This window comes from Heloderma suspectum, chromosome 7 (genome assembly GCF_057233095.1).
Source record: "Heloderma suspectum isolate Gila_16-S chromosome 7, 16-S_ref, whole genome shotgun sequence".
Lineage (NCBI taxonomy): Eukaryota > Metazoa > Chordata > Lepidosauria > Squamata > Helodermatidae > Heloderma > Heloderma suspectum.
In genome coordinates this window covers 75,134,252-75,203,536 of record NC_139464.1, presented here as the reverse complement: position 1 = coordinate 75,203,536, position 69,285 = coordinate 75,134,252, and the positions used below count along the sequence as shown (strand labels likewise).

Below are 69,285 nucleotides of genomic sequence, written 5' to 3'. Positions count from 1 at the left end.
GAACTATGATTGGCCCCCGCTCACTTGGCTTTTAGAAAGGGTGTGACGGCACATCTTTTTAATGTAACCTTTTAAATTATGTAGTTGTTTTAATATTGTAATGGTTTAGGATGCAATCCTATCCATGTTTAGACAGAAAAGAGTCCATGGCTGGCTGGGGAACACTGGCAGTTGTGCCTGATATATTCTATTGGACTCAAACCTTGTTGTCATTACAAGATTCCATAGCCCACACAAGAGAAGCACCATTTAAATAATATGACCTGATGAAAGGCTATCATGAGTACTTCAGAGTGATCAAATTTCTAATGTCCTTGTGTTGTTATTGAGGTACTAAATTGAGTAAAGATACAGGCATAGTTTTTATTGGATTTATTAAACTTTCTTTTGCCAGTACAGTATTCAATTAGACCAGAGGACATAAAACCATTCTCGGAATCAGATATTCAGATTAATGGAAGGGCTGCTTAAATAAAATCACATTGATACAGGCAGATATGCTATATATCTGAAAAGTAGATGTTTAAATAACAGAATTTGTCCACTTTCAATTGAATATTGTATTTATTTTTCTTCATAAAAACACCAAATTATTCTTCCTTCCCATCTATTTATCATCTAAAACATTATCAGTCATCCATGTCTCTAAAAGCTGTTGACAAAGTAAAAACAACAAGCCACAGCAGGAACTTAAAAATACATTATTAGATGTTAAAGAAAATAACAGTGAATGTTTATACAATCAGTTAATATACTTAATAAAATAATGTAGACATTTGGCGCGGCATGTGTCAAGCACTAAAACAAAATGGAATACCTTTCCCATAACTTATCAATAACTTCCAGTAGAGGGCAGCATTGTTACAGCTGAATTGATAAAATTCTAAGGTTTCATCAGGTTACTACAGCAAACTGGTGGAAAACTGCTGCAAAAAATAAGATTTTCATACAGGGAAAGCACTTGGCAGAGAAAACATTCTGTAAGCTATGTTAAGATGATCAAGTGCAATGACTGTACATTTCACTGTGTGTACAAATGCTATGAAGCTGTCATCAGTGGTTACTTTCCAGAGTATCTACACATGTTTATGCAATAAAATATAATATACAGGTGTGATTGTTATATGTAATTTAGATTTGGGTTTAGAAACAGTATTTCTCTCTCAGTAAGAAGAAAAATATAACATACCAAATATGTGTCTTTTTATATGTTTCTGATTATTGCTACTGCATAATTTTGATGTATTGTTGTTGGTTATTTTATTTTTATCATGATCTATTTTACAAGACCGTTGTCCAAATTTTAGTACACTGAAACTAAGCTCTGGAGCTTTCTAAGTTCATGCAGTGCTAGGATTTTTAAAATTATTTACAGCACAATCCTATGCATATCTACATAGAAGTCAATCCCGCTGAGACCAATGGGACTTTTTATTCCCAGGTGAGATAGGATTGCAGCCTTAAAATACAGTCCAATACTTGCAATGCTGGGAGTTGTAGGACTTTTTTTCTCTCTCAACATGCATACAATTTCACTCTTATTTAGTTATTTAACCTTCTAGAATGACATGTATCTCTAAGGTTGGAGTGGATTACAGTTTAAAATCCCACACTCTTAAAAGCTCCATTCTAGTGACCACAAGATGTCCCAAATAATTTTTTAAGGTTCAGGCTCAGGCTTAAGGGTGTCCCCAGGGTGAGAGGAACAGAATACTATAATGTGGAACTGTCAGAGAACACCCCTCCCCTTTATATGTCTTTCTTATCAGAGCTTCTCTGGCAAGGTCAGCCAAGATGATATTCGTGATTGCTCTGAGAAAACGAGATAGTTTTAAATGGCAAATATCTGCATATATTTCAGAACTTTACTCTAGCAGGCAAGACTGCAATATATTTCATGAATTCCCACAATATTTAATCACCCAGTGATTACTGCCCTCGCTGAACTGGTTTGTAATAAACTGTGTAGGATCCTGAGGTGTTCGCAGGACTTCAGTCCATCTGAGTGAATTGCCATCTAGCAATTATTCCCTAACTCACAGTACAGTAGGAAGGTACAATACACCCCATGCAGCCCATCTCCAAGTTACAGCATTACAATTGTGAAAAAGAATGGAAATCTGTAGGAATCGGGAACAGGCATGAGAACAAACAGGTGTGTTTGGATTTGAAAGCTAAAATCCAACTGAACCTTTTTACTGGGCACAGTCCCTATTTTATGCTTTCTAGGTTAGGATGTTCTGGAATCCAGAACATTCTAATCTCTGGCTCTTCTTTCACTGAGAATTCCCCACTTTAGAGGTCCCACTATTAGGTCCATTGCTTTTCCCCACCTGGGCATGTAGACTCTCAAAAGCAATAAAAGGGCTCCAAATTTTGGAACACAGTCAATGTGTCTCACCAACAGGAGTGTTAATTATCTGAATACAGAATAAAGGGATGTGCCTAGGTGGATTTTCACCCAACCTTTCCATGAATGTGTGCTAGGGATGGACGAAAGTCACTTACCTGATCCCGAAGCTTGCTTCGCGGTGGGGGGAGGCGCTTCGTCCCTCCCCCTGAAATTCTGGCCAGGGGGGAGACGCCCTGTCCCTCCCCGCCGAAATTCTTGCCGGGGGGGATGCGCCCCATCCCTCCCCGCCAAAATTCTGGCCGGGGGGGGAGGCGCCCCGTCCTTCTGACCGCGAAACGTCGTCGTCTGCTGGGACGCAAATGGTGGCGGCCGTAGCCGCCGCCGCTTGCGTCCCTGCAGTCAGCTGTGATAGGCTACGTAAATGTTTACGTAGCCTATCACGGCTGACTTTGGGGGGAAAAAAAACGAATATGCAAATGGCGGCGCCCATGGGCGCCGCCATTTGCGTTCCTTATTTTGGCACGTGTAGTCTACGTAAACATTTACGTAGACTACGGCGAAAATAAGGGGAACGCTATTTGCGTTGCCCTTATTTTCGCCGTAGTCTACGTAAATGTTTACGTAGACTACACGTGCCAAAATAAGGAACGCAAATGGCGGCACCCATGGGCGCCGCCATTTGCGTATGCGCTTCCCCCCCCCCCAAAGTCAGCCGTGATAGGCTATGTAAACATTTACGTAGCCTATCACGGTGTTTTTTTAAAAATCTAGCCGTGATAGGCTACGTAAATCTTTACGTAGCCTATCACGTTTGCTTGTTTTTGTTTTGTTTTTTACTTGGAAATGGCGGCAGTGGGAGCAGCCGGTTGGAAGACCGGCCGCTGCTGCTGAACCGCTGCCGGAGCCGCCGCCACCAGGGACATTCGACCAAGGTAAGTCCCGTCCCGGTGGGGTGGCAGGGGGGTGGCAGACTGTTTCTCCACCAATTTCGGGGGGCCGAATGCGCTGGCATTTGGCCTCCCTGAGATTCGTGGAGAAATTCTCTGACATCCCTAATGTGTACCCCTCCAGTGCCAGTTCCAGGTTTTGTAGGGCCACTGGACATGGTGCCCTTTGTTGTTGTTGTTCAGTCGTTCAGTCGTGTCCGACTCTTCGTGACCCCATGGACCATAGCACGCCCTTTTCCCTGTTGCTGCTGCTCCCCATTCCCTTGCCCTCTTCCTTTGGGCCCAGTCTCTGGCTGCTGCTCCTTCTCCTTGCTCCTGTTACTGCTCGCTCACTTGGATAGGGCAGCTGAACAAGCAGCAGCTGTGAAGAGGAGAAATAGCAAGACCAGGGGCTCCATATACTGCCGTGGGCCCCTGGCTGAAACACTAGACTTGGCAGGGGCTTGACAGCGCTAGCCCTTGATGCTGGTCCTGCTAATGTGTCCCCTTCTGCCTTCTACCCTTTCTTCTCCATGCTGCCTCCTTTCCTGCCTTTGAGCATTTCTACACCAGACTAAAATCCTGCAACTTTACTGGGGCTTTCTGCTCCCATTTTAAAAGCAGGACCACGACGGCCTACTTTCCCCCTTATCTGCATGTTCTATATGTTTCATTATACAGCCACTAGATGGTGCTGTGATCCAGCTCCTCTTATTGCGTGACTTCCTCTTCTCATGAGGAAACTCAACACACTATAATTTGATAGCTCATTATCTCCGATATTTAAAAAAATGGGATAAAGTTCATTTAGCACGGGAGACACCCTGGAAGTTGACAACATCATGTAAAGGACCCACAAACTTCTATGAGCAACCAAACTCAATAGCAGGGAAAAAGCTCTTGTGTGGAGAAACCTTTTGAAAATGATACTTTCTGTCCAGGGTTGCCTTTTATTCAGACCTGCCCTACTGCTACATGGTGTGTTGACTGGCTCTCTTACTTGAGCCACCTAGATTGCTTTGCTGATCCATTTCTCATGGCACCTCTGAGGTATTCCATGGGAGTTGTTTTCCTCTGGGTTCATATTCCGTGGCACTGCTGCAGTGTTTGCACGCCTGAAACCCATAGATGGGAGAGGCCAATCTTGCAAGACCTTTCCATTCAAACATCATTCCAATGCTGAGATCAAGAGTAACATTTTCTTGGTAAGCACCCGCAGAATTGGCTCTGCTCACATGACCGTGGGCCTCTAAACATTGCAGTAGCACTGTGGAATGATCTCATGGAAATGTAGGTTCCACATTATTACATTAACACTAAATATGTACCTCATACAACTTGGAATCTGTGGTTGCCACCTTTTTTCCTTCCAGGCTTCATGCAATGTTAACAGCTGCATAATAGGCAGAAATCCAATAGGTGAAGCTTTCCATCAATGCATCTCCATGCCGACCAAAGCTTCTCCTGTTAAATTTCCATTATTCAGCTAATAAAGGCAAATCCACAAAACCTATTTCAGAAAGTTCAGGAAAGTTTCCCCTTATTATTGTGCTCTACTACAGTGGTCTCCAAAGTGGGATGCGCAAGACGATCCATGGGGGATGCGTGAGTTGCCTGATAATTGAGCAGCCTCCCACTGAGCTGCCACTGTGTGCAGTGGTGGCGGTGGTGGAGGCAGCAGGATGGGACGGGAGCCGAGGGGAAGCTCCATGGCATTTCTCTCTTGGCTCCAGTCCCGCCTCTGCCACGACCACCCAGAGCAACTGCGCCAGTCTCTGCCAGGCACAGCAGAGGAAGGCGCAGTTGCTTGCTCTGCCATGGCACTGGAGCAGCTGCCTTCCTGCTGAAGGAGAGCAGATTTGTTCCAAATGTGCTGACCTTTTCTGTGATGACAAGTGGCTGTCAGTAGGATGCTACCTAGCAGATATTTCTGAAAAAATAAACACACATAATCTGTCCCTTCAAGGTAAAGGTGATATTTTAACAATGAGTGAAAAAGTAACTGCTTTTTGAAAGAAACTCGTGCTATGGAAAGACCATTTTGAAAATGGATGTTTGGAAATGTTTCCATCGCTATTTTGGATGTTGCCAAAAATGATGTAAGTGTGTCACCTCTAAAAACTCTCATAGCTGCACATTTAAAAAACTTGGAAAAGGAATTTGCTAACCTGTTTAAAAAAATTCCAAATGAAGAGTTTCAGTGAGTTTTGAACCCATTTGTTAAAAATATAAAAATGCGACACCTTCTGATTAGTTTGCAAGAACAACTGATTGACATGAGGGAAGATGGAAGTTTACTAGCTGAATTTCAACAAAAACCTTTGCATAATTGGTAGATAGGATTGAAAAATGAGTATCATGATTTAGTAAGCGCAGCCAATGATGCACTTCTTCCATTTGGATCTACATATCTTTGTGAGGTGTCTTTTTCAGCTATGACAGCCATTAAAACCAAATATTGAAATAAACGGAACTTAGAACCAGACCTTCAAATTGCTGTATTACAAAGTGTTAAACCAAGATTTTCAAAAATAATGAAGCATAGTCAATCACATTGCTCTCACTAAAAGTATTATTATTAATAATATTTTTAAGGAAAGCAAGAGGGTTTTTTATACCATTAATAAATACAATAAATTATTTAAAAATATTGTTTATTTCATCTTAATCTCATCTTTTTTATTTTTATTTTTGTCTATGTTTCATAATGTACATATTAGTACAGCAGTCCACGTATATCATATAAATATATATATATATTGGGTGTGTGTGTTCAAAAACCTTTTACCAATATAGGTGTGCGATCAAAAAAGTTTGGAGACCGCTGCTCTACACAACAGTCATGTGAGGCTGGGTGGGCTAGGCCCGCACCACCATTAATGTCTCTCATGGCCATATTCCTTCACCTTCTACTCATTTGGAATACGTCAAAAGGGACTTTACACAGATACCGATGTATGGACATAGAGCTCCTCCATGTGAGGGCAGCAGGGGAGTGACTGTAACCCTCTTGCAATGCATTCAACATGCATGGAGGCTGGAGTGCCAGGGCTGTCAGGCATGTCGAGACTGTGTGTGTGGGGTCGGCTGTCCTGTGTGGCCTTGTGATGTCCTCATACATTCTTTCAATGCATAGAAGGGCTACGTGAACTCCCTTAAAGATCTGCATGTTTAGCAGAGCCTAGAGCAGGAGTGGAGAACCTTTCTCAGACCAAAGGCTGAATTTAGATTGATATATAGATGCTAGATAGATGATAGATCAATCAATAGATGTGTGTGTGTGTGTGTATTTTCAGATATCTGAAGGGCTGTGATGGAGGGATAGAACAGTCTTGTGCTCTGTTGCTCCAGAGGGCAGGTCTAGAAACAACAGATGGAAACTGCAGGGAAGCAAATTTCAGCTAAACATTAGGAAAAGCATTCCAGTGGTGAGCGCAGCTCCACAGTGGAACAAATGGCCTCTGGAGCAGGTGGGCTCTCCTTTGTTGGAGGTATTTAAGCAGAGGCTGGATGGCCATCTCGCAGGGCTTGTGGGCACGTCTGGCACTTTGAGAAATCATCCTGAGCACACCACAAAATGGGCATGTTGCAGATGAAAGCACTGGTCTGCAGCCACCTGCCAGCTTCATTTCCTAAGAATATCTCAGAGCCCCATGTGTGGCCCAGAGGCATTCATGGGAAATGAAGATGGCAGGGCTCGGAGGCGCTCCTCACTTTGCTTTGAAGCAATCCCCGCTGCCAGGACGAAACGTTGTTTAAAACAAATTTTAAAAATGGGAGGATTGTGGCACCTCAGTGGGGGCCAAGAAAGGTGCCTGAGGGTGCCTGGGGGCACCACATTGCCTGCGCCTGAGTTAAAGGAATAAATAACGACACTGCCCAGAATCAGCAACATGGGTTCTGAGCACTCCTAAAGTCTTATTTATTTAATGTATTATTCCTTTGTTTAAAACATTCAGACCCTACCTTCCAATGAAGTTATTCTCAAGATGGCCTAGGTTGTAATAAAACCTCCCCCACCCCCGCAACTCACACAGTTCCCAGCAGCCTTTCGCCCCCTGGCCTGATGGACGGGGCCAGCGTGCTCCCCTTCAGTTCTGCCTTCCCAGGACAACTAGAAACTGGAGCAGGCGACTCTTTCTGGCAGGGAGGGAGAAGCCAGCTCTCTGCAGCTGCTCCCTTGCTGGCCAGTGGATGGGGCCAGGCTGGTCTTCCCCTTATTGTGATCCGGGGAGGCAGAGGGGGCAGCCCCACAGTGGCCCTTGGTGTGCCGGCTGCTGACAGAGTGTGCATCCCCTGAGCTCTGCAGCCTGTTCTGGGGCAACTGGCAGTTAGAGCTGAATGTCCTTTTTTTCTGTGCAGACTGAGAAACTATAAAGAAACAGCCCTCCATTTCACTTTTTCATTCCTCCTGGTCAGTGAGTACAGAGGAATAACCCCCCCGCCCCAGAGTTCAAGTGTGTATGCAGGGACAGCCTAAACAGACTTTGGCTTTAATCTCAGCTGCTCTTTTCTTTCTTCCCCCTAATCTTGAAATTTGGTACATTTCTGAAAGACTGGGAAAGGAGACGGGGGAGGGGAGAGATTAGGCCCAAAGTAGACATGACATTAATTGTGTGAATGCAATAACCATGCATGTGTTTTTAAAATGTAAATAGTACTAACAGAGCTTCCCTCCATTTGGGTGGGGAAATTTTGTCCACAATGTAGTGTGGGGGGGAATAGTTACTGCCACATCCCACCTCCGTGGTCCCAATCCTGCATATTCACTGTGGCTGCTATCGATACTTTTAAAATGGTGTTAATTGCAATCATGCAATTTAATTCACATGTACTGTGGCCTTCAGGAAGTGGAATTTGAGAGGGCTGGTCCCAAGCATAACGAGCTAAGGTAAGATTTGGAGGGTAGGCGGGTTGGCTTTAGAATGGATTTCCCAGATGAGGGAGTTCATTTTTGGACTCTTCCTCTTGCTGAAATTACTTTCCATCCATAACCCCACCGATTTTCCCCTGATAGTTCTTCTATGACTGGCTGAACTCTTTCTTGGTTCTCATAACAGTATAGTGACAGCTGGGAGATTATGCTAACAGAAAACAGAAGCCTAGTCTTTTCAGCCAATTCCCATTGTACTACAGCCCAGTATAGGCTGGGACTGACTCCCTCTCCTTCAGGGGGATTATAGGGCTCACATATCAGTAGTAGTACAACTTCACTGCAGTAATGCTAAAGAAGGATGACAGGTCACTTTGGCTGTGTTGGATGCTCTATCCTTAAAGAAATACCCCCCCCCCCATTGCACAAAATAGTTCTAGTAGTGGCAGGGATTAGTGCCATTTCATGGCAAATTTCCCAGCATTGCAACTTTTATTAAAAGACCATGATCTAACAGTCACGTTTAAATGTATTTGGTTTCAGCGTATTGGATTGTGCCCAAGGATATCAAGTTTCTAGTACTGACATTCGTATCATTGAAGATACAAGGTTATATATTCCTTTGGTTTATTTTAAAATAGTTCTCCAAGTAAAACCGATGGGACACAATCAATCCACACTTAAGCAATTTTAAACACCATTACTTTAAATGGAGGACGCAAGTATGTTCTTAAATCTTTCCCATGAAAGGCACTTAAACATGCTTAATTTTTGTGGGATCATGTGATTTGAGATACGGCAAGTTCCATCAATAGACCTATTCTATATCCAACATGATATTGCAAGATACAGAGAACAGTAAAAACTGTTATCTTCTATATCATTGTCCTTTTGCCAAGCATTTATGTTCTACTTTAGTGAAATGCACAATTACCAAGATCGTACCTCTTGGAAAAAAATCCAGTCCTCAACAAGAAGTATGAAGTATCGGGCTGAAGATGTGGTCTATCTAATCTAAACATGACATTTTGAACAACAGATTGACAAAAGCAGGTAACAACCCTGAATTCTTGAAGTTTATTGTAACTGACTTTAGTAACATTTGACTGTCTCGTTCTCCTTGGAAAACCTCTTGGACGTTCACAGATAAATTTCAAGCACTGATATGTAAAGTGAACTTCTTCAAGTCCACCCAAACAACTCCCCCCACCCCTTCAAGAAGGTATTAAAGCCGGTGACTATGAATTCAACAACTACACAAATAGATATATAAAAATCAAAACATTGTATCATACAGGAACATTTGACAGAGAAAAAGATTATATACATAAATATTTATATAGTACATACATAGCAAGGACCACAGTTTCCTGCACTGACCATTTTATCAAATAAAAATGCATTAAACAATACTGGTTTGGGTGCTTTCACATTCCTTGTGATCTCCTTACATCCATCTGAGTTATTAGTGGAAGACAAATTACCAACAGAAATCTGGCTTGTTCAGTACCTTAGATCAAAATAGAACTACATTTGTAAGATAAGGCTTCAGGCTGTGTATATAATATGCTCACCATGGGAGGCCTGCCCAAACCAGTCTCCCTCTGACAAGCAAGCCCATTCTAGTTGCAATGATTCGATGTGCTTATCTTAGATTGCAGTCGCGATGTTGAGGATTCCACTCCTCTTCCAGTGGCCATCAGGTCCAACTGACAGGAGCGTAGAGGCTCTCAGTATGAGGAGGCTCTCAACATGACTCTCACCCATATAAGTACTTCTAAATTTTACAGCTGGGATGGAGATTACTTATGAAGAGACTATTTTCAACAGTATAGCACATGCATTGGCCCACAGAGTGATCCCAAATGCTAGTTTTACAGTTATGAACGCAACAGGTAGGTTCAAAGCTGTATTTTTCTAGCATTAAACAGTAGGCCCAGCTTTACCAAGTGGCTGGCCAAGATTCATTTTCTCTTCCGAGCGCAGCACTGTCAATTTGAAAGTCACCTATGACAACACGTGATTTTATTGGCATGGCTACCTTTTACTAACAGCTGCAGCCTGTTGAGAGTGATGGGCTGTGAAATCCCACAGAAACCGACAGCAGCCAATTCTTGTAAGAGACCATGTTTATATTTGAAAGGCTGTTGAAAGTTAGTATGACAAAGGATTTAACATGCTGGCGCACCTTCAATAGAGGGCATTCCTGTAATAATCACCCTTTAATATAATTTATAGCTTAACAAGTAAAAATACTTTAGAAGGTTGGTGCTTACACCTAGTTTATAAATCCTGATTTGATTGTACTGCTTAACCTTATGGACAACCATTTAAAACAACAATTGTTTCACTTATTTTCTCTTCTCCTTTCTATGTATATACACTATACATACATATATACACGCCTAGTTTTGCAACTGTTGAGAATTTGAAGATCTCAGTTCTTCAGCAACTTATAAATATCCCAGCCTCTTTTTCAAAATAGGGTATAACATATATTATAATAAACCATACCCACAGACAAGTTTAAAAGGCACTAGGGTAACTTTCAAACAGCTACATTGTCTTTCAGTATCCTAGAAAAGGTGGTTATCAAAACAACAATAACAGTAACAGTCTGTTTTGAAGACTATATACACAATTCGTTCTGTGCATCCCCCAGCACACATTTTTATCCTAACCTGGCCCAGACAAGTTTGGCATTCGCTTTGGTGCATAAATAACGATCCTTTATTAAAGGGTGCTTTAATATTCCATAGGTTCCTCCTAGTGGCATTACTACCAACGTCTTTGGAGCTATTGACTAGAAGTAATGTCCCCTTCTTTGTGTCAAAAGTCTTTTTATTTCCTCCCTTGGATGATGGCAATCAACCATTCCAGTAGGAAAGAAAATCCAAACATGTTTTATTTTCTTCCAGATTAATGCTGATTGGAACCGGGAGAACTGTAAATCCAGTCCATGACAATTAAAGTCATGCTCCCCATCATAAAGATTATGCCGACAATGAGGAAAACCAGGGCCTGTAATTGAGAAGGGACAAAACAAAAATCCCAAATTAGTAGTGAAGAGAGCTTAAGATTCTACAATACTGAGACACAATACTGGTTATTTCTGGTCCACTTACTCCAATCTTCTGAGGTGACCTGAAAGGCTCTTTCTTGACAATCCGGAGATAAAAGGCAGCAGGAAGAATAAATATCAGCATTGTGGCGGCAGAGGCACCTGAAACAGGAAACGCGAATTGTTACTGTTTGGGTAAGAAAGGGCAGCCCTGGGAGAATGGGACTGATTATAGTTTTGTAATTTTTTCCCCTTCTATTGTGCAATGTAGATGTAGATTTCTAGTAAATTATATCAGCTATTGGCCATACTGGCTGGGGATGTTGGAAGTTGTAGTCTGGAGGGCACAGGGTTGGGGAAGGCTGAATTATATCATCACAAAGCAGGAGCATTACAAAGAAGATGGGAAGCTTCTGTAATAATGTTCCAGACATCTGTAAGTCTCTCTGGGAAAGCAGGGCCACATTCTCCGATTAGAAATAATTCCAGAATCATTCACTACTTCAGCCTTACCCCACACAGGTGATGAGCCTATGTCTGGACTGTACCACTTCAAACTGTAGGTGAGGGCTCACATGATGGAATTGTCCCCCATGGGGAAAAGAACACAGTCCTACACATACAAGACTGGATGTCAGGGCCATGGCTAATCTGGAACCCTTCTTCCTGACATCTCATTTTCTATGCATAGGGTATGTTTTTGTGTATTCAGTAATGAGAGCACAAGTGGAACTGCTGAGAAACAGGTTTAATACCTTGGGTTGATCATATGTGAAACTGGCTAAAGATCAAAGTACACGTTACATTAAATGCACAGTATGTAACTCTGGGTGCGTGTTTTTTAAAAATAAAAAGAAGGGGGGGGAGGATCCCATTGGTGCCCACTGGAGCTTTTTTTCTTAATCCTAACTGACACGTGGTGGTGGTGGGGATGGAAGGATTAAATCTTCTCTCCCTGAGCACGGCAGTCCCGATCCAGATTGGACCCCCATACACTTACTTTTAAATGTTTAAAAAACCACACATATGGAGCTACATGCTATCTATAATATACTTTTAGTCTGACTCTAAGTATCTCTCTGAGAGAGATTTTGTTCCTGCTATATTGAGTTCTACTGTACTGGTGTTTCTGATAAACATTTTTGTTTCCAGCAGAAACAGTAAGATGGATATATATCTTTTTTCAAAGCATACCTATGAATCCAAAGATGTCTCTAATACTAGGTACAAATATGACTAAGAGGTTATTAAATGCAAGGATCACTGCAGCAATGAGGAAGTGTCTTATCCAACTGAAAGGCCTCCTGGGGAACAAAAGCGTAGTAACTGATGTACGGATCTGTAAAACAGAAGGGGGATATATCAGCATAGTTCAGTTTTATTTTGTTACAACTTTTAAATTTAGGATATACTCTAGTAATTTTGCATCAAGAAATGTTATATATAATTGCTTTTTATTTTTATAAAGATTTCTGCTTGATGATCATGGTTTTATGAATAATATGTGCACTTTGAGGCAGAATGTAAAATATTAATAACAGTGTAGAAGAATAAGTAAGTATATGAGAGAGAAATATTTTCAGAAAAATATTTTTTTTATAAATTTTTTATAATTTTTTTTATAATTTTTTTTTATATTTTTTTTCAGAAAAATATTTCTGCCGTTAGAAGTAACTTACACAACAGAGAGAGAGAAAAAGAAATACATGGGGAATATTCCTTATTCCATATGTTTTTGTTTGTGAACCACCCAGAAAATGTCTGCTATAGGGCAGCTTTGGGGCGCAATCCTATGCAGATAGGCAGCTGCCTCCGAACTCAGAGGTGACCGCCTATCCAGTGCAGGGCAGGAGAAGCATGGAGGGGATCATTCCCTCCACGCTTCTCCTGCCCTGCATTTTCAGCTAGACAGCCGATTGCAGCTGTCTAGCCACGGGAGGACTGACTGGGGGAGGAGGCTGCCATACGACACACTGGATGGTCATACAGGCATTTCTACCATCACCACCCTGGAATGCCCCCCGGGAATGCCCCATTTTGGCTGCTCTGCACTCCTCTTGCGAGTGCGGAGCACAGGGCTTTTCTGTGCTGCCTGCAAGGCAGCGCAGAAGTGGAGGAAGGTCGGTTCTTTGGGAACCGACCTCAGAGCGCGGGCTCCAAGGTCAGTTCCCGGAAAACCATCTGAAAACCATCCTATGGCTGTCTAGCCACTGACTAGCAGCCATGGGATTGCTCCCTTAGTTATCTACTAATTAATTAATTAATTAATTAATTATTTTATTATTTATACAACTTTTATACTGCCTTTTTAAAAAACCCCCACCAACATGGCATACAAAATGCTGAAAACAATAAAAACAGCAATATCATAAAACATGAGGGAGCAATCCTATGGCTGCTAGACAGCAGCTAGACGGCCATGGGATATGTTGTTTTCCGGGAACCAACCAGAACCGACCTCCCCCCACTTCTGTGCTGCCTTGGAGGCAGCGTGGAACATCCCCATACTCTGTGCTTGCAAAAGGAGCGCGGAGCGGCTGAAAAGTGGCATGGCTGGGGACGTTCCGGGGTGGGGAGAGCGTAACTGCATGTACGACACATCCTATGTGTTGTACAGCAGCCTCCTTCCCTGTTCTGTGCTCCTGCGGCTAGATAGCTGCAATCGGCTGTCAATCGGCACAGAACGAACCCCTCCCCTGCCCTGCTTTGGATAGGGTTGCGCCCTAAGATATAATTTATTTATTTATTTATTATTAAATTTATTAATTGCCCATCTGGCTGGTCACCCAGCCACTCTGGGCGATGTACAACATACAATAAAACAGTTTAAAACAATAAAATTCTACAATAAAAACATTTCCTAAAATACCCTAACCCACCCCAAATGCCTGCCTGAACAACCACGTTTTTAATGCACAACGGAAGCTCATTAAAGAGGGGGCATGACAGAGTTCCCTAGGGAGGGAGTTCCACAGAGTGGGGGCCACCACAGAAAAGGCCCTCTCCCTCGTCCCCACCAGTCTAGCTGTCCTGGCTGATGGGACAGAGAGAAGGCCATCCGAGGCTGATCTTGTTAAGCGGCCTGTCTGGTGCTGCTGGAGGCGCTCCTTAAGATAGGCTGGGCGGGAACCATATAGGGTTTAAAGGTCAAAACCGACACCTTGAATTTGGCCCGGAAAACAACTGGTAACCAGTGCAACAGTGCAAATATGATACAGCAATCAATCAATCAATCAATCAATACATCCTCTGGAAACTCTTATATGTTATTGAAAAGCGGCTACATTTTATTTCAGTGTAAAAACACATCCCCGGTCTCGTGTAAATTTCGCTCACTTAGTCATTTCATCTACAAATGACATCAAGAAAGAAATGTAGAGATGGATTTGTCTGTCTTTTCTGCTCATGCAAACATCTCAAACCTGAACAGCATTTCTCAAGCTTTGTACTGCAGAGATAGTAAGTAGGCAAAAGGTGAACAGCAGCTCCAGTTGGAAACTGTGAATGGATAGTGTTACACTGAAGTCTTCTGACTAGATAAAAAAAAGTCTTAAGTGCAGAAGCTGAACAGCAAAAATGGCACTTTAGCTAGCTTGCGTTGTTAAGTCAGAGACATTAAGAATCATGGGAGTTTTGTTCTCTATTTCAGTGGCATGCAGACTGCTCCTTTGGGTTCCAGATCTTACCCATAATCATTCCCTCTCTTAGCAAAGTTTGGGGCAAGTGCTAATCTGAATGTATCCAAAAGGGAACCACCAATGCACAACAGGAAGGCATCAGCCTGCTTGGGGGAGCTCCAAGGTTTGCAGGAGTAGAAAAAAATCTTTAGGAAAAAGCCAACACCCCCCTCCCCCACGCCAACACAGCCCACTGAGGACTGAGCATGCTTAGTGGCCACAGAATGCTGAGTATCTATTGTGGGTTGGAATGGAGTATTCTGGAGGAGGATATTGCTAATGGGCACGTTGAATGGGTGCACTGAGCAGGAGCCCTGCACCCTGCAATACCGGGTGGCCAGGCTGCACAAAGGAGGGCTTGGAAAAAGTCCATGGAAATGGGATAATTGGCATCAGTTCTCCATGCTTTCCTTACTTCCAGGCTAGACTATCATAATAATTCCCATATAGGGCTGCTTTTTAAAGTAGCACAGGAACTTGAATTGTTCCAAAATGTGGCAGACATAAATTTATCTGGTGCCTGACTCCAGTCCTTATTATTCTGGTTTTGTTCCTGCACTATTAGTTACCTGTTTATTTGTAGGCTCAGTTTAAAGCACTGGGTCTTAACTCATAAAGCCTTAAATGGTCTTGGGCCCAGTTATTTCAAGGACCATCTGCTTACATATCAACCAGCCTGGCTTTTAAGATCTGTTTTGGAGGTCCTGCCATCGTCATGAATGGTCACGCAAGTATGTACATGAGACAGGACCTTCTTGGTGGTGGTGCTGAGGCAGATAGGAGCATACATACATACCCGTACATAGGAGCACATACCAGCACATGCCAGCACATATGACCATACACACATACCAGCATATAGGCTGCTTAAAAGGTGGTGTGGATCTTAGAAAAAAAATTGAGCTGGTATAAACCAAGCCCCTAAATCTGGCTAGTGTAGGGGGTTCATCACACAAGGCTGTTTATTTCACAATTTACTGGGGCTTCTGTTTCTGCATTCTAAGTGAGATACAGATCAGCTCTTTACACAGGCAAGTTCTCTGCAGCCTTGGGGCAGAGAGCAAGCAGTGAATCAGTGGGTCTCTCGAAGGATTCAAGTCTCTCTCTCTCTCTCTCTCTCTCTCCAAAGCAGTGCAGGCTGTGTGTGTGAATTCATTGCTGTCAGCCATTTACATGGGGTCTTCTTCTTCCTCCTCCTTCCCTGGCCAGCTCCACCCTCACTTTGAGCCAAGAAAACTCTCCTCCTAGCCCAGGTCAGCAGGCACACATGTTGGAGGAGGGCAGGGTGTGGGGGAGAGCAATCATGACTTTTCTGCTCTTCTCAATAGCTTCTTCTTCCCAGGCTGTGGTTATAGTGGAACGGCACATTTACACATAGCCATTAAAGTGGATTTACATTTAAATAGTGGATTATCTCATGGTTTGTTTTTTTTAGTGGGAGAAAGATCAAATACAGCTGGATGTGCCCTGGAGGTTGATGGCATCATGTAAGTGACCAGCAAATTTCCATGAGTGACCGATCATGAGTGCATGAAAAATGCCTCATGTAAAGACAGCCTAGATCTTGCTTTGATAAAGGGCCAGCTATTTCTCTGTCCATTGCTGAAAACAAAAGTCCAGATATAAGCACGACTGCTTTTCATCCACCAAATTTGAAATCTGGAGGAAATCCAAATTCTGCACCCAGAATAAAATGTGAGAAATCCAGTCCAAATTAAATGTTTTTAATTCCATTATATTTCAGTTCGACACATTTTAGGTATGTGCTTAAGTTTTTAATTGAAGTCAATGGGATTTAAAAGTCCTTAACTTGGCTGGATTGTACTCTATATAAGTTAAGTAACCCTTTGTGTAAGATGGAGCCTTTGGGAGGAAAACCAAGGCAATGTCACAAACTGTAACATTATCACAGCATCCAAATTCATTACATCAGGGTTGCAGGTAAGTACATTGGCACAAATATATGAGAACTGGTTGGAAATTAGTTGATCTAAGTTTCTTTGACAACTCAAGTCCATCAGAAGAATTTCCTGAGCTCCATTTTGTTTATTTCAAATACAGCCTGAGCAGCCTGAGAAAACTGTAGAAAGTTTTCTAGCTCTGGATATTTGGCATTCTGAATTATCAACAACACTTCACCCGCTGAAGCTAAATTTAGAATTAAAAATATATAGAGGGTTTGGTTTACTTTAGTGCTAAACTAATAGCAGAATGAGTGCATTGCTACAAAGGAATTACCAGGAATGCAAAAAAGGACCAAGAAAAAAAGAGAGAGTAATCAGAGTTCTCATGTATGCGCTGCTCAAGATTATTTAATGAATTGTCTTTGACTTACTGGGAATAGGACTATTGGCACAGTCAGAGTCACAGCCACGAGTACTGCAAGGCGAACCATCAAAAGCAGGGTGTCAAAAGTGTCAAAACTGTATGCTTTAGTGTATGTATGAAGCAGCTCGTCTTCAACTTCTCCTGCAAAAAAGAAATGGCCAAAGTAAGCTTTGTCAGGCAATCCCACACTCCCTCACTCTCACAGTCACACAGTACATACAGAGTTAAGCCCACCCTGTTACACTATATCAGCTTTATTCAATTCAGTGTGACAGAGACAATCGCAAAGTAATTGAATAAAGACATTATAGCTTTTTTTAGGGAGGGCATTTTCTTCATATGGTACAATATCATGAATATGTAACGTAATATTCCTTCCTGTACCACAAAACACTCCACAAAGCCAGCAAACCCTTTAGTTAAGCAGAAGAGAAAAGTGAAGGAGGTGAAAAGAAAGAATTAGTACAAGGAAACTGGTTTTGCCATAATATGCAAGCAAGTATCGACATGTTGGGTTGCTATACTGAATGCCTTACTTAAGGGGGGAAAATTAAAAACTCAAGTCCTGAAATTCTGAGGAGACAGTGCATTTGAATGGGAAATGTGTGAAAATATGTCTCGGGACAGTGAGGGATAACATAAGAATGAAATTAAATGCCAGAAGAGTTGGACACCATTTCAGACTCTGAGAGAATGATGTAGATCAGCTTAGACTCACCATAGAAAGTAAGATAGCCAAACAGGGCAGCGAGGAGATACATGCCAAGCATCCCAGTGATGGAGACATTGGCAACGTTTTGCATCCTTTTGCGAGATCGGCTGAGAAAGAAAATGCAAAAAGATTTGTACAGCTAATTATTACATATATTTATGTCATGAATGAAGAAGCAAGTATATTTTCAGAAAGACTAATCAAGTGGGCTCATATGTTGCATAACCTGCTAGAGGTTTTATTCCTGACTCTTTCCTTGTGGTGTGTCTATTTCAGGTTTCACAATTATTCTGTAAAAAGTAAATAGCACTACAGCGCTACATCTGCATTACAAACCTATAGTCAGTTTTCAACTGGCTTAGCTATTATATCCTCTCCAAGGAATTCTGAGAACTGTAGTTCTGTGAAGTGGGAGAGAATTCTTCATTCCTCACAAAACTACATTTCCTTGCACTACAGTGCCTTTGCCTGCCTATCTAATTTTATTCACTTTATTTCACAAGCAAATGTTTGGAGATCATGCTTCTCCCATACAGGAGCATACACCCTGAAAAGGGGCAGGGAAAAATAACAGTATAATTATTTTTCACCCAGCAAGGCTGTTCTCTCCTCCACCTTGCATCTGCTAAACACAGGTAGTCACTGGAAAGACTGTATTAAGCGAGGGATAAAATTCAGGGGGTACCTGCTTCGATCTTGTGGAAAGACACATACAGAACATAAAGCAGAAGCACTGAAAGGATATCATCATATAAAGAGAAGAGCAAAAGAAATTAATAAGATTAATTTAATAGAAATAATTATTTGCTAGTAAGAAGTTTATTCATGCTTTATGAACTAAAGCCAGAAAACCAGCAAAAAGTGGCTCAATCATGATCCCAGCTTAAATACAGAGGTCTGTAAGAATAAATTTATGAAAAGCGGTCTTACTTTTTAAGTTCACTGTATATGGGTAGCACTTCAGGATGGCACACAAATGCAAATGCCAGGATCGGTATTGTATAGGCAGTCTAAAACAAAACAAGGATTCCATCTCTGGTCAGTATTTCTGTTTCTCACTGCGTGACTGAATGTGGCATTTTAATCAATGTGAAGAGCTTTATGCTGCAACTGTTCTAGATGAAGCTCTGGTCGAGATAGACACACTGAATGAGAACTGTTGGGAAAACAATGGGTGGCTATCCCGTGCTGTCTCCTCTTTTGGTAGCAGGGAACCTAGTGAAGGAATGCTACACAATGGGTTGGATCCAGACTTACTTAGTCATACTTAGAGCAGACCCACTGAAATCAATGGAATTTAAATTACTCATGATCCAGCCCAATGGTTTGTAGGAAGGGTATCCTGTATAGATATTTAAAGAACCATAAAAGGAACTAAGAGATTGCATAGCACAGTCTGGCGCCCTCCGGATGTGGACTACAACTCACATCATCCCCAGCCAGCATCAGCAAATGTTGGCATAGCTACTGGATATTGCAACTTCTGTATACTCCTAACCACTATGCAGGAAGCCAAAAAGAGTAGGCAAGCCATCCCAATAAGGATACAGATCCAATGGGTCTTTGTTCTTAAGGGGACCCCAGTAAATGCTTCCAACTGGAGTAACTGCTGGGATTACTTGGCCACATGTATAACTCCCAGAATGGCTCCTCTCAATAAAACTCTGAGCTTCATTTCAGTCAAGGGAGAATGGCAGGTCGCAGACTGGCAATTTTCTATCAAGAGAATAATAACAACGCCTTACCCGTGAGTTAAACACGAGATACTTGGGTTGGCACTTGTCGTCGCCCTCTCCGTGGGCTTCATATTCAACTCCACTTTGATGTATCTTATCCTTGGTTTCTTCAAAACCTGAAGAATACTGCTTGTGGATACTGTCCATCATAAAATTTAGTCCTGAATTAGCAGAATCATTTGGTAACATCATGATATGTAATGGAACTGTGGTGCCATTGTGGGACCAGTTGCCAACATCATTATCCAAGACTGGGAGAGGACAGGGTATCTGGGATTTCTTGTAGATTACCTAGAGTAAGATTAAAAATATATGTCACCAGACTGAATGCATGAAGTCAGCAGATATAATCTGAATCTCTTTAAAAGGCACTGCTATCTCTCAAAAGGCTATATCTGATCAGGTTACATTTCTCTCTTCCTGTTATCGGTGACATTGAGCTTTTCTACGTCAGGCTGCTGTGAATCCCCTGTATGTACTTTTACTTTCGTCACAGAACTGAGATCTGAGCACTACATGATGCGTGTTTCCCTTCCAGCTTTTCTGCTATATAACTTCTAGATGGCACTGTAGTATAGTGGATTAGTGCAAATACACAAGAGGAAATCACGTTCTTTCACTTTCGCAATAAAATGCTGCATTTCCCCGCATCTAAAAAAAAACTTGCTGAAAGTGCTGGTTAGACACAGAGGTGAAACTCTGTGTCTAACTCCTTTAGACAAGGTCATGACATTGTCTAAAAACCCATAAATAACTGTGGGTAGGGAATGACAAGTGCATGATAAATGCTTGTGTAGAAAAATCAATCCTTTAGCAATATTTATTACACTCATCCATATGCATTTTGGATATATTACAATGTCCTAATGTCATTCTGGTTAACACGTGGTAACCATTCTCATCCTGCTTACTCCACAGTAGCTCCACTGAAATTAAGCTAAAATTGTTTTGAAAAATGCTGTCACCACATATTTACCAGAAGGGAGTTTCATGAAGTGCACAGCTTTAGGGGAGAGCTATCTCTGTCTGTATCAGCAAACTGGAGTAGGAAATGCTTTGGACTTAAATGGTCTCTATGCTTATTTGGTTTGGTGCCTCTGACAGAGCAATCCTTCCCAGGGACCATAGGATGGGGAGGATCTGCCCTTACAAGGCTGTAAGCACAGCAATGACTTGGAGTGGGAAAAATCCAAGTGGGGGTTCTGCCTACCTCCCAGCAGCTGTGGAAAGCTCTGCAGTGGCTCCTCTTCCGAGGTCGCTCTTGCAACCTCAGTGCAGGGTCCAGGAGGAAAGGAGATACAACAGTAGGGGGGAGGAGAGGGGAGGGGAAAGGAGAGACTGCATCTGCTAGAAGCAGAAGCCTCTCCGTCACCCATCTTCCCACAGCGAGGTAAATAGCTAGATGGGCTGAGAAGCCTGCCTAGCTGAAAATGATGGTTATAGTGGAACAGGAGGCAAAAACGCCTCTGTCATTCCACCCACCCTGCCTGGCTCTTGCTGGCAGGGCTTTGGATTGGCGAATTCTAAACAGAATCAATCCAGTCAGACTGCACCCTAAAGATACAAATGTGCCTGGGATGTTCTAATCATTAGAATCTAATGGCTCTGTTCTGCAACTTGATCATGTTGGAGCCATCATGTTTGGCTTCTTCCTGAGCTCATTCATGGCACAGCCATCTATGCCAGGTAATAGTCTATGCGGTTCTGCTAAAGGTGTGCTGAGAAAAGGGCTTATTCCTATCCCTTGTACTAACTCAGCCCCACGTCCTAACCATAGGCACATGCTTCTGCTGCAGCGGCAAACATCACTGCCTATTCTGTTGGGGTTTCAGCTTGTCTATAGGAGTGGTCAGTTATTTATTGACAGATAATTTTTATTTTTCTCTTGGTAGCATTCCTGCCCCCCTTTAGTCTCCATCATGATGCGTGATTCACAACAGAACTTGTCTAAGGAGACGTCACCCTTTGATGCAGGACTCTTAAATATTTTTCTTAACAGGACCCAGGAACATGGGTAGAGCTAACAAACATCGAGCAGACATATGAAGATGTCAGTCATAAGGTGAACAAATGTGGGTGGCCACCGCAAAAAGCTGGAGCCACTGACTACATCCACTCAGTCACTCCACTGCCATTTTGACACATGCATTAATAATGTAAAAGTTCCGCATGTGTTAGTACTAAACTTCATATAATTACTTACCACGCTCAGAAAGAATACCATGCAAGTAAGTGAAAATCCACTTGTATAACCAAGATAACCTTCAAAAACAACAAATGAATGCACAGTTAAATCACAGGTGAATCAGCTGATTAATTCAAACGTCTGTTAGAGATAAGCAGTTATATATGCGTTTGAATGAGGTAATTGCTTTACCTAAATTCTTTAGAAGTGAGAGTGGAAGAATAACTCCAATGCTCACCAATATCACGAGGTAGTTACCATTTAGATACCATTCCCTAGAAAAGGAAAATAAAATAACCATGTATTAATCCATTCTGTGTGGTTTATAAGAACAGAGAAGATTTTTATTGAATTTTAGAAAATGTAAACAGAACCATACCCAGAATTCTCTTCAAGCCCTAGAAATGCTCTGATTACTTCTGGAAGTTCATACTTAATAATAAAGAGGTAGCTTGACATGGCTGAAAAGACAAATATATTAACTTAGGATGTATGACCACCTTGCCTGAAAAGGGACATCTAAAACGTTCAGATAATTTAATTTCCACTTAAATGGAGATGCTATTCGTATCAATTTACAGAGCGAAATTGTTCTTTCAGAAAATTAGGAGTCTTAGGGCGCAATCCTATCAAGATAGGCTGTTGCCTCTGAACTCAGAGGTGACCACCTATACTATGCAAGGCAGGAGAGGCACGGGGGAGACTGTTCCCTCTATGCCTCTCCTGCCCTGCTATTTTCCACTAGACAGCCATTTTTTGGGGGCCAACCAGGAGAGGAGGCTGCATGTATGACACATAGGATGTGTTGTACACGCAGGCCTGCTCTTCTCGTCCCGGAACACCCCCAGCCCTGCCCCCTTTCAGTTGCTCTGTGCTCCTCATCCAAGCGCAGAGGATGGGGCTTCTGTGCACTGCCTCTGAGGCAGCGCGGACATGGGAGAAAGTTGGTTCCCGGAAAAGAGCATATCCTATGGCCCTCTAGACAGTGTCTAGTGGCCGTAGGATTGCTCCCTCCAACTGTGGAATACTGAGAATAAACATTCCCTCATGCATCTGAAATCCTGACGCTCCAGAGTAACAGTGGTACTGGGGATGCCAGACCATTTGCATGGCCCTTACATTCATAGATTATTCTGAAAAGGAACTCAGAGAAAGGGGGAGCATAATATTACTCCATTAAATTAAACAAGTGGGAATGGTAGTGATTATATTAGTTGTGAGTGTCTTTTGACCTGCTTTAAAAGCACTTGGGTATCTGAACGCAGAATCCTTTACATGTCTACTGAGAAATTAGTTCCACTGAATTCAATGGGGCATACACCTTGGTCAGTGTGTATAGGACTGCAGCTTAAGAGCTGTTTCCCATGTGGCTTGTTTTAGAAGAGGGCTCCTCCCAACAATTTAATGCATCGGAAACTCTAGAATCAACTTGGTGAGCCGAAACCATGCAGCAGGCTTGGGAGGGCCATATCTCAGTGGTGGAGCCCCTGCTTTGCATGCAGATGGTCCCAGGTGAAATCCCCAGCAACACCAGGTAGGGCTAGGAAAGGATCCTGCCTGAAACCTTGGAAAGCTGCTGCCAGTCAGTATTGACAATATTGGCCTACATGGACCAATGGTCGGACTCAGTATAAGGCAGCATTCTATGTTCCTGTGTTCCATGTAGGGATGTACAGATTGTGTAAAATCCATTCCATCTGTATTTCACAGATTGTCAGGCACCTTTCATTCCATTGTTGGCCCATTGCAGGAATCAGATGTTTTTTGTTTCCGAATTTGAACAAATCCAGATTTGCGCAGATTTGCACATGCAGAAATGTGCAAATTTCCCCAAAATCCATATTGTAATGTTTTAGCCTATGGCACATTTTTTACTTAAAAAAAAAATATGTGTATTTCTCTATGTTGAAACTTATTCAAAATTCGGGAAAGTCTGAAGTCCATGGAATCCACCTGACGGGGAAAGCCAGTCTGCTGTGGAATCCCCAGGTAAGATTCATGAAAATCTGAACTCATTTTGTTCTATTGCAAATTTCTCTGACATCCCTATGCAAAACACAAAGTAGTACAAGTATCAAAAACAGGTAGGATCCACCCATGGCTGCAAAATTTCACATGGGAAAGGACCCTTTTAGTCATGCCGGCTGGGGCATGCAAGGAATTGTAGTATTTTTTCTGTCTAAATATACATAGGTTTGCACCCTAAATGACTCTGAAATTAGCTTTCAGTAGCAGAAACACCTTTCATACTGTAATTATTACTCATGTCATGTACTATACTGGACAATATAATTAAGAGTTTCTTTCTATCATATGGTGTTCAGGACTGCTGTAGCATCAACAGCAGGCAATTTATGCTATTGTGAGACAAATTATTCTCAGGTTAAACCCTCTTATTAAAAAGCCATAACCCACTTACCTCCAATGTTCTGCATTGTCAGTGAAATAAAAGCACCAATTTTTCCAGGCCATCCAAATGCCTTTTCGCCCAATTTTTCATATATTAGTGACCCTAGGGGCAACAGAGAACAAAACATTTTATTACAAGAATTCTTGATTGATCAGATTTGGCACGGCCCTTTAAAACAGCATATTCAAAGAGTTCCTTGCTCAACAGCTGACTTATGATCCTGCCAAATGTAAGCATTTGTAAAGTCTATTATTTCAGTAGGAAACATGTGCCTAAATCTTTCCCACGGAAATCAGAAGGAAGCAAAACTTTTTAGGTTTGGCTGGATGATTGTGCCCATGATATGGGGCTGAGGACAACACTACCACTGTTCTGGAAGAGATCTCAGTTCTCAGATCTTCTATCCTTACCACCTGCCAGATGAAAGGCTGGATGATTGTGCCCATGATACGGGGTTTTAGGTTTGGCCTTTTTGGCCAAACCTTTTTAGGTTTGGCTGGATGATTGTGCCCATGATATGGGGCTGAGGACAACACTACCACTGTTCTGGAAGAGATCTCATTTCTCAGATCTTCTGTCCTTACCACCTGCCAGATGAAAGGTGTGCCCATTAGGCCTGTATTTTTGTCTGCCTGGTTGGGATGTGCCCACCCAAAATGAACCCTCCCTAAGTTACTAAATAAATATATCGTACCTCCTTCTTTGGCCGTCTTCAGTAACAGGTGAACTGAATAGAGAGACATTATGGCTACACTGAGCAGTAAGATTCTGTAAGAAATAACAGAAGTTAGAAAAATGTAATAGAGAATAAACATGTACATATTTCTATACATAGACTTCAGTTCTATATTCAATGGATGCCATTTTGGTTCCATAGTGGGGGGATGAGCTTTCATCAGAGAGGAGGACTAGATTCACAATGAGGTTCAAAGATCTGCCAAAACAACAGGACGCAGTGCATTTTAAACATATTTGTTATAGTTACTTTTAACCAATGAGAGATAAAATGTACCATGAAACAGTTAGACATGGTCTGAAATGGGGGAAGTCTAGAAAATGGCCACCACCCTCTTTAAATGGTACCACTGCTTCAGTTTGGCCCATCTCCTAGGAAGCCTCGACCCTCTTGCTAATGTCTGAATATGAAATTATGTTCACATAAATGTCCTTAGAAAAGGAAGAAACGACGGAATTTCATGACCAAACTTAAGAAAAACATGACACAATAAATTCCAAAATTCTCAGTATCTTTGAATATTGTCAGCATTTGCAAGTTTGCTGTAAGTTTAGGTGTCAAACTTTTAAAAACAACAACAACAACAACAACAACAACAGGGACATATTTGGAGACTAAAAAGGAAAAAAATGTATCTTATCATTCAGCTATTTTCGGCTGTAAGGAAGCCCTCAGACTGTAGGACTTTTTCCTGTCTGAATGTGCATAGGATCACACCCTTAGTGTACTGTGCAACTTGGCCCATAGAGTGTAGTTGATTTGTTTTCTTTTAATAACGCAAAACAATAATTCAAACCTGGTTTTCAGCATTTTCTGAAATTAGAAAGCAGTATCTCAGGTTGAAGAACTAAAGCCATTTGCCGAAGTGGGACAATTTTTAAAGAGTTGTCTCCAGGACTGATGGATCTCGCTATAGTTTAAAAGTTGCTCAGAAGCATCTGCTGTTGCCCATCAAGGCATATGCTGCATGCATAGTGTAAGCCAGCTACATGCCATTACTGTCAGCAGTGCTAGAACATTTGGCATGGTCAGATGTTAGAGGGATAGTAAGTCCGCAGCCACAGATCTGTTCACAGAGTTTGAGCCTGAATGCCATATGGATGGAGAGCATTCTTCTGCAGCCTCCATTGTAGGGGCGGTATCACTCTAATTACACAGATATATAATTAGGTGAGTTATTTATTCCTTTAGCAGATTTGTCCCAGTTGGAATTGCAGTGCTGTTACTAGTGCTATATAATGAAAAGTAGAGAGATCTGCAATTTGTATTTATATTTTTTGCCTACGAAGACTATAAATTAATATTCGAGACATAGGTGGTGTAGCTGATCAATAAAAAATATATTAGCCAAGCCTGTGTTTAAATATTTAAGGTCTGTCCTGTATTCACTGGAATCTCAAAGACTGACATGGGGGTCCTTCCAGACAAGGCTTTTATTGTGCAGTCGCCCAACCTCAGGCAAGGAATTTTACTGGAGGTCTAGACAACATCAACTTCTTCTTGTAACCGTCCCATGTTTTCCCACTGCTTCTTCCATCTTTTTTTATTCCACAAAAAATCCATTAAGGAGGAAAAGCTGGAATATGTGCACATTGTCTTTTGATTGGTAGCAGTAGGAGCTGTCCATCTGGAAGCACCTAGAGGCTGCTTAGGGCATTTGGATTTTTACTAGATTAGGGCATTACTGGGGAAGACACAATCTCATGATTGGATTGTGCTAGAGAAAATGGCACAACACAACTTGCCTTCTTCCTGTACTATAAAAAATATAACATGGGTGACTGTGTGCCTGAATTACACTTGTATGGATTGATTTGTCAATGGGAGCCAATGGAATGAGTTCTGCTAAGCCCATCTGTACAGACAAAGACTTGTTTACACTAGTTAGTTATCAGCTCATTGTTTCTGAGCCTGGAGATGTTAATGATGGTAGTCTGAGAATCCTTGCCATATTTTCAAAGGTTACATTAGGATTTCATTGGGCTGCTTCTCATACTACTGTTTGTATTTGGGCACACATTTCCAGGTACACAAAATAGAAATGATGCACACATGTATTCTCTCTGCTTTTCCTTTCCCAATACTATAAAGTGGGATACTAACCCTTTCTCTACTGCAGCCCTCATCTACCTGAAAGGGAAAAGCAGTGAATAATGCACACATGTGCAATGCATTTTCCATACAATATCTGGGTATTAAATTGTATAAGAAGTGGACCACAGATATCGATACATCAAATATAATGAGAAGTTATTAGCTTAGGACATTATAGCTTCAAATCAGACTCTCCTGATTTTTCTAAGCCATTTTCTAAACCACATCCTGGATACCTACACAAAAAGTACTATTCCAGTGTTGGCCATAGCATAGGACAACCCTAAGATGCCACTGCCCATGATGGCGTTGCTCAGGTTAAATGCTGACATCCCAAATGAAGTATTTCCTGGATGCTGTTGGAAAACAACAATAAAAGCGCATTGTTAGTTACACTGTGTGTCTCTGATGATAGTCCTACAACTTAACCATGACTAATAAACTTACATATTCATCCGTATAATCTTCCAATTTCTTTTTACCCAGAAATCCATTGGTAAGGAACTTCTGACTTTCTGTATCATCACCAACAAACTGACTGAAGGGTGGGGGTGGGGGGAAGCAAGAAAAGAAGAAATAAATGCCATTGTACTCTAAAATTACATTTGGGCCAGGTTAAATCAATAAATCAGTTTTTGGGGGGAGGTGGGGGGAGGATACTAAATCAAATGAATATTGTTCCCCTCAGTTTGAGTAAGATTTCCCTAGTCTACACATACTCAATTTGTGAAGGGCTTTGCAATTATAATAAGACAGCTGAAGGATTCCAAACAGCCTCCCATACAATGCACTTCAGAAAATCCCTTTTTGTTGTCTACTGGCTTATTGTCTATGGTCCATTCGATGGATTGGATGGGCAGGATGAACTGTATTCTGCCTGCTCCCCCAAACCATGCGTAGACATCAAAGACAACATGGAAGGTTGGAGGCTCCAAATGCAGAACCTCTTGATAACATTCCAGATGGAACATCTGCTGTCAAGAGAGTTTCATGTGAACTTCAATGTAATTTCAGGTGGGTTAGCAGAGAGATTGAGAGAGAGAGAGAGGGAGAGAGAGAGCACTATGAAATACTGTAATGCAGCACACTCCATCCACATTTGGCTGTGGTTCCACCCACCATTGGATCTACCTCTACCAACCATGCAGTTCTCTGATTTTCTTGTGGTCCAATGGCCATTCATGGGGGAAAAAATGCCTTGCCCTGGGTCAAGGCATGCATGTTTCTTCTGTTACTGTGCTGGTACTTTCATAGAATGAACCAGCTTCTTTCTTTTCTTGGTCATCCTCCCCTCACAATTGCTGCTTGACAGTGTGTGTGTGTGTGTGTGTGTGTGTTGGGTGTGTGTGCAGGGGCACAGGTATGGGGAGGAATGTGCAGCAAGACATTCTGCAGCAGTGGCTCTTAAATAAACAGGGCCTATCTCGGGTTGGAAAGTGAGAACACTATTTTTGACAGACTACACAGGAACATAGGAGGCTGCCTTATACGGAGTAAGACCATCGGTCCATCTAGCCCAGTATTGGCATAATTAACTGGCAATGGCTCTCCACGTTTTCAAGCAGGAAGTTTTCCAGCTCTCCTTGGAGACACCAAGAATTGAACCTGGAACCTTCTGCATGCAAAACATTACCACTGAGCTATGGCCCCTCCCCAGCTTCTTAGGATAGCCTGGTAATTTTAGGTCAGAGATTGCATTCATTTTTTACGTATCAGCAAGAAAAATATTATGTTCATTAACCTTTCTAAGAGTAAATAAAAAGTTATGATTGCATGTATATCCTACTCTTCTTTTGTGAACTTAGTGCAGAGTAGTACATGGGGTGATCTAATCTTATTCTCACAGCAACCCTGTATGATATGGTAGGTGAGGGACAATGACTTGCTCAAAGCCTCCAAGTGAGCTTCACAGTTGGCATGGATTTGAAGTTGTATCTCCCAGTTAGGAGTACAGCACTCTATCCTAGCCTCCCCCAACTGGTGCCCTCCAGATTTGTTGGACTGCAACTCCCATAATTCCCTGTGCTACCTTCCACACTGTTCTGGAGGGTCGCTCCAACCCTCTGGAGCAGATTTTGGGGGCTGCAGGATAAAAGGGGAACCAGCAGAAATCACCTCCCCCTCTCTAATTAGCTGAGGTCTCCATAGATCAAAGATGCTTCCACAAATGGAATTATACCACTGGATCCCACCCAGAGACCATGTGAATTGGGTGTGAGAATCTGACAAGTAAAAACAGATGAACAGAAGTCCCAAGAAGTGATGTATCTCTTGCTGGGCTACAACATTTCAGGTGGGGGAATCAAATGTTTGGATGCTACTCCACCTAAGTACTCTTTGAACCTGGACAACCAGCATGCCAGAGCACAGGCTACCCTGAACTTCCTTCTCATCTCTTCTGCTGGTGTCTTTTCTTTCCAGCTGAAGGTTGCTGCAACTGCACATTCTTAAAATGCCATGCAGACTGAGTGGTTATGAAATTGACTATGATGTATTTTGAGGCAGTATGGTGGAGTTAGTTGGAGTATTGGACTAGGAGTGGAGAGACCCAGGTTCAAATAACCCACTCACTCATGAAGCTCCCTGGGTGACCTTGGGCCAATCAACCAAGCTGAACCTACCTCACAGGACTGCGGCGAGGATAACATTTGGGAGCAGAACTATGTAGACTGCCCTGTGCTCCTTGGGGGATGGGCAGGAGATGGATGTATTAATTTATGGGAGGATTTCTATGACATCATCCAGGACTGAAAGTCCTCACTAGGTGGTGTAGTAACAATGAACAGTACATAACAATATTACGAGAAATATAAAATCACCATTCTTAAATCTATATCTGTATCTATATATACCCCAACACCTCTAAAATGAACAGTACTGAGAATCCTCAGGACAGAAATGAATAAAATGCAGATTGAAATAACATAAAACGTAATACATAAAGAAAAAACCATAAACTGTGCATAGATGGGTGCAGGCAAATCTTCAGAATATTTTGATGGGAGAGGGGAAATTCCAGGCCCAATTCCTGCGAGAAACGCAGGCACTGAGCCGAACTCTTTAAATGCAAAGGTATGTTTTCTCAGCCTAACCACATCTTTAATCATCTGGGCTCCTCAAGTGACATTCTACTGCTTTTCTAACATGATTTGTCTTGCTGTTCCTGCAACATACCTGCTAATAGCAGCCTTCTCTGGATCTACCATATCAGTGTAGTTGTCTTCAGTGCTTTCGCCACTGTTGCTCTCCTCATCAAGTTCTGTGTTGACTTTTTGCAATTCCATGCGATCCATCTGAGCTGTCAGCAATTTCCAGCACACACACGCACACACATGCACTGAGGCGTCTTCAGTGTCAACAGAGCTGTACCTTCTGCTTTAAAGGGGCGGCCTCCACAATGTGTCGACTCTCAGAACACTCTGTTCTATAAACAAGACACCAAGAAGTTCATTAAAAATTATCTCAAATGAGATACATTCATGAGCATCACTCCATTTATGTGTGGTTTTTTTGCTGGGGTGGGGGGAGGTAATAATTATGTTTCCATTCAGGAAAATTCAGAATAATTAAAATGAGTCTTCCAAAATTGAGTCAGGTTAACTTACAAGAAATAAAAACGGATGCAAGAGGAAAAAGCAGATTAAAAATAATAATTATAAACAATACAGTTCAGAACAAGTACATATCTAAAAATGCAGCTTAAAATGTATTTAAATATGCTTTAAACTATTAAAAACAAAACAAATCCCTGAACACCTGCCTAAAAAGAAAAAAAAGTCTTTCAGTATTATAGATAGGCTATTATATTATAGTGTGCAATCAACTAGGTAAGACTGTAATATTTCAAATGCGACGCTACAGTACTAAAAGTATGCCATTTAACTGATAGCCTAGCAAGCCAGATTTGAATATTGTATTCATGAGACTTTAATATAAAATTAAAAAGTGTCAGAGTTCAATGGCAGAGAGAGGGAGGGAGGGAGGGAGGGAGAGGGAGAGAGACCACATATTAAATAAATTCTTCTTCTGAAGGAAAAACCTATTATCTTGAACTCTGTCGTAATTTAGAAGCATAATGTACACTTGATAGAATATATATTGGATTTAAGTTTTGGTGATCCTGCTTTCTCTCTCAGATTGACCTTGTTCACAAGTAATGCATCCTGGATGAAAAAGTGTTTTTAGTGTCACTTGTGAACATGTCCTAAAAAAGATGGAATGCCTGCTTTATACTGAACACTTCTGTATTACATGATTTATTAGTATGATATGCATCAATTGGGATGTATATTTAATCCACACATTACAGTTACTGGTATACAAAAACCTGTATTTTAGGCAATGTCTCTCATCCAGTATATGGTCAGCTGGATGCTCTGGCATCCTTTCCAGGATGAGGAATACACAGTGACAAAGACTCGTGCAAAACTACACCTTAAGGTGCTATGGCTAAGGTATGTGCATTGGCCGTGGAGTGAAACTGATGAGGATAAAGTGCAAGGTTAAAAGGAACTAGTGCAATATACAAAGCCTAAGAAAGGCGACATACATGATTATTTCACAGTCATTAGCATTAACAGCAGTTTGATCCAAATGCACAGATACATGCTAAGCTAGTATTTCAATTCCTACAGAATATAACATATGCATGGCTAAATGGCATATTTTTTTCAGTGGCTCAAGAACTATTCCATTACTTACAATGACAATTGTTGCTAATTAAATTAAACCTATATTCCTTTTTAGTAAACATGTATAGGATTGTGCTATACAATCAGAAAAATACTTAGAAGTCAGTCCTATTGAAATAAATTGTCTTAGAAGTCATTCCTATTGAAATAAATTGGAACTTCCTTTTACATATCACAAATAGGATGGGCTGTAACATGCCTTGGAATACCCTGGCTGTATAAATAGGTCCAAGGCAAGCTTTAGCTAATTCTCCTGTCCTTGATGGAGGATAAAAATTCTGAACTTATCCAATGGGGTATTACATTTTCTATGTCTATATGCTTCTTGCACAATGTAGTGCCACTTGGTACTATTATCACCATAGGGAATACATTTTAGTGCTGTAAATATGTATTAACAGCTTGTTTCTGCCAATGGCATACAGATATCACCGCTAAGCAATGATACAATGAAATAAAGTTTTGCCTATGGGAAGAGAACTTCCTATGTGCATCTCCAATGAATTGGCTTCGATGGAGGTAGACTTTTGTGCTGGCAGTTCTTGTGCCTACATAATCTAGGGTATCTCTGGAACCATTTGCCCTGCAAGCTCTTAGTGGGTTCCACATCCACATTCTTTACAAAAAAGCCAGAAAGTTGGGTTCTATGCACCGAAGCATGTATGCAATCTCCAAGACCATAAACTTGATAGGATCCTTGTCTGCAAGTTGCAAATCTTGCATTTTCTTATGAGCTTGGGCTTCCATTGGACTAAAAACCATTGGTTCAGCATATAATCTGAAGGCACATGATACGCAACTTTGTTGAAACTAAGCAAGTCTCAGTGGAATGGGAGACCACCGATGAAACCCATGTATGTTTTCTTGAGTTCCACGAAGAAAACGCAGGATACTAATGAAATAAAAAGTCACGAAATTGGGATTAAATCATTTATAGACTAATAGGAGATTAACTTAATATTAATTGCATTAGTTTGCCAATCACACTGCAGACATGGTTTCAAAAATAGCCACAAAGACAATCCATTTTGGGGAATTAATGTATTAACATGGTTGGGAAAAAAAGAAAAGAAAATCTCTGAGACTTCTATGAAAAAAACGAACTAAAGAAAATGTACAACTTTCAGGTATCAATTACTAATGTAATAATTGGCTATATAAATCTGGTCTAGACAAAATCAGCTAAAATATCTTTGCAAATTTAGAATCAAAGATAGTATGGAATTCCCACAAAAAATCCAACTGCTGAAGGAAATTTGACAGTGACCATAGAAAACCTTAACTGCTGTTGAATATTGCCCCCCACCTTTTACATTTAAATATGAATTATAAGTTCATCTTCATTTTTAGACCCCTCATGTAAAAGCACGATGGAAGTGGCAAAAAATAAACAAATTACCTCTATGTTTATTCTTACGTTTCTTCCTATGTTTCTTCCTTCCTCTCTCTCCCACACTCTTTCTCCACACTAAACTATAACATTAATTTTCAAATGGCACCTGTCTTTCACAGTTTCCTCAGAGAAGACCTTCAACAACTAGACAATGAATAATTTAAAGGCAAATGGGAGTGGATCAGACAAACCAATCAACAATGAAGATAACTCAACACCTCCCTTTGTCAGACTTGCGTCAGCTCTTTTAAAAAAAGGGAAAAGAAAAAGATAAAACATTCTGGTGCACTTTCAGGGCAAACATCACTGTTACCGAAGCTATTTGCTTTTTGAACTTGGCATTAGTACAAAAAGCACATCTGTAGAAGGTCTGACATATACTTTTGTCATGCTGTCAAGACACTGTTGATAGTCTATTTTGCTAAACATTACTTTCAAAAAAGAGGGATAATAGCTAGATGTATGGCCATTTTTCCTAAATATTATTTTTTTCTGCAGTATAAACCAAATACTAGATGGGCTTAGAGCCAACAGCAGCTACTTTGCTTTTATCTTTGATTTTTCTAACCACAAAGGTAGGTCCTGATGCTCCACTGAGTTTTCCAAAGCATTTACATTTTCAAAGAGATTGTGAAATGAAAGGAGGTGCAATTTCACACAACACAGACTTAATTATGGAATACCAGTGTGACAGCCAGTGTGATGTAGTGATTAGAGTGTTGGACTGGAACTTGGGAGATGCAGGTTCTAGTCCCCACTTGGCCACGAAGCTTACTGGGTGACTTTGGGCCAGTCACTGTCAGGGGTGTTTCTGAGCGCAGGGAGTGGGATAGCAGTTCAGATTCTGAAAGAGAACCATCAGACATGGGGGAGGTGTTTTCCCAGGCTAGTCCAGATATGAGTAGGCCTGCTTCTCAGGTTACAAATGTACAGATGGCTGAGCTTGAGGGTCCATCCTCATGCCCCCCCTCCCATGAGAGGCAGCAAACAGGAGGCTGACCTAATAGATGCCAGGTGCAGGCACAGAGCAAAGAGAGAGAAGGCAGGGGTGGAACTTAGACGGTTTACCCAATTGGCCTTGCGTGAAAAGCTGCGCTTAGAGGCCTCACGACAAGAGCGGGCCCTCCCCACTTAAGTTAGGCTAGCGAGATGGCCTCCCTCTTCAAATGGCGGGCAACTCTCATAAATTCCATTTGGATCCCCTGAAGGCATTCCTTTGTAGATTGAGAGTTCTCTAAGAATTTGCATCTGTATGACCCTGTGAAGTAATGTATTAAAACCTGTAGACTGAAGCCTCTTGTCTCTGTATGTTTGGGCACTGAAGTGAAGTGGGGGCTAAGGGAATCCTGACAGTCACTGACTCTCAGCCTACCCTACCTCACAGGGTGGTTGTGAGGATAAAATGGAGAGGAGAGGACCATACAAGCCACCTTGGGTTCCTTCTAAGAGGAAAAAAGGTGGGATATAACTGTAGTAATAAACAAACAAACAAACACATAAATAAACAATACCTGACCACAGGAAGCCACTAATAAAAACGTCTCCAAAAAGGATTCATATGGGGAAGATAAGGCATTCGTGATAAAAGATTAGAAGTGAACTTCCATGTTCAAAGACAGTATACCTTTCCATCTGTCAAGGAAGAAGCTGTTGCTCCAGTGCTTCCTTTCCTCTCCCCCCACCCCGATTCCCTTTTTTTCTTTTGTATCATGTCTATTAGCCTGCAGGCAGGAACTGTCTTATCTTTCAATATATGTACAGTGTTTAGAAAATTGTAGGTGCTTTATAATTGTGAAATTAACAATAATAGTAATAATAATATTACGTCAGATTACCAGATGCTGGGTGATACTGATACTGTTCTCATATCTTAAATGTAAATCTACCTGTGGCACTGGCTGCTCCCTCCTGGAAGAGAGAATGCTGAATTAGATTGATCATTTTTCTCTCCCAACATAAAAGAAAGATCTCTGCAATATATTATCTACAACCAAGACACTGAAATAGACTGGGTCAGATCCAGAGAAATGTGAGCAGTGTCCTGTTCATGCTTTTGTGCCCTTCTTTAGTGCATCTCCCTGTATCCCCTGAATGTTTGCTTTTGAGAGTCAGGGAACCCTCCAGAATGGCATGGGATGGGCACAGGGGGTTGCAGGAGGAGGAAAGAATCTGCATATTTGGTGGTGAGGGGGGTCCTTGCACAAGATACCTTTGGATCCAACCCAGTGTCTTCTGGATATATCCAGAGCCCCAGGATATATTAAAAAATATGGCAAGTATCAACCAGCAGAGGCAGGGACATAAGCATAACACCTAATGTCCGTAATGTGCTGTGAGTGCCATCCTAACTCCATGGAGGTCAGTCATAACTGATTTGGGGCCAATCTGCACATTCAGAAAATTCATGTAATACAGCCACCCTGAGCCTGTCTAATTTCAGACTGCACACGGGAAAATCACATAAGGGAACACTGTCACATTCAAACTAATTATAGGGGGAAAAACATTAGGAGAAGCTCAATCTAAAACTCTTCACCCTGATACGTTAGCGTTCCACTTGCAATGGGATTATTTTTATATGGGTCCACATTCAAATCTGCTATCCCTCATCTGTAATCTATTATCACAGTTCCAGGGAGAGCGTATCTTGTGATGATTCCCCCCTGTTGCTTCCGAATGTACATTTGATCCAAATAAGATGTGGATTAGGCAGCTCTGCATTCTAGGTGGTCACATATCTTACACTAGTCTTTAAGTCAATTCCCTCAAATATCTGCATTTGCTGGGCCCATTGTCAAGGGTAGGCATGGCTGGGCACCTGCCAAGGGTCCACACCGTTAGCCCACTGACAGGAGCCCTGTGAAATTGTTCGTCCTCTTCACCATTGCAGCCTGTTTATTAACTTGCCTCTCGTTCTGCCCAAACAACGGCGGTCATGAGAAGGAAGAACAGCAGATGCCACTGCCAACTCACTCTGTGCATTCAAACAAGCAAGTGATGACAAGAGGATGAGGAGCAATAGCAGTCGGTGAGGATGGAGGTAAGAAGGTCGACTCACTGAGGGAGGGGGCCATTGAGGGTGTCTTGCCCAAGAGCTCTCAAAAACCTTTGTATCTCAGATGACCTCTAATCTATGTATGAGGAGCAACTAATAAACTAACAACACATGTCAAGCTGCAAAACAGGAAGAAACATCCACTGGGAGATGTCTGCCTGAAGAGAAACTGAAGGCTTTTGCCAAAGGTGGATGTTTCCAGTGAGATGACGGCACAGCTCTGTTAACATTTAACATTTGATTGATGAATATTTTGAAGATACATCTGCCTTTCTTGTTGCCCATTACCCCTACAAGGATATGGGCAAGTAAAAACATCACCCCACATTCCTTCGGAATGCAGCGAAACAGCAAGAAGCCCAGAGCTCATTTAAAAATGTATCTTGTCATGTCCCAAGTTCTCCTACAACTTTAATAAAAAAGAAATGTCACAAAATACATATCAAAATAAATATCTTAAGGATACATTCAGTGAAAAAAATATTCAAGGAGGAATCTGACAGCCCCTAGGAGGGCATCCCAGTGGCCATGGAATACTACAAACCTCCCCCTTTATGGGTGGAGAGCTTTGCCCACCAAGAGGGGCATCTGGAAGTCCTCTCTTGGCTGGCAGTGGGAAGCTCTGCTGGCTATGGCAAGGGCAAAAGGGGGGTTCTGGGGGCATGTCAGGGGCAGATGCAGAGCCCCCTCATTCTCACTGGAAACAATGGGAGATATTCTTTTCTTTATTGTAACAAACTGGTGAGAAAAAAGGGAACAAAGGGTATATAAAAAAAGCATCCCTCCATCTTCCACCCTGGCCAGCATGAGCCGAGGAGAGTTTAGGATGAGAATTCCTCCACTGTGGTTCTCCCCCTTTGGTCCCCCACAGGATTGCTCTGCATGCCTAGAGAAGATTAATGGGAAAGATGATAGTTGCCTTCGAAAGTCTGAAAGGCTGTCACACAAAAAATGGGGCAGTTGTCCTTTCGTTTTGGTGAAGCAAGTGAACAGGCGCCAGATCAGAGAGATGGAGCAGCATTTTTTATCTGCCTTTCCCTCGTGGCAGTTTGTGAGGATTGTGCCCAAAGAGAGATGGCAAGCAAATTGGCCCTTGCAGCAGCAAGGAGGAGGTGGGCCCGATTAGGAGCAGCCCCACTGAGGGCATCTTGCCCAAGGGCCTCCAAACCTGGTCACTACTCAGGAGTAGAAGGTCACTACTCAGGAAGTAAAAGCAGACGGCACAATGGTGGGATTAAGGGAAACTGCTTCTAGAACAGAAAGTGTGACCTTCAGGCAGGTTTGAAAGTGTGATGTTCAGGCAGGCCATCCTTACCATTAGGGAGAGTGAGGTGGCCACCTCAGGCAGAAGATTTGGGGTGTCATGAAAGGGCAGACAATGGTTCATTATATAATCTCTTAATTGTATTTTTACTGCCAGGGATGAGGAGAGATGCTTGTGGGATTTCTGCCTCATGAGCCAAAATAATTTGGCTGGCTTTGGGTACTGTGTACCTTGGTGGGCACAGGTGTGTACGCGCGCCATTCTCGGCTCTCACTCTGGCCCAGGCAGTGGTGGTGGTGAGGAGGAGGAACAGTGGATGTCGCAGCCTACTTGCTCACTGGCTCTCTGCCTGTCAAGCAAGCAAGTGGTAGCTATGATGAGGAGGAGGAGGAGGAGGAGCAACAGCAGCTGGTGACAGTGGCAGTAAGAATCACTGAGGGAGGCGGGCCTTTGAGGATGTCTTGTCCAAGGACCCTCCAAAACCTGGAGCTCGCCCTGTCCATCACCTGTCTTAGGGCAGATCTACCAGAAGATGTATGTGTAGTGCACTGTTACTAGGTACTTTATCATGACCTGACAGTTTGAATTCATGTGGACTCCTAGACAAAAAGTTAATGCTTAATTAATGTGCTGACTAATGTGATCCAGTGAGTAAAAATATCTAGCCAGTTTCCAAGTTGCCAAGAGACTGTGTTGATAACAAGTCTGTGAACTTGCCCATCCATAGAGTTCATGGCTGTGCAGCAGGATCCCATGTTCCTCCAGGCCATGTCAGACACTTAATCAATATGCAGAAGGCAAACAACACCTTCCACACAGTATGCTGGAATGGGGGGGGGGGAGGGGGTTGAAGAAAGTCCAAATGACAAAGCTCAGGGACAACCTTTGGGGCAGAGAATAGCCCAGAGGTGTATAAACAATGAAACACAGGCTTTGCTTTTACCTGCTGAAAAGGAGAAGGCAGCCAGTTCAAAAAGGTAAGCTCTGTGAAGCAACACTGCACATTTGTTATGCAATAAACTATAGGGCAGAGAAGACTGTGTTTTGTAAGGCTGCACCCTTTCTAGGCAGGAGCATTAGTGATGGGCTGCCTCCAATCTAATAACAAACCTTTAAAATCTTCCAGCTGAATGAATTCTGTTGGCTATACTCAGCAGAATCCACTGGGCATTTTGGGACTTACGCAACCGCTAGTTACAGGCCTGTGAAATTTTACAGGCAGGGTGAGGGGAGGGTTCCAATCCTTTCCCTCTTAGTATCTTCGATCGGCCCCTCCTCATTCCATTGCCTCTGCCACGCAATTTCTACTTCCTCTTCACCCATCACCACAGCTTGACAAGCATGGATGACTGGGTTCAGCCAATTAGACATATTCCCACTTCCTGTAGCAACAGCCTCTATAACAGATGGGAGGGGAAGGATCTAGGCCGCCACCTAGGACAGTGGTGAGGAACATGTGGCCCTCCAGATGTTCTTGGATTGCAACTCTCATCAGCCCTAGCCAGCATAGCCAATGGTGAGGTATTATGACAGCTGCAATCCACCTCCATATGCAAAGCCATAGATTCCCCATCCTAGGACATTGCCACAGGCAGAACAACTATGAACAGAGTGCATGCAAACCTGAACCTGACCTCTCCTCTGTCAATTGCTCCAAGCACTTCTCTCCATTCCCAGCCTACTTCTGTTATGGATTGAGAGGAAGACAAGGCACAGGTGGGCGGAATATTCAGCAGTCCTCTTCACACTGCCTACCTGATTAAAGTTAAGACTTCACCTCTTAACTCAGGGCAGGCACATAAAATGCATCACATGTCTGTGACTGTCATGTCTAGTTTTTTTTTTTTCCAGCCTCACTCATAAGAACTTAAGTAGAATAGGTCACAGCTTGGTTACTGACCCAGAGAAGCAGTAAAAATGTTACATATTTTTTCACACATATGCCTCCTCATATTACCAAAGGGTTGCGCAAAAGTTTCGGACTTCATTGTAAACTCAAAAACAGCTTCCCAGCAGTCTTGCAAATGGAAGTGGTTGTAACGTTGCACATATGACTGCAACAGGAGGTTAAAATGGTGCAACTCAAGTTCTATCACAACAGATGCAAATGAAATGGTAGTTACATATTAGAAGTCCAGTGAAGTAAAAGCTCAGTGGGAAAAAGAGAAGATGAGTGGAAGTTAAAGAGTAACCTCTAAGGCCAAGGTGGACAACCAGTGCCCCCTCCAGATGTTCTTGAATGACAATACCTATCATCCCTGGCCACTGGCCATGCTCAATGGGACTGATGGGAGTTGTAGTCTGACAACATTTGGAAGGCTCTTCATCCCTTCTCTAACGCATTGCAGACAATTCTGGGGCATGTTTTTCAGAAAGTGCTAGCCAGGGATATTGGCCCTCAGTGTTGCTGAGAATGAGTCATAGAACACATGCAGAAGAAAAGGAAGGGCAGCACTGAAAAGCTGGAAAGCCAACAGGAGAGGGGAAGCCTCATACTGGTACTCAAAAATGCCCATTTATTATGACGCAAAGCATGCCCGGCACATTCTTTCTGACAGTGGCCTTCTTGAGGATAGAAGAGTTTAGAACACAACATACTCCATGTGACTTGGTGTAGCTGTTTCTGTCAGAATAAGATTGAGTAAGACTCTTCTGACCCCAAGGAAGACTACTGTTGAAATGCATTGGGTCTATTATATGTTGTAAAAGTGCATTTTTGAGCTCTAGTTTTAAGGCTCTGCTTCACCTTTTGGTGTTTCTATATCCTAAAACACATCCATTATAATAGTTCCATATTGCAGGGGATAACTGAACAAGATGTGCAGGCTGTATTTCAGGGAGGTTCATGACCATTACTGAACTTTGTTCCTATTGAGGAACATGACACAATTCCAATGAATCTCAGAAAGAGAGTCCGAAAAGCACTGCATCAGAAGAATTCTTAGACGCTGTCTTTTCAGTGATGACTTGCAATTATAATTTGAATTTCTAAAACTGTATAAGGAGCTTTCCATGTGTTGCATTTTCATGCAATATACAATATGCAGTTGTTAAGTCACCAGTTTGCTGGGGGCATCCTTAGAGTAGCTCTTTTGCTATATAAGAGATCACATTTTCCTACTTTTCCTCGAGGTAGTTCTTCTATTATTGAGAAATCACATTTTCCCAACATTCAAATCACAGTGTTTGCAATGATCATGTGGGAAAGATAGACATGAAAACTCACTCTACAACTGTTATGAAATGGCCCTTCTATATTTTGATATGAGAGTAAGTCTTTACATAAATTGTTATAAAAATAGGTTTTAAATCTATTATTTTATATCTTGCAGCCATATAGCATTTAGGATCGTGAAATGTATTGCCTACTTGCTATAAAAAACGCCAAGACCTTTCAGCAGCAAATGCATTTTCTCATTTCAGAAAGCACTTGCGCTGTATATGACATTATTGTGTAATTTTGTGATAACGCTGATTAGCCATTTCGTAAATCTCAAAAACACAATTTGCAAGGTTGTGTCCATGACCCCTTGAAAAAATCTAAGAAAACAACCCCATTATGAGACTTTGCAACAGATGTTTGCTTAGCTTGAACTCCACAAGTGCGGCTGCCCAATGCTATGGTACATATTTGTTCCTGAATCCCTTTCTCAAAGGCACTATTTAAATATGTTGATGCATGCAGCATGGCTAACATAAAAAAAAAAAGCCCACAGATAAATGTAATTTATCAATAGCAAGAAGCAGACCATGGTAAGTGAGTTATATTTCCCATTAAAACTAGTATGTTGGATATACACTGTTGATTTAATATTTTTTCCAGGTGCTCATATTATTCCCTGGGATGCCTATTTTCAGTTCTTTCTAACAAGCCTGTGACAGAGGAACCACTAGCATTTGAGGTGGAAAGGAAAAGATTTCTGTGCATGGAGACTGTTGGTGTTCCCTATGTCTGACTTGAACTGTGATAATAATATGATATATGGTACATGCCTCTGGTCCCAAGTGGCACAAGTTGAGATGAGGAAGCAAGGGAGTGAGAGTAGATGGTCAAAACTGTCTGAACCAAGTCGTTCATTTCTTATAGCTCTCATCATATGGCAACAAGGAATCTTTCTTGCAAGTGGCTTTTAGTCATAACCTGGAAGTGAAACATTCTCTATGCTGAAACAATTATGTTGTCTGATCTCTGTTGTATCCAGTTCTCTTACCTATGTATAAATGGTGCTCCTTTTAAAACCTGTTATCCTAATTTTGCAGATGTGTGTGTGTGTATATACAGTACATTCAGTGTACCCTTCTGGTGATGTAGGCTGGCTGGCTAGGAGCTTTCCCATTCCTGTTTTGTATCAGAACTGGAAAGATGGGCAGCTGGGACTGAGATGTTTTCTTGTGGACTGAGACCCTTAGGACATGAAATGTACACTTTTAAGCCATCAGAGAATAATGAAGTTATATGCAGGTTGCCAGCTCTAAATGTTTTATTTAAAGGCTTATCGAATACAAGTTTCAGTAATTGAGTATTTATTAAAATACTTTTGATATATTTTACATAATATGTGTATTTTATGTATAATACATGTATTTTATAGAGGTGTCCAAAATTATGCATGGTGTGGAGAAAGTGGATAGGGAGATGTTTTTCTCCCTCTTTCATAATACTAGAACCTGGGGGCATCCCATGAAGCTGATTGGTGGGAGATTTAGGTCAGATAAAAGAAAGTACTTCTTCACACAGTGCATAGTTAACTACAGAATTTGCTATGACAAGATGTAGTGATGGCATTTGGATGGCTTTCAAAGGGGGTTAGACAAATTTCTGGAGGATAAGGCTATCAATGGCTACTTGTCCTGATTGCTATATGCTACCTCCGCTACCAGAGCCTGTATGCCCATGTATACCAGTTGCTGGAAAACACAACTGGAAGGGTGTGATTGCACTTATGTCCTACTTGGGTGGTTTCCCCCAGGCAGCTGGTTGGCCACTGTGCGAGCAGAATGCTGGACGAGATGGACCATTGAGCTGATCCAGCATGGCTCTTAGGTTTTTAAAATATTATTCCATGTTACTCCAGAGAGTTAACAAATATGAACACATAATAGAATAGTGGGCCTCCCTTATTTATATGTAGTCCATGTTATTTTCATATACATTGTTCAGAATTTGCATCTTATTAAGAATGTGCTTATGCTCTTCATGACAAAGCACAATTCAATTAAACAAGTGTCTGACTGCAGCAGAAGCCCTCATATACAAACTATTTGGTCATATTCTCGGGTTCTCTGTGATAGGCTCATGCTTCTTCTGCCAGCCATCGCAGTGGATTGGACCACTGGGCTGCAGCTCCCCCAGTGGCTTGATCCCCCCGCTTGTGCTGCCTCTCCCCATTCTCTGCCATATCCAGGCCTGACAGGTCAGGTCGACCAGGCTTTTTCCACAGTGGTGAGAGGATGAGGGCCGCTCTGCCCTTTCTTCTCCCTTCTCCCCTGAGCCTGGATGCCCAGATGAAACTCCCAGAAGACAGTAAGCATTTTATTAACCAAAACAAAAGTACACCATTAAAGGCTAAATGCATCCATTCACTCTTGTCAATAATTCTTGAAGATAAGTAGCAGGAAAGCCACATGTTGTAAAGTTTGTTAGAGAAACCTGTTTTTTAAAAAGTTAGGGAAAACTTACATTTAAACAAGAAAATTTCACAATTTGGGAATTCCTAAGGATGTATATTACCACCTCTGTAATTTGCTTTTTATAAAATCCTATCATTGTACAAAACTGATTTATGTCTGCATAAAGGTTGAGTTTGTTTCCTTAGTGGTACTAGAACTCATCCAAAAGCAGTAATTGATACATGGCTGTAGCCTGAAATTAGGTGTTTGTGAAGCAGTGAATTTGGGTGAGTGAATAGCAAGTATAATCCTACCTAGAATACTGGTAGGTTCCTATCTAAATGAATTAGACTAGGTTAGGGGTAGGCAGACGGTAGATCTGGATCTACTAGTAGATTGCTGGATGAGTTTCAATAGATTGGCAAGGGTTTTTGGCTCTGAATTAAGAACAGCAAGAACAAAAGCCTTTCCCTCCACTTCTAAATTAGGCTGTTAAAATCTCTGGTCTGTAGTAATTCAGATATAGAACTGAACTTGCATATGCAGGTAGCCCCACTGCATGGTGCATGGGTGCTGTAGGTTATTTGCTGTATCAGTGGCCTTTACTGCAAGGCCTGCAGGCTTTCAGCGGATTGCAAATATTCCAAGTGCCCTCCCCTACCTCTTCCTCTCCTTGCTCAATTTGACAGGGGCAGTGATACATTTTCCATGGACATCCTTTCCTATATATGGCCAGTAAAACTGGGTTCAGATTTGTTCCAGAGTCCTCTCTGGCCCTAGGTGTCCGAGATCATCATGCAAGGCTCTCATAGCCAAACCTTGATATTCTCTGGATATTCTCTGAATTCTCATGTCTATCTTTCCCACATGATCACTGCAAGCTCTGCAACATGAACACTAGGAAAATGTGATTTTTCATCAATAGACATCTCCCATTGCCTATGCTGGCTAGCGCTGATGGAAGTTGTAGGCCAAAACATCTGGATAGCCACTCCTGAGCTAAAGCACAAGTATGAAAGAATGATATTTTAAACAGAAGCGCTGCATTTGTTTTTCACGTTTACTACTACTACTTTTTTTTTTTTACTTGGCCCTTCCCAGAAGCCACGTTCCTCATCAAAACAAGGGGAGGGAGGGAGCTAGTGATAGGAACGCTGACAGCCTCAGTGAAAACAGCACTAAGAGAGATGGCTGTTATGGCTTGGCTGTTTACTTTGGTACAGCATTAAATCTGGGATGTGAACTCACCATAGCAACCTCCACATCACATGCTGCTTCTAAGAAACAGAGAACCTTTTTGAAGACGCATAAATCAAGGTTTGATGGATCTCTATCATTTTCACATTAGATATCTATAATATAGATATGTAATTATTATAATTATAGATATCTATATTTATAATCTTAAATCATATATCATATGAATCATATATATATATAATCACAGTATAAATGATAACTAATGTTATTTATATTATACACACACATACTGCAACTATTTCATTTATTGCTCCCCATTCCCATAGATTTTTTTCTTTTGTATAGCAAAATCACTGATGAAAACCTTTCTTAGAACTATTCTCTGTGTGTTAACAACAAATATATACACGGAAAAACATATTCCATTTCTTTCCAGTCATCATGCTGCTCAAACACAGCCTTTTAACTCTCTGGCACAGCCTTCCCAAACCAGGTGCCCTCCAGATGTGTTGGACTGCAACTCCCATCATCAGCCTGCATGGCAGCATGGTCCAACACACACACCTGGAGGGTGCCACATTGGGGAATGCTGTGAATCTGGGACTTCAGCAGCCATGGATGCTTCCAGACGGAAGGGATCCGAGCACTAACGGTGAGAAGCCATTGTGCAGGTCCCCTGTCTTTTCTTACTGAACAATTTTTTTCCTGTGGTAAGAAAAAAGATGTAAGAAGCAGTGGGAAAACACAGGAAGACTAAAAGTGGACGATGGTGTTGTCTGGACTGTGCGTAAAGTGAATGAATGAGGCAGGATAATGGTGTGATAAAAGCCTCATCTGGAAGCACCTCCTGTGGTTTTCTCCCATTTCCACAAAGCTGTGCTCTAAAGAAGAAAAATATCCTTATTCACGCATTTGCTTAATGTTTAATTCAGAGCTGCAAATCACCTACAGGCAGCCAGTCAGGGCGTTTTTGTAAGCGGAAAGAGCGCTGGGGTGGGGGTAGGAATTTTTGGAGCCCTGCAACACACAGGTGAGGTCAGCTGGGCTAGTACAATTTTTGGTGGACTTGTAATCTTGAAGACTTGTTTGCAAGGCCATGTTGACAGCAGTGCTAAACATCATGATCAAGACAGGCTTAATATCCAAAAGCAAAGGACTGAAAAACTCAGCTATTCCTGCCTTCCAGCAGCCAGCATACTTTGCAGTGCTACTTAAACTATCACATGACTCTGTTCTCCATTATCCATCATGCAACACATTTTAAAGTGAGATCCAAAGAATGCGCAGCTAGTTTTGTGGGTCAGGTGATAGTGGCAGGTAGAGGATTTTGGACTTGTATTCCTCAAAGAGCAGACCTATGGCAAACTGGAAACGGAGGGATTTTCAAATATAGTTTGCGATTTGGTACGGGCAAAGAGGTTTCTTTCTGTTCTAAGAAAAACACCAGAAATCCTACTAGGCACATGCAAGCGCTTGGCCATTCCTTAAATGCCTTGTAGATCCTAGCCGGTATCTCACTGCATCCCTGAGTGGAATATTCCTAAGTACAAAACCCCTCCTCCTAAACAGAGCATTGGCTTTTTTAAAAATGCACAAACCTCAAAGGGCAGCATATAGGTCAAACAATGTTGCCACAAGAAAAATAATAATTATAATAATCCCTCAATTTAATGTGATTACTGTCCATTACTATCAACAAATCTGAAAATCAGGTTGGTAGCTTTCTGCCACACATAGCCATGCTTTCCAATGCAGAGGGACCCTCAAAGCGCTCAACAGAGCCCTGTTTCCTTCTCCCCTCCCCATTCCCCATCCCACCCTGGCATGCACAAAAACTGATTGCCAGGACATTACAAGGAGTGAAAGGTTTCTGGGCACCTTCCATTTCTCCATCTAGTGCTCCCTTCCATTGCTCTTAAAGATAGTAGAGAGCCAGATTGTACTCATATCAGGTAAGCTGTATTGTTGTGGCCTAAAAATCCTTTGAAACATAGTATTTTCAGAGATCAGCATACACAGTCTGACTGGTTATACCTACTAAACTATAGTTAGTGTGGCTCAGTTCACACATTGTCACAACCAAGAATTCAACAACCATGGTTTACTTAACCATGGGTTAGTGTTATGTGCGTACTATGTCACTGGATCTCCAGGGTTTTAGGCAGGAGTTTTTCCAGCCCTAACTGGAGATACTGGGGATTGAAACTGGGACCTTCTGCACGCAAAGCAGAGGCTCCACCACTGAGCTAGGGCCCTTCCCTCTTACTTCCTGGTAAGTCATAGAATTGCACAGTAAGTCTTCTTAATGACTAGGTACTTCTACTCTTAAGTATTTGATCAGGGAATGTTAGTACAGTAGGGCTAGGACTCCCTAGCATCTGTTTTCAAGGCAAAGACTCAGACCTGGAACATATGAAGTGCTCCTGAGCAGGCACAAAGAGCCAGTGTGGTGTAGTGGCTAGAGTGCTGGACTAAGAGCTGGGAGATCCGGGTTCTAGTCCCCACTCGGCCATGGAAGCTCACTGGGTGACTTTGGGCCAGTCACAGACTCTCAGCCCAACCCACCTCACAGGGTTGTTGTTGTGAGGATAAAATGGAGAGGAGGAGGAGAATGTAAGCCGCCTTGGGTTCCTTGCAAGAGGAAAAAAGGCGGGGTATAAATGCAATAAATAAATAAATAAATTTCCTCACAACTGAGTAACTGCAGAGTCCCTGTACATCAGGGATTTGTGGGAAGGGCTTCCAGATATATTTCTGTGATATATTTCGTTCCCACATAAGGACTGCTATTTATTTTTAAATGAAGCAAAAACAAAATAAAGAGCATCTTTTAAAAGAAAAGAAGGCAAACTGAGTGTAATACACTGTCATGAGACTTCCACACACCCATCAACGCAACTCCCTCTCTTCCTCTCTCTTGTAGTAGGTCCCCTTTCTAGATCTACAGTTTAAAAGAGAAAGGACACAGCTTGTAGGCCAAGTCATAACTACCCACGAAGTGCTAACTAGCTTTACTTGTGGGCATCCTTTCCTCCGCGCAAATCAAAGAGGCTTATCAGTTTGAGAAGCGACGCACAGCACACTCAAGTATTTTTTTTTTTTTAACTTTTAAAACGCATTACCCTTTCGCACAACGACACGTAGAAGCTGTCTGAAAGCACGAAGTTGTGGGGGTAGGGGGAGGAGAGGAGAGAAATGTTAGCTGCGTATTTCACAACCGAAGTAAGGCACGTAAGTGTGGGGCCGGCAGGGGAGAAGTGCAAGCCCACGATGTCAAGGGTCTGGCATTACCTAGCCGCACCACTGGGCGGCGGCCGTGTGGGGAACAGAAGTGGGAAACGTGGCGTGTGTTGCTCTGCAGCGCCCCCTGGAGGGAGAAGCCAACTGGCGCAGCTTGGCGCGCTGGAGGCCGTTTGGCCGCGCAGTCGCAGAGGGCACAGACGAGAGGGGATCCCCCGCGCTCCGGACCCACGCGCCGCGCGACGGGCGAGCGATGCCCGCAGCAGCGCCCCGTCTCCACGCGCCCACCGGCCGACGAGGGGCCGGAAAGCTGCTTCGCCCCGCCACAGGCTCTGCGCGGAAGCGGAGCTGGGGCCTGCCTGCTGCCGAGCCAAGAGCGCCCCCCGGGCGGAAACCCAGGAGGGTCGCTTCGCCGCCCGCCGCGAGGAGCGCCCGCCCGCCCTCCGGGGCTGCTCCCCTCCGGCCCCGGTCACTGGGGCGTCAGGCTGGACAGCCGCCCCGTCGACGAGGCCAGGCCAAAAGAAGCTCGCCCCCCCTTTCCTGGCTAGCGAAGCCCAGGGACGCTCCCCTGCTTAGTCGAAAGGCGCCTAACGAAGACCGCGCAGCAGCGCGGGGGTTGGTGGTGGGTCACAGCCAAAGCTTTGACAGGCCGCCTCTTTGACTCGCCCGCTTCCTCCTGGAAGGACGAGCGACGCGTGTTTGGGGGCAGCTGCGCCGCATGCGATGCAGCGACCATCCTCGGACGCCCCCCCCCCCCGACCCGGCGGTGCTACTTAGGACTGGCAACCCGGCTGCCCCTGTAGACCTTTACAGAGACACCCTAAACCAGCCTTCCCCAACCTGGGCCCCGCCAGATGGGTTGGACTACAACTCCCAGCATCCCCAGCCAGCATGCTGGGAGTTGTAGCCCAACCCAGCTGGAGGGCCCAGGCTGGGAAAGGCTTCCCCTAGACACGCACCCTGTGTACAGTTAAGGCTGCAATCCTCCGCCCGTTTACCTGAGAGTAAGCCGTATTCAGGCTTTACATCTGAGCAAACACGCGTAGGAGAGCTCTGTCAAACACGTTTCACCCTTTGGTGGGAGGGAGCGGGCAGGCGGAGAGCGCGCCGCCAATCTTTGCCTCGCCTTGCCCATACGCTTGCCCTTTAAGCAGCGGAGGCGGGTGGCTCCGATGTCCGCGGGGCAGAGCACCCGCTCTGAGTTTCAGTCAGAACCTGTCAGGAGCTCTCCAAAGTGCTGAACCCTCTCCCCCAAATGGCTCCTTTAGAGTAATGACTGAAACTCGGAGCGGATTCACTGCCCCACTGACATCGGAGCCACCAGCCTCCACTGCCTCCAAGGATCCGCAAGGCACATTCTGGAGATCGCTCACTGGGGTCCCCTGTGCCCATTTCCTTGCCACCCCACGCCTGGCCCGTTGTCGGGGCCCTCTTTCCTCTCTCGACCGGAGCACGTCTGCCCAGGCCGCAGCTAAGAGCAAGCGGAACGGAGCCGATCGCTCGGACAGGTCTGCTGCTAGAACAGCACGCTAGGGGCGAGCTCGATAAATAAAGTCACCGGGGGGGGGGACATTAAAGGACCCCCCTCTTTTCTCCCCACCCTTCGCCCCCATCCCCTTCCCCACACTCGCTACCGCCGCACAAGCCTTTGCCGTCGATCAGACCGAGCTGCCAGTCCGCACACACGCGCACACACACGCAGACAGGCGCATCACACACCGCCGCTGCGACCCTCCCAACGCGGGATGGTTTGAAATGGGAAAAGCCAACCCGGGAATCCAAGAGAGGCAGCAGATTCCCAGCTGCCGCCGCCGCCGCCCGCCCGCCTCTGTGGCCGGGCCAGGAGACGGATACCTGGAGATCGGTCGTATCTCTTACCTGGTTGCTGGAAGCGGGCGGGAGCTGGAATTCTGGCGGAAAAAGGAAACGGCCCTTCGGGGTTTTCAAGTCCGCTTACGATTTCTTCGAGCGGAAAAGGTGCTCTCCAGTTACCCACCTTGTATTTTGGCAGCGCCTTTGAGGGAGAGGCGCTCGGGACACGCACGAGGTGGTGCTTGTCGCTCACAGGAAGGGCTACGAAAGTGTGGGCAGCGACCCTCCACCTCTCCCTCCTTTCTTTTCTTTCCTCCTTTCGGAAAGAGTGGAAATTTCCGTCATGTGACAGGGGGCAGCCTCCCCAGCCTCTCATTCCAGACGGGCCCCCTCCCTTTCGGAAGAAAAAACACCCAGCAATGGCAGCGAGCGGGCAACTGGAGATGTAAACAAAACCAAACCGAAAAAAGGAGAAAAAAGCGCATCCTTCCTCTCTCCCAGCGGGGCACTTAGACTCGTTTGGCCGCTCTAGAGGGTGAAAGTGCAACACACACGCTTTTGCCTTGGTATGCCCGTTGTGCAGTTGTTGTTTTTCAACTTGTCATTCGCCACAATAAGCCTGATTTACTCATCCTGCATCTGATGAAGTGGACTGCAGTCCACAAAATCCCATAATTTAAGCTGCCACAAGACTCTTTTGTTGTTTTTCTTGATTTATTCTAACTAGCCATCTTTCAAACTTACCTCCCCTTAACTTATACAACCCTCCTCCCCTTTACTTACTCAACTTTCCACAGGTCTGTGAAAATCCACAGGCCTCTGAGCCTGTGAAGATTCTCTGGCATACATCAACATACATGTGACACGGTAGAAGGGATAATAGACAATTTTGTCATGACTGCTACTCCATTTGCCTCTGCCCACCACCCGCTCATGCCCTTACCTGGCATCTTAAGGATTTGCTTTACTTCTCTAGGCATTAACCCACAGGACAAAGAGTCTTGTGGCACCTTAAAAATTAACAAATTTATTCTGGCCTTAACTGTAACAGACTATGGCCTACTTCATCAGATGCATGGAGTATTATGGAAAGTTTCAGGTTTATATACAGTACATGGGGGCGGGGATTGTAAACAGTGAGGTAAGTAGAAAATTAAAGTGGGAAAAGTGACAATCACATTAACAGTGGTCATTCACAGTGCAGTTGTTGCTGATATCCTGGCATATATCCTGGTACTAGGTAAGGAAAGTAAGACATACAGTGTGATAAAAATCCTTTATCCTGATTAAACCTTTTGATGAATTCTAACTAACTGAACATCTCCTTTCTTCAGGTGTTGCTTGCAGAATTATAAAGTCTGAAGCTGGACAGCCATCTGTCAGGGATGCTTTGACTTGGATTCCTGCAATGAGCAGGGGGTTGGACTCGATGGTCTTATAGGACCCTTCCAACCCTGCTATTCTGTGATTTTATAAGTCTGTGAAGATAAAGTGCCCGTATAGGTCATGACATTTTTGCTGACATGGGAGCATTTTGCAAGCCCCGACACAAGGTCTCCTGCTGCCTGAGGTGGGAGAACGCATGGGCTGCTGCTGCATTGTGCCCCCACCCTGCTGCCATGTCGCCCTCCCACTCCCTTCCCTTCCCAGCACCATGTTGCACGCCTAACCCTGTTCCCCTTACCATCACCACATTGCACCCCCATCCCTTTCCCTGTCCTGCTGCTGTGTCATGCCCCTCCCTTTATCACCACCTGTGCAATATGCCCCTTATATTTACCGCCACCACGTTGCCTCTTCAGAGAGTTGACTAGGCCAAAATGCCTGGCTCTGAGGGTGGTCCTTCCTCACAGCCAAGCATGGGAAGGGGATCAAGAGGAAATCACCTCTGCAGGTGATCTCCTGGGACACCCCTCCCACAACGCCTGGCTCTGAGGAAGGACGCCCCTCAGAGCCAGGCTTTTCGGCCTGGCCGACTCTCTGAAGAGCTGGATCGGCTGCTTCCTCGGCTAATGTGGCTCTCCAGAGAGCCTGCCCATCCTCTGGCTTGCGTTGACAGGATTCTCAGCATGAACGAGAGGGCAGGTGGTTGGCCTGTCCTCTGTTTCGCTTTGAGGATCCCCTCAGAGTGAGCCACAGGGTAGGCGGCTGCTCCAGAGAGCACCCTCCCCAGCTACTCTTTCACTGTGGCATTTGCCACAGCAGGAGAGTGGGACCAGCAGGGCTCTCTGGAACACCGGGTGGAGGCACAGAAATCTCCCAAGCTCTGAGAATGAATCCCTAGCTCTACTGAAGGGATGGGTCTTGAAACTGGTTAAAATCAAAATGTAAAATTACAATTTGAATCGTGTGATTAATGTATTAATTTTATCGATTATGCCTCTGAGACCCCCCTCCTCCAAGCATGCTCATTATTGAGAAATCTGTTTTGCACTTACATAGTAGGTCACTGCACTAGCCCTACTTTTCTAAGGAAAACTACCAGCTTCTGTAACCTGACAGAAGTTGCATCTGTGAATGAAGAGGCTTGTTTTTGAGCATAAGAGAGCATTAGGAGCAATTGGCATAATCCATTGCGACAATTGTTCATAGGAGCTGGTGAATGTAAAGCAGATGAATGTCAGATTTGGACTATTGGGACCTGGGTTCAAATCCTTCACAGGGTTGTTATAAGGGTAACGGGTAAGGGAGGGACCACAGCGGGCATCTTCAGTAGTTTAGAGGAGGTGTAGGACGAAAATGTAATAACCAAATGCATGAGGGTATTGTAGCTGCTCTAATGCCTTATAAGTGGTATCATTAAGTCACCGTGCTTGATATGAACACATTGCTCATCTGGGCTCGCAGGAAGTCATTGCTGCTTGTGCAAAAGGAGGTTGCAGCTCCCCAATTCTGGAAGCAGTCCCTTTTGAAAGTCAGGGGTCTTCAGGAGCAGAACCCCATGATGTCAGAGGAAAACATTTACCCTTTCCCTCTGCCTCTGTGTGTGTGAATCTCCCCCTTTCTCTTTTGCTCTGCTTTCTGCTTGCACAAGGGGTGTGTGTGTGTGTGTGTGTGTGGAGATCCAACCCTTGTTTTTTTCCATCTCTCACTGGAGTCCCACTTGGTAATTGAACAGTATGATTCATTGTGCACAGCCTCTTGTGTCAGGAAGCTGGGGGGTTGCACAACCTTGCATATCAGTCATGTCTGTTTGCAAAGGGCCCCCCAGATTATTAAAACTGAATGTATTGTGGAAGTCTAAATTCCTTTGGAAGTTTTGCAGCGTTAATTTACTTTATGACCTTTGTTCTGTGTAGACACGAGGTTCTGTTTTTTTCCTAGTTAGTTGCAATATGATATTCTCAGAGTGATCAAGGGGTTCACTTACATATTAAATTGAAAGTGTGTGTGTCCCCCCTTAAAAAAGTTACTTTCCTTTTGTCACCATTTGTCAACTGAATATCATAACATCATATACTTCCTATTTGTATTTATATATTTTTCTACTGCAAAGACAGAAATACTGTATGGCATAAGAATATTCCAAGCTCTTATTGGTCTTTTATTTGTATTTCCCCCCCAAAGATTCCTGGATTTATGACAACATTAGGTGAGCAAATACTAGTGAATGTTTTAAAGCTGGAAACCCCCACCTCCCTAAACACACACACACGCACACACACACACACATTGAATAAGTATTCAAGTAAATAATAATAACTCAGCCAGCTTTGGTTGACAAGTTTTTACTGCTGTTCTAGTTTTATCTTTCTGAGTTTTGTTGCTGTTTCTTCTTTAAGTAAGGATGCTTTCATGTTTTATTGTATTAACTATCATCCATCCACCCACCCACCTATCTATTGCGGGTTTTTTGTTGTTGTTAGCTGCCTTCAATGTTTTGGAGAGGCAGAATATCACTGTTTGAAATATTTTTTTTAAAAAACCTGGAATTTCCCAGTCTCAGTATTTATAACAGCGCTTTTAGAACTGTCAAAGAGCTTCAGATTATCTCAGTAATCCTTAGAAAACCCTGTTAGGTAGGTCAGTGTTATTATCCCCATACTGCAGACAGGCTGCTGAGGCTGAGAGAATGGTAGTATGCGTAAGACTATTTAGTGAGTTCATGGCAGAGTCAAGTTTTGAACCTTCATTCAAACCCCCTGACTTCCTTATTTAGAGGGCCTTCTGTTGTTTTTGGCTTCACAGTGCGGTCGTCTACATGTCTATTCAGAAGTAAGTCACACTGAATTCAAACTTAGGGCCAAATGAACATTCTGTCTAGCATGCATGGTGGAGCTATATGTGCAAGTTTTCTTTACCTCCATGTAAGTGCACCCCCCCCCCCAATTCTGATCAGGACTGCAGCGCTCCAGGAAGAGAGTTAAACTTCCTGCATCTGGTTTTTTCTGCAAAATTCCACTCCCATGGGGGAGTTTAACCCTCCCCCTAAGCAGGGCCAGCTTTAGGGGTGGATGAGCTGGGCAGCTGCCCAGAGTGCTGAGCTGAGGGGGGTGCCAAGCTGAGCTCAAGGGCTGGTTTTTTTATGTACTGTCTGCAGTGAACTAGGGTGGCAAAAAGCAAGTGTCTGTAATCTTTCTTTCAAGGTTCTGTAAGTTCTGTCAAGGTTGTTTGGCTACTAACTACAAAAATGATCTTCCTTCAATTAGCTTTAAAATATGTTACTTTTTCAATTTCCATATTAATGTCATTTGTGCTAGGTAAAAGTAAGTAGAACACAGCTTTACTCTGAGGCAACGTTACCGAGAAGTTAGCACTTCAAATACTGTAAACACTATAAGCACTATATAAATAATAATAAAATAAAGCCATAGGCCGTAAGCTGTAAGCTGTCAGTTGGAAACCTTTTTTATTTATAACTTTTCTTTTTTATTTTTAAAGATAAAATAGTGGATATTCTAAAATAAAGAATGCTTACCAAAAGATAGGAGCTGCTACAAAACAAAAACTCTTATAAGTAAAACCTCTGATAGTTGTTCTATGTTGCATAGTGCACTGCCACTGCTCAGAATGTGGCTTTTTGAACTTTGGCTTGTGCAAACTGAAGCACAGTGGCTGAGAGACCAAGGGCTCCTTCACACCAGGCTTTTATCCTGAGATTGAGATTGCTCCTTCATGGAAGTTTGTGGGCTTTTTACATGACACCGTGACCCTCCTGCATTAAATGCCCTTTGTTTCATTTTTAAATAGATCGCAGATAATGAGCTGTCAAATTACCCCGTTGTCTTCCGCTTCAATTCCCTCCATGAAAAGAGGAAAAGCAGCCAGAAGAGTAGCGAGATCAGTGAAAGATAATGGAAGACTCAGATATGGGGAGAAGGAAGGGGAAAGGGGAGGGGGGAAAGAAAGCAGGTGAAAAAGGGAGTCAGTTGTGATCCCACATTTAAAATGGAAGCAGAAAGCCCCATTTTAAATGCAGGATTTTAGGCTGGTGTAGAGATGCCCCAAGGCTTTGAGCAATGTCATTCTTGATGGACATTGCGCATCAGAACCAGGCCCCATAAATCCTCTGGGTGGCCTTGCAAAACTGACTGGGCAGGGCACCAAAGGCACTCCTCACCCAGGGCACTATTTATCCTAGGACCGGTTCTGCCCCCAAGGCTCCCTTGGAGTCAGTAGACCCTTTCCCACCCCTTTTGTTTTAACCCTCATCCTGTGTGGGATAGAATTTTGTCCAAAAAATGGGTGTGGGGGGGAAAGCGCCCCTTCCTGGAATGCTGTGATCCCGATCTGAATTGGGGCCATATCTGCTTACAAGGAGGTAAAGAATACTACCACACATACCATGTGTGCCAGGCAGGACATTTAGTTGGGCCCTTATTCCCAGGTAAGTGGGTACATGATTACAGCCTTAGTGAACATTGCTTGACTTATGGTTCTTTTGGTTTTATCTTTCAAGGCTTTGCTGTGTTTCTTCTTTAATGTAATACCATTTTTGTGTTTTATTGTATCTTGCTTGCATTTTAAAAAAATCTACCAATCTATACCAGGGGTACATGTCATAGTGCCCACAGGCACTAATGTGCCCCTGTATACACTCCTTGGTGCCCACCGAGACACCCTACTCTGCCCAATTTTTATTTAAAAAGATTTTATATTTCTGTAGTGGCATCTGGGATTGCTTCAAGACAAAGTGAGAGCTTCAGCCTACTGCCATTTTAATTTTCCATGAATGTCTCTGGGCAGATTATTTGTCCTTTGTGACTAACCATGACAACGAATGGCAGCCATTTTATGCGCCCAAGGGCTCAAAATTTTGCCTGCCTCTGATCTATCCTGTATTCTTTTCCTTTGTTAGCCACCTTGCACTTTTTGAAAGGTGGGACATCACTGCTTTAATTTAGAGAAAATCTGGAACTTTCCAGCCTCAGCTTACATTCTTAGAAGGGCCAAGTTTCAGGGGGCCCTGAACAAACTGCCCTCCCTCTATATCAGTGGGGGTCTGGCAGGCTTACCTGGTGGTGGGCATCCGTAATGGACAGCAGTAATAGGGTCAGCATCGGGTAGCTGGGAGCAGCCATTTCACTTTCCCACAATGCCTCTGGTGTAGCGTCACTTCGCAGCTTTGTGGGAAGTTAGAGTGGTGGCTTCCAGCCACTTGCAGCTGATTCAGAGCACCAGATTATTATTTCTTTGAAAGGGGTCCCACGGTTGGTATTAGTTGTGAGTGCTGCCAGGCAGGGTGCATCAGGATGCCATGTGCTAACACTGAGCTTGAGGGCTCCATTGAGAAGACATTATGCAGCTATTCCATCTTTTTTCTGGTAAGAAACAATATGGAAGTTTTTAAAAAGCCTTATTTGGAAGCACCCTTAGCTAATACAGTGCACAGTGCACCAGAGTAAACAAGTCAAGTTACGGTCAAAGAGAAGTAGAAAACTGAAAGCCAAACGCTCTGCCAACTATTTTTTAGATTCAACAGTTAGATGCTTTGTTAATCCCACTTTCTGCTTGACATTGTAAACCACTATGCTTTTTAATGCATCTTTTAATGCAACCTTTCAAAGATAATAATAATGGCACTGTGCAAGATATCTGGTGCAAGCTCTCCAGCCCATTGAGGTATGACAAAACATGTGCTGCTACCACCACATTGTATCCCCAACGCCTTCCCTTAACCTCGTTGCGCTCCCACCTGTTCCCCTTATGTCACACTAGCCCCCATCCCCTGTTGTGCCCTGTTCCCTCATCATGTAGCCACCCCTTCCCATCATGCCCACAGCCCTTCTCCTTCCCTCATGCCCCTTCCCTCATGCCCCACCCCTTCACCTTACCACGATGCATGCCTCTCACCCCTTCCCTCATTGTGAACACCACACCACCCCTTATCGTGCCCCCCACCCCTTCCCTCATTGCATGTGTCCCCCACCCTCTTACCACCACCACCACCACCACCACATCGGCTCTCTGGAGAGCTGTGTGGCTCTTCAGAAGAGTCCACCCACCCACCCACCCACCCCATCTGCTGTCTGGCTCCCACTGAGAGGATTCTTAGCACAAGCCAGAGGGTGGGTGGCTGAGAACAGCTTCCTGTGCTCTGGTTCACTCTGAGGATTCCCTCAGAGTGAAGCAGAGGGCGGGCAGCTGCTCCAGAGAGTCCTGCCGGCTGCTCTCTCACTGTGGCATTTGCCATAGTGGAAGAGTGGGACTGGTGGGTCTCTCTGGAGCACCTATTGGAGGTGGTGGTGGGGAGTGGTGCAGTTCGCCGCTACTCCTGCTCTGCTGCCTGATTTGGCAGCTTCACCCCACCTCATGGCAAGATACTTATACCTGTGATTCTCAATCAAATGTTTTAGTTTTCTAAGATGAAGAACCATTAAGAATATCTATAACTGAAAACAAATGTCATGAAGAATGTTGTTACTTTGTGAAGCACCCTTAAACCTGGCCTGGTAGGAATCCATATTTATTTTCTTTCCATTGCTTCTATTCCAATCTTTTGCTGTTTACCAGCAAAAAGCCCATGTTGTTTCCATGACTGCTAGCATTAGAAATGCACCCTGAGTTCTGAAAGTCAACTGTGGTATGCATGTATGTGTGTATTTTTACTCATGCCAGAAAAAATATATAATGAAGAAGCTTCCCATTTCAGTCTCACAGAGTTGTGTTGTTTCTGCAGGATTTAGCAGTAAAAACATCTCTCTCCTTTTTGCAAGTACAATAAGCAAGCATAATTCTGATACAGAAGAGAAGTGCTGTGCTCAGTCAGGAGGCCCTTGATTGTGCTGTGTCGGTCAGTCAAGTTTATTAATGTACAAGCCAAAGGCCACTGGACCTTTTAAAAAGAAAGGACACAAAACAGCATCACACACAAGCGCATATATTAAAAATGCTGCATGCACAAAATACAAGAAAACAGCCAGTAAGGATACAGTAAGTTCTTCTTCCTCTATAAATGTTGCCTTAAAAACATTTTTAAAATTGTACACATATTACTTGTGGCCAAGGCAAGGAAGGCTACACATCAGGTAATCTCTGGGTTCATGTCATCAAGGTATGCAATTTTTGGCAATAGTAGATTCAACTGCAACAAAATGTCCAGTGTTTCTGTCAGTCAGCCATACCCTCCTCGATGATACTCAGTTACATGAGTATACTCTCCTCCATAGTTTTCCACACACACCCAACAGTCAATCAGCATCCCATGTCTACTGAGCAAGCTCAGTCCTCACTGGGCTGTTTTGGGGGTCCCCCCCCACCTTAGGTTTGGTTTTCTAAATACTTTTTTTTTCTTTTTTCCTTCGTCAGGCCTCAGGGTTCCCCCTAGACTAGGAGTCTCCAACCTTATTGGGCCTGTGGGCACATTTGGGAATTTGAGAAACTGCTGTGGGCACCACCACAAAATGGCTCCCATGGAGGATGTGGCTAGTCACATAATGGCTGCTGTGGGGGCCTGGCTAGTCAAAAGTGAGCTAAGGGGTGGGGTGGGAGAGAAATAGTGAAGCTAGAGGCTGGGAGGGAGGGAAAAATAGGAAGGTAAAGGGGCAGAGGGGAGAGAAAGAGCAAGGCCAGAGGCTGGGAAGGGGGAGAAATAGTGAGATGAAAAGGTAGGGAGAGAGATAGCAAAGCTAGAGCCTGGGAGGGGAGGGGAAAACAGCAAGGTAAATGGGTAGAGAATGAGCAAGGCCAGAGGCTAGGGGGAGAGAAACAGTGAGCTAAAGAGGTGTAGGGGGGAAATAGTGAGGCAAAGGGGTAGAGGGGAGAGAGCGAGTAAGGCTAGATGCTAGAAAGGGAGAGAAAGAAGACTGTCCTAACGTTTTCCAAGGTTTTTATTAAAAACACTTTTTGAAGGGGGCAGGGAGTGGAGAGCTTCATGAGCACCACTGGAGGTCACTGGCGCCATGTTGGGGAGCCCTGGCCTAGACAGCTGATACCTCCCTCTTGTGTGTAGCTGGTCCCATTTGGCTACATGAGCAACAGCACTCACATCTGAACAATGGAAACAGAGGGAACGATTGAACTGATTTTGCCAAGAGTAAAAAGTTTTGGGTTTTATTGTGTGCTTTTTGGTTTTAATTTTTGTGAACCACCCAGAGAGCTTCAGCTATTGGGCAGTATAGAAATGAAATAAATAAATAAAATAAGAGTAAGAGACACAGAACCAAGAAAGCACCCTAGAAATAGCAGCACGTAACTATATTCAGTTGCCGACAATGTCTTCCGTTGTGTCGAATCACAGACAGTCTCTCCTGGAGTGATCTGTCCCGGTCAGGGTACACCTTTGAGAAGTGTCCAGTTAGAGATAAGATTAGTGAGAGGAACTCTGCTGACCCCTGTTGCCTCTTTTATATGACTACGGAGTCCTTTGGGTAGATTCAGATATCGTTTGAGAGATCAAATTGCCGTCTCAGCATTGCCTACTCAGATTTATAGTGGTCCACAAGGATGCTTCTAGGAGAGCTCTGTTGATAGGCATGATCAGAGGCAAACAACGTGTTGAATATAAACGTGTGCATCAAAGGTATGACTTTAAAAACTCACACACATATCTGGGACCCCATGGGGGAAGAACAGATGCAAGGAGTAGGTTAGATTGGAAAGATGATCAAGGGGAAAAGGGTTAAGTACCTCCCCCCGCCCCATGCCTTGCTCAGAATTGCATGTTCCAGGAGCTGCTTTTCATTTTTAAAGTAAACCCACTATAATGTCTGGGCTTCATTACAAGCATTTGTATATAAATATACCTGTGCTAGTTCCAGGTTTTTGAAGGTCCTTGGGAAGACATTGTGAATGGCCTCCCTTCCTCAGGGACTACTTTTACACCACTGTTGTCACCAGCTGTTCTGTTCCTCCTCTTCCTCCTCCTTTTTCTCATCACTGCTACCGCTTGCTTGCTTGACAGGCAGAGAACAAGCAGGCGGGGGCATCTCCTGCTCCTCCTTCTCTCCACCACCTCTGTCTGGGCCAGAGAGAGAGGCAGGTGAACAAGCAGGTTGCAGTGATGAAGGGGAGGACAAACTCCAGGGGCCTCTTTTCAGTGGGCCCCTGCTGGGGTGTGGGCCCCTGGCAGGTGCCTGACCAGTCCTACCTTTGATGCCAGCCCTAAAATGTACTGTTAGTCCCCTCAGACTACCAAGGCATGTATGTGTGGGGTGTTATTCAGGCCAATGAAATCTAGGGCTGGCTGCAGTCCTGTGCATTGAAGTCAATGGGACTTAACTTTTGAGTAAACATGCATAGGATTGCACTGTATCCATTTAAATGCATTGCAGTCCAGCAATGCAAATAATATGCACAGTGGCCATTTTTAGTGATTTCATATTCTTTACTGCCAGTTAAGAGTAATGTTTGAGCATACCTCAGGGCTAGACTTACTGGAAACTGAGAACAGAAGCTACTAGGATCAGCGCTATAGACAGCAAAGTTTCTCACATTTCACATAAAGCATTCCTTCTGAGGCAGGTGCTTGGAGCTTATATAGGGCACATCACACTGCACATGATCCAGACTAGTTCAGTGAAATGTACTGGAATATTGCCATAAGGCTGCTGGACAACATACGGCCTGCATGCAATCTTTTTTTCTTTTCTTTCTGCCCCCTTCACCCTGATATCATTACAGAAATTACATTATATGCTTCCTAGGAGCCAGTGGCCATGTCAGCTGTAGTTACACCTACTTTACAAATTGTGATGTCACCTGTAATGTGAGGAGCTTTCAGTCTACAGTCTACAGGAGAAATAATGGGAAACATACATGTGTTTCCCCAGCAGTGTGAAAGATACAGAACTTCCACATCCTAGCTTTTATGTCTGAAAAAAAAGTCCTAATGCTTGCCATCTCCTTATTTATTGATTTCTCTTTATTTATTACATTTATACCCCGCCTTTTTTCCTCTTGCAAGAAACCCAAGGCGGCTTACATTCTCCTCCTCCTCTCCATTTTATCCTCACAACAACAACCCTGTGAGGTAGGGTAGGCTGAGAGTCGGTGACTGGCCCAAAGCCACCCAGTGAGCTTCATGGCTGAGTGGGGACTAGAACCCAGATCTCTCGAGTCCCAGTCCAACACTCTAACCACTATGCCGCACTGGCTGTCCTTACTCTATAAAAGCAAAACTGCATGCAGAAGATATGAACAATCAAGGTAAAGTAGTACGATCGACAGTCTAGCTTTAAAAAGAGTGAAATGCCACAGGCAGAGAATGAAGCACTGAAATAACTGTGTTCTGTTCTTCTCCAGAGAATATCCCATTCAGGGCCAGCCCTACTATGAGGAAGAGTGAGCTGGCTGCCTCAGGTGGCAGATGCTAGGGGGAGAAGTGGGGAGAGGCAGTGAGGTGTTGGAGGACAGAGGTGTGTGTGCCGCATGGGTTGCTCTGTGCGATCTAAGCTAGCTTGCTGCCCTCAGATGTGGTGGAGGCATGACTTTCCCAACACCATGCTGAATTAAGATTCAGCTGTCAATCTGGTTGGCTTCTGTATGTGAGAACTATTTTGTCCTTCACCTCAGGTAGCAAATGTCTTGGGCTGGATCTGGGAAAGCTTAATATGAAGAAATGTGTTAATGCTGTATGCAGTGGCCCTTTTGATCCACTGTTACCCGCATTGTGTTGGTGAGCTTGGGTTCTGTTTTCATCCTGCTTTCACTTTACATTCTTCCAAATGAATAGAGTGGGAAATGGAAAGAAAATATGTGCCTTGTTTGCCTAAACAACCCCCTGGGCTAGTAGATAAGCTTCATGTGTGAGCAATGAGTTGCAAAATACCTAGTTCAAATGTCGAGCCTTTCTACATGAGGCTTTTATTGTGTCCTCGTGATTCTTTACTCACAGTAGTTTTGTGGGTGCTTTATAGGAGGTCATCATCCTCCAGAGCCTCCCTAGTTCTATGCACCCATTTTAGCTGGTTTTAATTTTTTTTTTATCGGGGATCTTCTGATATATCCAGGAATGGCAGAATGAAACCCTAGTGTACTTAGGGATGGCAGAGAATTCCTCCACGGATCTCAGTGAGGCCAAATGCCAGTACATTTGGCCCCCCGAACTCTGTGGCAGAACGGCCTGCCCCCCCGCCCCCCCCGCGGATCTCCCCCGGGATGAGACTTACCTGGGGCAGATCTTCCGGCCGCCGGCGGCTCCGGCGGGGGCTGCGGTGGCAGCGGCTGTGGTGGCATCGGCTGCGGTGGCCAGTCTTCCGACTGGCTGCCGCCACTGCCATTTCCAGTGTTAAAAAAAAAAAAAAAAGACGTGATAGGCTACGTAAAGATTTATGTAGCCTATCATGGCTAGGTTTAAAAAAGAGGAAAAAAAGACGTGATAGGCTACGTAAATCTTTATGTAGCCTATCACGTCTGACTTAAAAGACAACAACAATGCGCGTATGCAAATGGTGGCGGCTATGGCCGCCACCATTTGCGTTCCTTCTTTTGGGCCGTCTTAGTCTACGTAAATATTTACGTAGACTAAGATGGCGAAAATAAGGGGGAACGCAAATAGCGTCCGCTACGCTATTTGCGTTTCCCTTATTTTCGCCGTCTTAGTCTACGTAAATATTTACGTAGACTAAGACAGCCCTCCCCCCGGAATCCTGGCCGGCCGGCTCCACTCCGTGGGGATTCCGCGGAGCCACCGACCGGCTCCGCCAGCAGCCGGACATCCGGCCACTGACTAGCAGGGACACAAATGGCGGTGGCCATAGCTGCTGCCGTTTGCGTCCCTGTAGTCAGTCGTGATAGGCTATGTAAATCTTTACGTAGCCTATCACGTCTGACCTTAAAAAAAAACAAAAACGCGTGTACGCAAATGGCGGCGGCTACAGCCGCCGCCATTTGTGTTACTTCTTTTGGGCCGTCTTAGTCTACGTAAATATTTACGTAGACTAAGACGGCGAAAATAAGGGGGAACGCAAATAGCATTTGCGTCCCTGCTAGTCAGTGGCCAGATGTCCGGCTGCTGGCGGAGCCGGTCGGTGGCTCCGCGGAATCCCCGCGGAGTGGAGCCGGCCGGCCAGGATTCCGGGGGGAGGGAAGGAGCACCTCCCCCCCCAGCAAAACCCGGCGGAGCCAGGTAAGGCCAATTTCGTACATCCCTAAGTGTATTTGTGCAATTCTGCTATACCACAATGCCACCTAGAGGTCATGTAATGGAACATATAGAAAGGCAGAGAAGGAAACCTCCAGGAAAAAACATGTGTAGAGGACTGGATCTTAATCCCACAAAGAATCCGGAAGCAGAAGCCTTGGTAAAGGGGTGGGTTAAAAGCCTCCTGTAGAAAAGCCTGTTATCTCACTAGATGGCCTTGAGCATGATGCTGTTCTTTCAGCCTCTGTTCCTCCACCATGCAATATGGGGATGATAATATTGGCCTGTGTTACGTGGCTAAATGATGTATATGGAGTGCTTTGAAACACCTGAAATGCATCAAGTATTATTATTTATAACAGCGTTCTCCAATCTGGTGCCCTCCAGAGACTCTCATCATCCCCAACCAGCATGGCATTGGGCATGCTGGCTGGGAATGATGGGAGTTGCAGTCCAGCACCTCTGGAGGGCCAGGCTGGGGAAGGCTGATTTATACTATAATTCTGTGGACTTGATCTCAGGAAAGGGATGGAGTTTCAGATTTCAGTTTCCCTGGAGACTGCAATAGTCAATGTGGCCCTTCTTTGCTTTGTAGCTTGGTCAGGTTACAGTATCCCCTTAGCAAAGGCAATTTTACCAGGGCTGTCCCTACCATGAAGCAGGCGGCTTCATAGGGCAGAATTTTTAGGGGAAGGCAATAATTACAGGAACAGTGTAGCAAGATGCTTTACCGCATTGCTCCCAGCATGGGGGCAGGCGGGCGGGGGAGCCATGCCATTTGGAACTCCACTGTAGGCAGCAAAATGTCTTAGGGCAAGGGCAGCACTGGTTGTCACAAATCTGGCACAGGATTTATAGGGATTCATACAGCATGTCCATATGATGATGGCATCAGGTCGGAACCTGTAATACAGCGCACATTCAGTCCAAAACACCTTAATTACTAGAAAAGCCTGAACAATGACATTTTTCTCTCACTCAAAGGTTCCCTCTTCGGAGAATGAGTTGGATCCAGATTTAGGCATGTGAAACTGGGCTGGTGGAAGTGGACTTCCCCATCCCCTCCTTCCCACAGCAGTCCCTCCAGCTCCCTGAAAATGCTGCACAGAGGGACCCTGCTGATAGGGGGAATCCCCCAAAATTGGGCAGAGGAGGAAAGGTGGGTGAAGTCCGCTTCCATCAGCACAGTAGCATGCTGGATCCAACCCATTGTCAGAAGAAGGGTACTTTCTCATTCATTAGCAATGTTAGCAGGGAGGCTTGGGGAGACTGGGAGCTTTGGATGTTTCATTATGAGAGAAGGGGATTGCCCCTCTAATCCCTTGAACGATCCAACAAGTGCAAATAGATAAGAGACTTGAGTTGGTGATAACGCACCTGGTGAGTTAGGGAGAGGAACACTGGTGATGTCCCAGTTAAGACCATGAGGGGTAGAGAAGAAGATGGTGCTTGGGGGAAAGACTGGGAAAAGGAAGGGCCAGTAGGTAACTAATAGGTAGGCTCCACCTACATTTAGGTGGCCTGCCCCACCAGACCCAATAGGCACCAGCCACCACTGGGTTGTACCTCTCCTCGTTATGATCATGCCCAAGAATGGGGAAGCAGTAAAGTAATTTGAAAAATAAAATGTTAAGGCATTATTGTAACAAATCAATGCAAGAGCAAGGTAAGTGCATTCTGCATTTAGTTTATGTATCAACTCATTTCATCCTGATGTTAAAGAAATAAAAATCAACTCACCTTCATGTTTTGTGCTGCTGAGCATATAAGCGCTTGCTTACCAATAGCAAATACTTCATAAGGTATGCCTCCAGGCAAGAAAAAGACAACAATGCATTGTTAGGAGCAACACCAGGAAATCCACTCTCTCCTCATCAGACCACCTATTCACCCTGGCAGCGCATTCAAAATGCCCAGTCCAGGAGCTCCATTCTTCCTCAAGCCCTAGAAGGTTCAGGCATAAAAACAGGGTGCCTTGTCTATCTCCTTTTGTTCTGGAGGTTACTTCTCACTGTTGCTCTCAGCCATTTTCTTCACTGCCTGCTGAGCTCTGATCCCCACACTCTGCCACCAGTGTTATGTAGCTCCCCCACATCCATTCCAGCAACTCAGACAGACAGGTTATTTTTCAGATAAGACAGTGATCCAGTTTGAGAACACAACAGATGCTCTATTTGTTCTTCTTCTGGAACACAAACTTGGCATCTGGGATCCCTTCTTGAAATTCCACCCCCCACACACACACACCTTCCTACTTCTAGAACTCTCTCTCAGGCCTTCTGGGCCCACATCTGCACAGACAGCTCTCCCACTAGGGGCTGCCCTTGAAGGTACATGAAGCATAAATTGACTTATGTTACAACATCTACTGATGTCATCTGACAGAAATAAGTGCTATTCCATATAGTGGCTGACAGCATCATCCTATGTCCCATTGAGTTCAGTGGGACTTACTCCTAGGTAAGTGGCTATAGGTTTGCATCTGTAACTTGTCCACAGTTATTATCCAGGGGATAGGAGTATTGTGAATACAACTGGGAACAGTGCTAAATGATTGTGGAAGGAATACATTCCGAAAGCAAATGCACTAAGCCCAAGTATTCCAGTTCCAAGTTTCCCCTTTTCCATTAGATCATTGTGGTGTTCATCATATGACATGGGAAACTACCAAGTAGTACCTTTATGTCTAACACACACTTGTGGGTAGTCAAAGCTGCTGGGATTTCAGAAAGAAACAGGATTTTGACTGTAAATTTGATAGTTATTCGGAAAACGGACGAAATCCAGACTGAAGTTTTGACAGGAAAATGCATGACCGCTAAAGTGACAGAGGAACCGAACCCAGGAACAACCATGCCCCCCTGTCGCTACTTGGTTCTGGCTTTTAAAGAACAAAATGTAACAGGGCTCCACAAGGAGGGAGCGTGCGCTCGTTGAGAGGAACAGCTGTCATAACTTCGAGTTGTATTCAATGCTGAGCACAGGGCCAGCAGGATTGCAAAGTATTTATTTTTAATGAGGGGCTTCTTCAAAACAACAGAGCAGGTCTGTTTATCTAGTTGGCAACACTGACCTTGTGTTTGGACAGTCAGGAGGAGAAGACCTGCAAGCTGTCACTTCTCAGTGGTGAAGCAGTAATGTGATGGGTGATGATTTGAAAGGTTGCTGCTCTCCGGATACCACTTCCCATGTTGAAATGCTACAGTAGAAGGGAATATTCTGGACTGCGGCATGCTTCACAGTCGTTAAAACAACCATATGCCAAAGGCAAAGGGGTGGATGCAAATCTTGTCATGTGCTCTGGGGCTGCTGCTGGACTTCCTGTGGTTATACTTGTGAGATTTCATTTGAGGCGCTGACGTATTCATAATTTGCCTTCCCGTTTCACTAGTGTCAGTTAATATAAACAATGGACTTAGTTCCCAATATCTGATAGTCAGAATTATGTTGTCTCTGAACAATAATGCCATGATTCCAGTTATTGTGGCTCAGAGAAACTGATCGATCTGTTGTCCAATTATTTCTGTAATTCTTTTAGACTGCAATCCTATACACACTTACCTGAACTTAATGGGACTTGCTTCTGATTAGACATTATAGGACTGCATAGTCATACTCTATTTATGGAAGGAAGCATTACACAATCATGTGGTTAATTGTGCATTGTATGAAGTAGTACTACCTTTGTAGTAGGAGTTTTGAGTAAGAACATGAGTCCTAAATAAAATGTTGCACTTTCTCCTGCATTCCACAACTGTTGTATTCCACATTTCAAATTAGAATGTTGTGATTGAGGTGATACGTTTTCGTTTTTTACTTTTTTGGGCGGTGGTGGTAGGAATCTATGGATGTTGCAGTGTTCAATGGATAAACATATGCGTGAAGCAAATCTGGTGTTTCCTCAATTTTAGATACCAGTCAGAAATACGGTTACCCAAATATCAGTGATGCAGAGTTGGATGGAAACCTGTGTTCAAATACATGAATCCCACTGAGTGCTCTTCAATAGGTCCCAGATTCTTGACCTAACCTTTAGCCCATAGTTAGTTGTGAGGGTAAGAATTTCATGCACACCACCATGAACCCCTTGTAGGACGAGTGAGTTACCAGTGGGACAAATGAATAAATCATTGATTGAAATATGCGAAACAGAAGGCAAATGCTGAGGTTCTTTTCCCAAAGGAAACAAGACAGATCTTGAATGTAAATGGTGTCCTAACCAAACTGGACGTGATGGAAAAACATAGTAATAGGAATACACAGCTCAGTCTTCTGCATGCTTATTTGAGTACAATGTGACTTGATCACAGGTGAATGTTTAAGGTTGCAGTCCAAAGCTGATTCTGACAGCCAGATGATGGGCCATGTACTTGACAAGCTATTTGAACACATTTTAGTCCCAATCTTTCCCTTTCCTTGATTGGCCAATGTCTGAAAATATTGTCCCTGGTAACTAGCCCATGCTCTTCATTTCATGGCTTATGGAGATTCCTTACCCATAATGAATGTAATGCTTGAGGATGTCATTATAAGCAAATGCAGAGTAGTCACTTTCCTTTCCCCATTCCAGAAATGCTTAACAGAAGGCCACCTTGTATCACAAGTTCTGCCTGTTCTGAAGGAGAGATATGGAATACTAGATAGAAAATACATTTTTTTAAAAAATGGGCCACCTTTCAAATGGATGTAAAGGGTCATTAAATAAGATTTTGCTTGTCACACAGCTTCTCTGAGGCAGGGGAAGACCATCTGATTCTTTTTTTACATGGCATATCTGAGTTCCTTCTAAAAATTCCTGAGTTTCCTAGGTTGCAATCCTATGTCACTGGAGTAAGCTGAGCTGAATATTGTGGAACTTAAATCTGAGTAAACATGCATAGGACTGACCTGTTCTCACATGGATACGAAAGAACAAAGCCAAAGAAGCAAGGACACCTTCATGTCTCATCCCTCTGTGGGGAATTTATTGGCCACATGAAGCAACAACTGAGCAGGATCCAGGGAGTTTTACATTTTGTATCGTTGTTTTTTTCTCCCTGTCTGAATTCTGCACTCACACTTGTTCTATGCTATCTTTGGGATGACTGGTTCTGAAAGAAAACCAGTGAGGCCATTTATTTATAGACAGATGACTCTGAAACTGATCTTACAAGCCCTAGTGCAAGTCAGGGATTGCTCAGTTTCAATGGACAAGTGCGCGAATGTCAAACCCCAGGATCTGACAAGCTAACAGAATCTAAGCCTGTCCAGGAGTTTCTTTGTAGCTATAAATTACTTTTGTGCATGTGTGCATCCATCCAATAAATGAAGAGTTCCAAGTAAGAGTATTAGTGAATGGTGTTCAGAATAGAAGTTGTCACCAATGCAAGTGTGCGTGCAAAGGTTTGGCAAGTTATGAATATAGGGTGGCCGCTTACAAACTGCTAAAAAAAGAGGAAACACATCACTAAAAAACAGGACAAAAGAGGACAGCAATTTGCATAGGAACTGCATGTGCTGATTTATGTTTATAGCTGCAAATGTAGAAATAATTATTACAGTTTAAATAGAAATACAGTGCATGTTGCCTGTTCAGGATGCTGTTCAGATGCTAACAGCTGATGGAAAACAGTTCTTCTTGTTGTTGATCTTTAAACTAGAGTTGGTCAGAACAGCCCTTCAGACAGGGGAAGGTCCTCTGGCAGCCCTTCAAACAGAGGACTGTCCTCTGTAAAAGGATGCACGGACACCCTATAATGGGCCAACTGAACATGCTAATTGACACACCTCGTTTGTGTTATGTGCAATTGGTCCTTTATCTCTGTAATTTGCAGGGTGGGTGTATTAGTCAGATTTCTGACATGACCATCCAGAGACAAATGGATGGAGGGAATGGAAAGATGGGGGGCTAGAACAGTACTGGAAGTGGGATCTAATGGCAGATGGGACGTAGTGTAGCTGTCAAAGCACTGTCCAAGGGTTGCTGCTGTGCCTCTGCCATTTCTGTTGCACTAGTGGACTTCTAGTTAAACGGGAACTAGTGTTTCTTGACACAGCCCTGGAAATGAGTGGAAACACTCATTTCTGGGTTGGGGCAGGTCAGCGGAGCTCCCTTCTGTGACCTCTGTTGACCTGCCCCATTCTGGAAATGAGTGTTTCTGCTCATTTCAGGAACTGCTTCTTCCTGTTGCAGTAGTGATCCATTCCACTACTGCAGGGGCAGTGTAGGGTAGTCCCCCCAAGACGTTTAGGACTTTCTCCAGGATCTGCTACAAAAGGTGTGGGATTCTATAGTCTCAGAGGGTCCTTTCTCTCATTTGATTCCATTGCAGCGGTGGAGCTGTTCCAATGCTCACATTTACCTTTCCAATGTGGAAGCAGTGTCCCCAATCTCAAATGTTTGGGATAATTCTCTGATCACTCACTCA

The 69,285-nt window shown here is 43.6% G+C and overlaps 1 protein-coding gene across 7 annotated transcripts; it reads right to left on the bottom strand.

The window, feature by feature from the left end:
• Nucleotides 1-8,766: 8,766 nt before the first annotated feature.
• On the bottom strand, nucleotides 8,767-49,684 carry SLC38A4 (solute carrier family 38 member 4). Of its 7 annotated transcripts, none has more exons than XM_084810631.1 (16): nucleotides 33,182-33,312; nucleotides 30,266-30,515; nucleotides 27,539-27,629; nucleotides 27,332-27,447; nucleotides 24,956-25,029; nucleotides 24,271-24,363; nucleotides 22,231-22,312; nucleotides 22,044-22,126; nucleotides 21,870-21,928; nucleotides 19,676-19,957; nucleotides 18,861-18,940; nucleotides 17,937-18,037; nucleotides 17,226-17,359; nucleotides 12,408-12,552; nucleotides 11,278-11,375; nucleotides 8,767-11,173 (listed from the first exon to the last, which is right to left on the bottom strand). In XM_084810631.1, exons 2-16 carry the CDS (start codon nucleotides 30,382-30,384, stop codon nucleotides 11,072-11,074), a joined length of 1,659 nt encoding a protein of 552 aa, XP_084666757.1. In that variant the 5' UTR covers nucleotides 30,385-30,515; nucleotides 33,182-33,312; the 3' UTR covers nucleotides 8,767-11,071. The 7 variants fall into 7 exon arrangements, with proteins under 7 accessions (XP_084666757.1, XP_084666760.1, XP_084666758.1 ...); XM_084810634.1 differs by lacking the exon at nucleotides 33,182-33,312 and adding an exon at nucleotides 49,541-49,684 and having other exon boundaries at nucleotides 8,838-11,173; XM_084810632.1 differs by lacking the exon at nucleotides 33,182-33,312 and adding an exon at nucleotides 49,423-49,657 and having other exon boundaries at nucleotides 8,838-11,173.
• Between the last annotated feature and the right edge of the window lie 19,601 nt (nucleotides 49,685-69,285).

Excerpts from the sequence above, each read along its gene's own strand:
- SLC38A4 (XM_084810634.1), bottom strand. The coding sequence starts at position 30,384 with ATGGATCGCATGGAATTGCAAAAAGTCAACACAGAACTTGATGAGGAG. Across the intron at positions 18,038-18,860 it reads ATATACAGTGAACTTAAAAA|CCGATCTCGCAAAAGGATGC; the intron begins GTAAGACCGCTT and ends TTTCTTTCTCAG. Across the intron at positions 11,376-12,407 it reads AGACATCTTTGGATTCATAG|GTGCCTCTGCCGCCACAATG; the intron begins GTATGCTTTGAA and ends TTCCTGTTTCAG.